At 41.0% G+C, this 60948-nt stretch overlaps 1 protein-coding gene and 1 long non-coding RNA gene across 3 annotated transcripts; one reads left to right on the plus strand and one right to left on the minus strand.

The window, feature by feature from the left end:
• Positions 1-10761: 10761 nt before the first annotated feature.
• GLIPR2 (GLI pathogenesis related 2) lies at positions 10762-56835 on the minus strand. Of its 2 annotated transcripts, none has more exons than XM_020806771.3 (6): positions 56638-56835; positions 36920-37033; positions 26937-27045; positions 23309-23412; positions 17121-17198; positions 10762-13938 (listed from the first exon to the last, which is right to left on the minus strand). In XM_020806771.3, the coding sequence occupies exons 2-6, from the start codon at positions 36930-36932 to the stop codon at positions 13778-13780; spliced, it is 465 nt and encodes a 154-aa protein (XP_020662430.2). In that variant the 5' UTR covers positions 36933-37033; positions 56638-56835; the 3' UTR covers positions 10762-13777. The 2 variants fall into 2 exon arrangements, with proteins under 2 accessions (XP_020662430.2, XP_020662427.3); XM_020806768.3 differs by lacking the exon at positions 56638-56835 and adding an exon at positions 45050-45396.
• Positions 24232-26116, plus strand: LOC144583573 (uncharacterized). Its single transcript, XR_013537435.1, has 2 exons — positions 24232-25567; positions 25917-26116. It is a non-coding gene; the product is annotated as an uncharacterized LOC144583573 (long non-coding RNA).
• Positions 56836-60948: the final 4113 nt, after the last annotated feature.

Here is a 60948-nt window from a genome sequence, read left to right on the forward strand (position 1 = left end):
TATCTTTTTGCTACCACAGAAGCTCTAGAATATTCCAACAAGGCTCCGCACATGCGCGGATTACCCATAGTGTAATTCACAGAGGCCACGAAGAAGAACAGATGTTGCAAACTGTGATTAGAAAGAGAAAATTCTTAACTAATGTATCTCTTTATGGGGAAAAAAATCACAAATATAAAAAAAGTGAAACACTTCCATAATGTTTCACAAAAACAGAAGGGAGAAAAGTTCTGTAACAGATTTTTTAAAAATGCCTTTTAAAGGCAAGAAGAAAAGGGAAGATACATGACATAAGGAATTTTCTGAAGAAGTGGATGTTTTATCTTATGCATCATAACCATTTTTCAACATAGCTTTCTAACTTTTGGCAAACTTACTCCAGTCAGTCAACACACAACACACAAATGTCAATGCCTGGAATGTTGTGAAAGAGAAGGAGAAAGAGAAGGAGATTTTAACTTACAATAACTCTCTCAGGATTTTCTTCATACAAAGTTCTCTGAAGTGGTTTACCAGTCCCTTCCTCTTTTGGCATTCTTGAGCCATGCAACTTGCCCAAGGCCACACGGGTGGCAGGGCACACAATCCCATCAGTCACATACAGTCTTGGTGATCACAGGTTTCCCCTCTCCTGGAAGTGTGGTTTCAAACATTAAGCCTCTGGCTCTGCAGCCAGGTGCTCCAACTCACTAAGCTATAATTCTATCTTTGTTAAAATTCCAAAAGCTCAGGTTTTATAATGGTGCAAGAGAGTCTGACCTTTCAGGACTACTTATACATTCACTCCCTTACCTGTGTAATATGTAGTAACAGTAGTATGCCTCTACATCCAAAGGATGAAACCAAGGCACTAAAATCGCATAATACAACTTGCCGATATGTTAGCCTTGATCTTCTTAACAAGCCCCTGATTCAAAATACTAATGCTGGTTTGAGAATTAGTCAGTGGTCCGCTGTGAAAATTTTGCTTCATTATTTATAGGTAAAGTCACTTGCATCTGTCTGGATTTAGATTCAAATATTCAAGCATATCAGGTGGATGTCATACCTTGGATGTCAATCTGGTTTCTGTTCAGTTTGTAGTTCTCAAGGAAGTAGATAAAAAGTTGGCACATACCTTCCCAGTTACTTACCCTTAGTTAAAGCTGCCACAGTAAGGTTGGCCATATTACTAAAGAAAGTAATTTGTGCCTCTTGGGGATGGTACATTTTCTCCCTTGCCTAAAGGAGATAGTAATAAGATATTTAATAAAGATACCCCTCTTTAATCTAGCAGATTTGAAAAACTGTAGACTGATATCATAATGCCCCTTTTGCCCATGGTAACCATGAGGGTGATGACCTCACAATTCCAGACACAGCTGGGTGCTATGGAGTACAGTACTGAGATGCATTTCAGTCAGGCCTCCAGCTAGGATGAGGGAAAGACCGCCTTGGTTGGCCTACAGAAGGCCTGTGGGAGGAACATGAGGCCCTTTTACATCTCTTGGTCTGCTCAGCAGCTTTCAGTCATGTAATTATTCTGAACTATTGCCATACAGTAAACCTGAGGTTACCCTTCAAGAGCATAGAGATTACTGGAGAAAATTGATGAATTTGAAAAAGTAGCGGGATTGAAGATAAATAAAGAAAAAACTAAAGTTATAGTGAAAAACTTAACAGCCAAGCCAAAAAAAAAATCAATTCTCAGAGATGTCAGACCTACAAATATTTTAAAAAGTCAAGTACCTTGGAATATATTTAACTGCCAGATGTGTAACTATAAAAGAAGATAATTGTATAAAACTACTTAACCAAATAAAAATAGACCTAGATAAATGGAAAAACCTACAACTATCACTATTAGGAAGAATTGCAACAATCAAAATGAACATTTTGCCAAAGCTACTCTTTTTGTTTCAAACAGTGCCAGTGAAAATAGAGAAGAAATAATTTGATGATTTAAACAAGGTGATATTAAAATATATTTGGAAAGGGAAGAAAGCCAGAATCAAATTAAAAATGCTCCAAGAATCCAAGAAAAATGGATGATTTGGTTTAGCAGACTGGACCTTATATTACCAGTCATCTGTTCTGGCTGAAAGAATGGATTAGCCTGAAAAACAAGAGACTTTTGTATTTAGAAGGACACAATCTACAGTTGGGTTAGCATGCCTTTTTATGGTATCAGAAAGCTAAAACTCATAGGTATTTCCAAAACCACTATACAATCAACCCTTGATTTACGAACTTAATCCATTCCGGAAGTCAGTTTGTAAATCGGAAAGTTCGTAAATCGAGCCAGCATTTCCCATAGGAATGCATTGGAAACCAATTAATCTGTTCCGACCGAAGTCCTCCCATGGAAAAGCAAGCCGGGCAGCTGGGGAGAAATCGGCTCCCTCCTTTCACCCGATGCTGAGTCCCCTTTGCTGTGGCTGAGCTCAGCCCGGTGTGAAGGGGACTCAGCATCAGGTGAAAGGAGGGAGCCGATTTCTCCCTGGCCGCCCTGCTTGCTTCCAAAGCCAAAAAGGCAGGGAGAAAGGGCGGGAAGTTCGAACTTCCCACCCTTTCTCCCTGCCTTTTTGGCTTCAGAGGTTTCAAAAGGCTTCCTCCGACGTCGAAGGAAGCCTTTTGAAATCTCCAAAAGCAGGGAGGAAGAGCAGGAAATTTGAATTTCCTGCCCTTTCTCCTTGCCTTTTGGGTTCGTAACTCGATCTGTGTTTGCAAGTAGGGTCTGCTACTTGCAATGAGATTGGGTTCGTAACCCGAAACGTTTGCAGCTAGGGCCATTCGTAAGTCAAGGGCCCACTGTATTAGAAACTCCCTGTATATAATATGGGAAAAAATAAAAATGAAAATGTACACAAAACTACCAGGATGGATTTCACCCATAGAAGCATTTGTTCATCCTAATCTTCTGAATTTTGAAATTTTTTTGACCTATACAGATATCTTAGATATAGATAAGAGATTAAAGCCAAAACAAGATCTTATAGACCAGGCATTAAATGCATCGTGGTGGTCCATAATGCAAATACAATCAAGATTTATTTATTTATTTATTGTCATTGTAAGTATATACACAGTATACCCATACAATGAAATTCACAGACACCCAGAGACCAGACACATGCACACACATAAAATTCCCCAAACACTCCCCACCCACTAAAAAATCCCCCAACACTCCCCACCCACTAAAAGTCCCCACTAAAAATACAAACATCTACACTGCAGGCCAAGTAACACAGTCCAACTAACTATTCACTACTGGTGGTCTTTAAGCTCATTATTAAGTGCAATTATAGCTCTGGGATAAAAACTATTTAGAAAACATGTGGTCCGAGTTTTAATTGTTCTATATCTTCTGCCAGACGGCAACAGTTCAAAAAAGTTATAAGCAGGATGGGAAGAGTCTCTCAGGATGCTGTGTGATTTCCTCAGACAGCGGGATGTGAAGATGTCATCCAGGGTTGGTAGCTGGAGCCCGATGATATTCTGGGCAATTTTAATGGTTCTCTGTAGAGCTTTTTTGTCCGCTACAGAGCTACTCCCAAACCATGGCAGAATGCCACAGGTTAGGACACTCTCAATGGTGCTACGATAGTATGACAGAAGTAAATGCTGAGATAAATTTAACTTGCCAAGCATTCTCAGGAAATACAGCCTCTTCTGTGCCTTCTTCACTAGCATGTTGGCATTTACAATCCATGAGAGGTCCTCTGAGATGTAAGTGCCCAGAAATTTAAAACTACCAACTCTCTCCACTTCCTCACCATTTATGTACAGTGGTAAATGTACATTTCTCTTCCTCCTAAAATCAATTATGAGTTCTTTAGGTTTTTTGATGTTAAGTGTGAGATGATTTTCTTTACACCAAAGTATCAACCCTTGTATTTCCTTTCTATAAGCAGGCTCATTGTTCTTATTTATGAGCCCCACCACTGTCGTATCATTCGCAAATTTAAGAATTGTGTTGGTGTTATACAGTGGGGTGCAATCATGTGTGTACAGGGAATAGAGAAAGGGACTTAACATACAGTCCTGGGGAGCTCCTGTACTTTGTACCAGGGTAGAAGAATGGTGAGATCCCATCCTTACAGACTGTGGCCTATCTGTCAGAGGGTCCAGATATGAAACGGACTTAAAATTGTATGATTTTTATAAATAACAGACAACATTTGACCAAGTAATGTTATCATATGATAAATTAATTAGGAAAATTATTTTTTTTAAAACTGGAAAATGGAAGACGAACAGGTCAAAGAAACAATGGTTCAATGGGCAAAAAATTTTGGATAAAATATTGACTTTGAAAATGGCAAGAACTGTGGTCTAGAAACTATAAGATGACAATGGCAACATCTCATAAAGAGAATTTATATAAAATGTTTTATAGATGGCATTTACCTTCCGACAGATTGGCTAAGATGTATTCCAATAGGTCAAGTAAATGCTGGAAATATCTCAAAAAAAAAAAAAAAAAACTGGAACTTATTATCACCTTTGGTGGACTTGTGATAAAGCAAAAAAATAAAAATAAAAATTGGAACAAATACATATATGGCTTGTTAAAATAATAAAAAAGCATGTAGATTTTAGGCCAGAGCTCTTTCTAAAGGTAAAGGTAAAGATTCCCCTTGACATTTTTAGTCCAGTCGTGTCCGACTCTAGGGGGCGGTGCTCATCCCGTTTTGCAAGCCATAGAGCCAGCGCTTGTCCGAAGACAGTTTCCATTGTCACGTGGCCAGCGTGACTAGGGAGCGCCGTTTTACCTTCCCACCGAAGTGGTACCTATTTATCTACATGGGGGGGGGGGAATTGTATTGTGTGCTGCTCTCAAACTGGAATACATTATTTCTGGAGTTGCTATTGATCCCCTCTCCGCATTCAGAGAGTAGCTCAAAACATATTGGCTGAAATCCTGAAGTAAGTCATAGCTACAGTAAGCCCATTAAATGAGTGAGGATTTGGTGAATTAACTCCTTTGTAAGTTCCATTGATTCTATGTGCTCTCTCTCAAGTTGCAGCTGAGTCCTGGATTTCAGCCACTGCTTGTTATACCACTTACTTTTTGTCCTTAACAGAGACTGTACAGAAACAGGTACAGAATATTGTCAGAAGTGCTTCTGAAACTTGCAACCACTTTTTTTCTGAAACTACAATAGAATGGAAAGAGATCGGTTGCCTCTTATGCAGACTAGATCTCTAGAGTATTACCCACACATCTCTGAAAAACACTTAGCTAAAAGCTTAGTGGTTAAGCTATTTGGCTGCAGAGTCAGATGTTGGGAGTTCAATTCCCCGCTACGCCTCCTATGAGTAGAACCAACATGTGTGGCCTTGGGCAAGCTGCAAATCCCAGAGCTGCCTACAGAAGAAGGGAATGGCAAATCAGTTTTTCTGAGTATTTAATGCCTGGAACACCCTGGAAAGAGTTGTCACAAGTCAGAATTGACATGACAGATGCCACTATTATTATCAAAACTAAATACAGTGGTGCCTCGCATAGCGAGGTTAATCCGTTCCGGATTAACCCTCGCTATGTGAAAACATCGCTGTATGGAACGGGGAAAGCCACTGGAACGCATTAAACTTAGTTTAATGCGTTCCAATAGGCTCCAAAACTCACAGTTCAGCAAAGTTTGTCCATAGCCGGCAGCCATTTTCGCGCCCTCGGTAAGCGAGCGGAGGGCACAAAAACGCTGCGTGCGGCCATTTCGGGGCTTCCGGCGGCCATTTTGGAGCCGCCGAACAGCTGATCCGCAGCATCGCTTTGCGAAGATCGGTAAGCGAAACGCTTACCGATCATCGCAAAGCGATTTTTGGCCATAGGGGCCATCGGTATGCGATCGTATTTGCGATCACTGAAACCTCCTCGCTATGCGGATTTGTTGTTCTACGGTGCGCTCGTTAAGCAAGGCACCACTGTACTATGATCTTGTCTTTCCTTTTTTCTTTCTGAAATTTGCAGTTATGGAAATATGTCATCTATATATTCATTAGAGATGTTCATGGCATCTACTGGGAACTTTTGGAGTGGCAACTCCTTCCTTTTTTTTTTTTTTTTTTTTTTTTTGCTTTTTGGAGCACTGTTCCTAAAGTTTACCATGGAAAAGAGAACCTCTTTCAGATCATTTTGATCTGTTGTTTTTTTTTTTCAGGTTAGTTTTTCTGCCACTAGCCCCCACCAAACAAAAACAGTAAAGATGGAACACAGAAGCGAGTGTCAAGGCAAGTAGAGAGAGGAGAAAGAGGATGCACAGAGACGGTGACTCAAGCAAGCAGTGGGAGGAGAAGAGTGGGACAGGTGTGCAATGCAGCAGGGGTAGCAACTCAGTGTCCTGTTCGTTTGAATCTCTGTGTGAATCAGATATACAGTGGTGCCTCGCATGACGAGCGCACCGTTTAACGATGAATTCGCATAGCAATTTAATTTTTTAGATCACTAATGAGATCGCATTGCAATGTTCTATATAGGCAAAACATCGCATTGCGATGATCGGTAAGTGTTTCGCTTACCGATCTTCGCATTGCGATGTTTTTTTAAACAGCTGATCAGCGGTTCCAAAATGGCCGCCAGGTGCCCAAAATGACCACTGCAAGTGTTTTCGCGCCCTGCCCTCGCTTACCGAGGGCGCGAAAATGGTGGCGCTATGGAGGAACATCGCTGAACAGTGAGTTTTGGAGCCATAGGAACGCATTAAACAAAGTTTAATGCGTTCCTATGGCTTTTTACATTCCGTTTAGCGATGTTTTTGCATAGCGACAATTAATCCGGAACGGATTAACGTCGCTATGTGGGGCACCACTGTACAGTACATATACAACTCCAACAGGGCAAATGTAGTAGAGGAAATCCGATATTTTCATGATCGTCTCTTTAGTTGCACTAATCAAATTGGATTTCAGAGGCTCTTCATCAAGAATTACTGAACGAATCTGCTAAAAAAGTGAGAGCCTCTTTTGTGTTTTTCCCCATTAGTGTTAACTTGTAAGTCCGACCCCCAGTGTTCATGTCTCTGCTCCACACCATCTATGTCCAATTTAACTGTACTTGGTAATTTGAAATCTTTAATTATTGATACATTGCTGTTTTATGCCTGTTTTTATCTCAATACTTTAAAGTGTATTTTTAATGAAGATGGGAAATGGTTTTCCACCCTTACCAATTCTAGTGATTTCAAAACCCAAAATTCAAACCCACCTAGAACAATTTTTGGTGTTCCATTTACTGAAAGTGTAAAACAGCTATAGATTGCTAATTTGGCAACAAAACTTAACCTGGCAACTGTATAGTTTCCTGAATAACTGGAACTATAGACTGGTTACAACATTTGCCTTGCTGTTTATAGACAAAGAAAAAATGGCAAAGGGGTGAGCAAATAGAGAATGGTGATTCTACTGTAAATGCCCTATTGGGAAATATTCACCGAAAAGGCATGGTAGACAATGATGCCACCCCAGCTGGCCCTTCTCTAAGTGCTTGTACTCTGGACTAGAAATCTGCCAAGTTACATTCATGTCTCTTTTGCTTGACATGACAACATAAGACCATAAGAAGAGCCCAGCTGGATCAGGCCAAGGGCCCATCTAGTATCTCACAGTGGCCCCACCAGATGCCTCTGGAAGCACACAAGACAACTAGATACCTGTCTCTTGATACCCCTCCCCTGCATCTGGCATTTCGAGGTACTTTCCTTTTAAACCTGGAGATTATACATCCCCATCATGGCTTGTAACCTGCAATAGACTTTTCCTCCAGGAATCTGTCCAATCCCCTTTTAAAGTTATCTAGGCCAGATGTCATCACCACATTCTGTGGCAAGGGGTTCTACAGGATCCTTTTGTTTCCTTCTATGTGAAATTTGTTGCAATAACAAATGTTTAGTCACATCTTCAAGACAAACAAGTTTCATTGGGCTCTACATAGGGTACCTCTAGGACTACCCCTCCCATAAAGGTCCCCCAGGAAGCACTGGGGCAATTTCTTTTGTGTAAGGAAAGTAGACTGGAAGATAATGCCTATTCCAGGAAAGTGAAATGTAGGTCCATAGGTGTGGGCCTGCGGGCTGGAACTTCCAGAATTTTTCCTGGAGATTTCTTGGAGCATTTTGGGAGCTGGAGTCCCAAAAACAAAAAACAAAACTACCAAAGAATGGCATACCCCTGCTACTCAGCTTCCAATGAGATACTATGTCATGTGTTGCCCAACAGCATCTTACACAGGACAAATAGATAAGTCTCTGCACAGAAAAATAAATGGACATGAAACTGACATTAGAAACAGGAATATTCAGAAACCACTGGGTGAACATTTCAGTGACTCTGGACACTCTCATTCTGATCTCAAAGCAGCTGTGCTTGGACCAAAGAAATATGTACCTATATTCAAAATCAAATTGCAAAGGGAAACAGCTATCCAAAAATACATCAAGAGGTTCAACTTTACTATTTTTGACCTGAATACAGGTGAGATTCTTATCTCACCACATATACTGTATTTTTCCATGTATAAAATGACATTTTCCCCCTAAAATAAATAGAGGAAAAATTGAGGGTTGTTTTAGACATGGAAGGCAGCAGCAAGAGGCGGAGGCGGAGGAGCAGCTGCGCTCAGCTGCTTCTCATGGCTGCCCATTGACTACTGCCTCCGCTGTCCAATTGCCCCCTCCAGTGCCACTTCCGGGGCTTACCTCCAGCTCACATCGCTACCTTGTCCCCTGCCTGAAGGAGACGATCACTGGAGGAGGCAATCTGGTGGTGGCGGCAGCAATGGGCAGCAGCGAGAGGTGGCCGAGAGCAGCTGTTCCGTTGCCTCTGTCTCTGCCTCCTGCTGCTGCTGCCTCCGCTGCTGGATCGCCTCCTCCAGTGCCACTCGTGAGCTCAGCAGAAGCAGTAGGAGGCGGAGACAGAGGCAAGGGAGCAGCCGCCTCTTGCTGCTGCCCATTGTCTGCTGCCACTGCTGTTGGATCGCCTCCTCCAGCGATCGTCACCTTCGGGCAGGGGACAAGGTAGCGATGTGAGCTGGAGGCAGCAGCAGCAGGAGATGGAGGCTGCCCATTGACTACTCCTCTGCCTCCAGCAGGGGTAAAAATTACAGGGTCATCTTATACATTGGGGGGTTGTATACACAGAAAAATACGGTATATTAATCACTTCATCCATGCAGTTTGTCTGTGTTATTACCCTGCTGGGTTAAATGATTTTCCAAAAGGCCTATGAGACAAAACAGGCCAATTCTTGTCTCAGCTAAAACAAAAAGTCTCTTAAAAGAATTCATTGCTTTCAGTGCCACAGAGTAATTTGTGCGAGGCTGGCTTAATGTTGCCAGAGTTTTCATGCTAATCAGAACTTTGAAAGTTTATGTCTAGTGATAATACAATTATATTTTCTGTATCTGAGTGCTGTGTTCCCAGCAAGTGGGCTACGTTCACAAAAGCCCATGACTAGTAAGACTTGTTGGTCTTAAAGCGTGCTGGCTGCATAGCTCAGTGGTTTAGGTATCTTGCTGTAGAGCCTAAGCTTGAGAGGAAGGAGCCAGAAGGCTTGTGTTTCACGTTTTCAGAGAACATTTCAAACTCTCCACTTTAAATACAAAAATTATAAGGCATGATTGGTCAACTACATCAGTTTCCAAAAGTGTTCCTAATTCCTCTTGAAGTTCCAAACATGTTTTCTTCCATGCCAAATTAAGTGCATTGACAACATTCCTAAATTACCATTATGATTTGTTTTTAAATATTTCTAATGAAAAATATTTTATTTTTCAATATTATGATGTATTGAGTTCCTGGATTCATTTTAATGGGATGAGATATAACAGCACTTCAATCATGTGATTATGCAATTCTAAGCCTATACTGGTTTGGATTCTTTTTAGTGCCATATTCCATTATTTTTTATGCACAAACTTAATATTCATGAATTTGATGCTCCTCAGATTGAATCAGGCCATGAGAAACTTCTGGCACAGTAAGGCCAGTGGAAATTTTCCAGATGAGAATTTTCAAATTTCAAGCAAGATGCTATATCCACTGCTTCCAGTTTTGTTTTGAGGCTGTATTTCAGATGTATGAAAGTACTAAAATCAAGTATATATTGCCAAGTCAGAACCTACTTAAGGTGACCTTAGTAGAGCTTATAAGGTGAGATATATAAGATGTGGTTTTACCAGATCCACATTCTCATGGCTGAGTGGAGATCTGAACCCAAGCTTCCTGAGTCCTAGTCCATTATTCTATCCACTACACCAGTGGTTCCTAACCTTGGGCCTCCAGATGTTCCTGGACTTCAACTCCCAGAAATCTTGACTAGCAGAGGTGGTGGTGAAGGCTTCTGGGAGTTGTAGTCCAAGAACATCTGGAAGCTTTAAGTTGGGGACCGCTGCACTACACCACAATGAGTATTCTATTTACCCTCTATTTGATTATATTAAAACTGCTCTGCAGAGAATCCCAATTTTGTAAGTAAAGCAAAATTCTGCGGTGCATTGATTTTCATATATGAACATATTTTAATAATTCCTCTTATTTTGCACAACATACTCCGTCTTTCATAGTTTTGTTTTTTATCAATTCTGTGAAAAACAAACCCCAGTCCCAATATCAACACTAACAATAAGGACTGAAAATGTTAGAGGCACAGCTGTGTTTTGTGACTTTTATCTTTGCAGCTTTCTTCTTTTTTTATTAATTTCCCAGGAAGCTGTTCCATTTCTAAAACCATATTCTTGGGTTTTCGTCCCATCCCTTGGAGTTGCAGCACATACAAAGCCCCTCCTTTTCAATGACATATTTAATAGTTCAGGTATGGGAATGGTGTTGTAGGTGAGATGATTACATCAAATCGTTTTTCAGGTACGTTTAAGTTGGCAGAGACGTAGGGGAACAATGATTTTAATTTTTAATGATAGAAGAATAATCCCAACATAGACGCTGAGTGGGGAGCCTTCTACCCTCCCAATATTTTGGATTAAAAACTTACATAATATCCCCCTGCCATTGATTCTATTGACTAGGGCTTCTGGGACTCATACACCGTGGTACCATAGGATCCAGAACACTGCAGAGCTAAAGGTTCTCCAGTGCTGCTGCAAGGCTTCTGCTACTGTAATGTGTTTTCAATATAAACCAGCATGAACATTTTTCTTGTGTAAATTGTCAGTTGTACCATATTTATAGTAGAATTGTGCACACCCAGCCCCATTTTTAATGCATACAATGAATCCAAATGCTGTAACACAGATAAATTCTATAAGCAGCACACACTATACACAACTCTATTTGCATGCTTTCCCTTCTTTCCATAGTTTCTTCTGACTGCTAATTATAGAATCAAGAAACTGGGCAAGGCACTGAAGCCAAGACCCCAATCACTAGAAATCTGATTCAAGCATACTTCTGATTTTCATGCTCTCCTAAGCAAGCGCCTACTTGTACAGGGCAAAAAGACAAAAAGACAGGAGGAGCATCTGGGTATAGCCACTTGCGGCTGGTATGCGGCAGTGGGAGTGAGATTCCCACCAAAAGCTATTCAGCATTAGAATGTCTCAGTGCATGTATGTGTTAGAGAAAACAAATAACCCCTCTTTTTGGACTGCTCTTTAGACTTTAATGGAGGCCATTACTGTCAAAATGTCCCTGCCTGTCATCTGTATGTTAATATTGTCGCCTGCTATGGATATTCCTTAGGCACTGATTGGTGGGTCCAGGCAGGAATTCTCTTTGGACCTGTTAGCAGAGTTTTCAGTCTGATGTTTTCAGCTTTGTAGCAACTAATGTGTCTGCAATTGTATAGACTTCTGGGTTGAGTAATACATTTACTGGATCACTAAAAAGTTCTGAACAAGGCAATCTTTTGAGTTCTATAAAACTTTTCCTCAGGCACAGATGGTATTAAATTTGGAGATTAAGATAAAAATTCCAAAACTTCAAGCCAGATGTGAGGACTATTATAAGAGTCCTAACAAGGCAGAATAGAATTTGCAAATTTCAGCATAAAATTTTCTTGCCAAGGTATCAGTTTAGTTTCTTCTGTCTCTGTAGGGAGAAAGACTGGCTGGGCCCACCACAGGTCTACCTTGGGAATAATTGTACACATTGATCTGTTCATTTCACTAACTCAGTCATGTTTTACTGGAGGTGCTGAAGGTATATGGTCTGGTCACTTTCAGAAACAGTGTTGTGACAACCTACTCTCCCGACAGGGTTCCCCATAAGAGAACCTGGGGGTTATTCTCTAGTTTGGAGCCGGTGTGCTTGCTCCACATCCTGGTTCCAGGAGCAGCTGGGGCTTCCTGATATTCCCCAATGTGGTATATCCAGCAGTCAAATGGGGTGAAAAATGAGCTGGCCAGTAGTCAGACTGTTCAATGTTTGGATCCAGGACTGTGGCAGGCCAGCACCACTGCAACTTGTAACTCACATTGTGGTTAAACTTACTCAAAAAGGCTGCCTCTGACTTGCTGCTGCACCCCATTAGGCCCTGTGGACGCAGTCACAGCCATGCTTGTTTTTATTTCATGTGCAGACCATCAGAAAGCTGGATTCTACAAACAGTACTCCATTTTGGATTTTCCCCTCCACTTTGAGAGAATTTTAAAAGTCCTAAGTAGAAGTAGCTACCTGGCATCCAGGAATCTCATGCATGTTCAACTGTATGCAGAGCGACACCTGCTAGCTAGGCATCAATAATAAGTAAATTTATCTTAGGCTTAAATTCAAATTTTAGCTGTGGAGAATATTTTGGGCAAACAGCACACCATGTCAATTATAAATAAGATTACAGGTTTTGTTTAACGCATGCCAATTCCAATCCAAGAAAATGATTTCAACAAGTATGATTTGTCACAGAACATAACTGTAACTTTTAGTGTAGGTCAGGGCTAGAGAGATTGCTCCGTTAAACAATACAATAAAAGGTACACATATTTTAAACGTGCTGCAACAGAGTATTTCCCCCTGGATGGATGGAGTTGTTTACTTAATAAAAAATTGTAGAAACTGTCTAAACCTAGGAAAAGCATCATTTTACACTTATAAATGTCTTTTTAAAAGTGATCCTACTCAAAATACAAAGTTTTACAAACCACAGTGATCTCATAAAAGCTTCATTTTTTTGGCATATTCCACATTTTGGGCAGCTGCAGGTTATCTATAGTTCCACATTGGTTCCACACAAAAGTCCATTTTGGCAGGCAGGATTGCATCTTGGTTATACATAACTGAAGTTGCTGTCTCTTTAGTAAGTTCTAAACCAGGGGTGCACAACCCAGGGCCTTATGGGCTCCATGCATCTTTTCCCAATGCTCTGTGTGACCCCTGAAGCAGGGGGGACTCTTCTGAATTCCTTTGGAAAAGCTGGGCTTCAGGGAGGAAATCCTGTTGCCTGGCTTCAGAGATGATTACTTTCTAGCCATTATTAGCAATGGGGAAACAGCTATCTCAGTGAAGATAATTGGAGAATGGAAGAGATTTTCATTTCCACCAGTCTTCAGTGACCCTTAAATTTCATCAAGCAGCACAAGAATGTGTAAGCCTCCCATTCTTATATTGAGATATGTGGAAACATGCATGTACACACTCTTATCTAATCCTTGGACCCACTACCGACATGAGACCCAGCCTTCAGCCTGAGGGCCAAAAGGGTTGTGCACCCATGTTCTGAACTTTGTTTTCAAGCATGCACAATCATCTGACTCCATTTAAAATTCTGTCCAATCAATTCCAATAGGTCCCCACTTTTGCTTTTCACTGGCTGCTATAAACAGCACTTTCCCCGAATCCGGATGGAGTTATTTCTTTGGAGGAAGAACATTTTGTTCATAGTGACCAGGGTTTACGATATTGCCAGCAGGCTCGTATCTTGCCACCACAAATGTAGAGCCGTCACTTGCTGCTGCTTTTCCAACCCCCATCCTTTTTGTGTTCTTCCAGACCATTGCTGTGAAGTGACCTAAAGGAAACATCCACATAAAAAGCATTAGCTTTGGACAAGGGCTGCAGGGCAGACAGAGCAAGATCCCAGGGATACTGAATGGCTGATTTCAGGCAGACTGCTAAAAGCAGTTAAGGAGTGGTAAATATGGGGTGTTGCTTTTTTGTGCAATTGAGTGATTTCTTGATTGTAACTTTGAAGGAAAGGACAATTGTTCTGTAGATCATTAAAAAATGTAAAGATGTACTCTAGTTAGCTACACATAGGCCATAACAAAATTGATCATACGTATAAACCAATATAATAACAAAACAATGGTACAGTATAACAAAACAGAGATAAATAAGTGATGTTTAAAATAATTCAGCATATACAATCCTCATATAAATTTGATCTTCCTGTTGCAAATGCAACTTTTTCAATAACTCAGGTTTTCCTTATGTTGCTGGGCACCTTAGGTCCGCCTCCCCCTCCCCGAAGCCGGGATAATTAAAGAAAGCCGAAAGGAAGTCTGATGGAAAACTTGCCTTTCCACATATAGAACTCATATATGGAACAAATAATGAGAGACTCCCTTTAGCAATACTGAATTTTCCTAAAATACACATCTACAAACATGAAAAATATTGACTGGAACGTTTACACGAAAGAACTCTTATGTAAGACATGTAACATTCATATTCATGTCCTGTTTTGTCTTGTATTACCAGGATACAATTTTCTTCTTTCACAGATACCTCTCAATCTAATTTTGAGGCTGGTTTTGCAGGATTTGACCTCAGAAAAATAAACGATGAAAGAAACATTACAAATTTAGATGTAAAACTGGCTTTTGTAGCTTAAGAACCTTAAAATTTTTGACTTCCGCTAAGAACTCAAATAGAAATTGCAAATGGGGAAGCTGAAAATGTTATATTTGCTCCTTGGTTGTAGCACCCGCTGGGTTTAATGTTATTTCAGCTCCCAAGCAGACTAGTAGTGGAGTCTCTTTGTTTCGCTGGCTTGGTGTATATGATTGCATGTTTCTCTAGCCATTCAGCAAAGAAACTGTTGTCTTTTTGCCTTCCTTGCATGGGATCTGCCATGGAGGTAGAAGCAGGGAAGGCAGAGTAATGGTTGTTCTGCTGGAAAAACCAGCAGGTCCTCTGGTAACAGGTCATGTGTCAGCAATCAGTTTTACCGCTGTGAGGATGCCTTCTGTGGAACTAGTGCTACTTCTTACCACCCTATGCTCTCTCTAGCCCATCAGAAATAGTAGTGTCCTCTCCTTCTCTATTCCCGTCACCACACCAGCCTCTTCGGGTCCTTTAAATGGTCCACAGCTGATGAGCAGCCATGACATTTTCTTCCTCAACTTGCCATTCCTGCAAATCTTGTCCAAGCTATCAAATAAGCCATTAAGATCTCAGGAATCAAGTCCAATGTTATTAGTGGACTCCACAGCTTGTGCCCCTTCTGGCCCGGTCTGTGCCATAGCCGAGAGGGAGGAGGACAGCTGATACTATGTTTACGTGTTATTGTTCTTGGAAAGTACCCAGCTGCCATGACCCCAAACCAACTGCTAAGCTTCCCTCTCCATGATTTTATAAAGAATTACAAGTGGCATAGGACAATTAAACTTTTCTGAAAGGCTTACAGCATTCCCAGAAGTGCTGATTCCTCTGGGTTGTATCCTGCTTGCCTCTATCTCTCTCCAAGTATTTATCTATCTATCTATCACACTTTTAGATCACATAATAAGTAATGTTCTCTGGGCAGTACAAAAGTACTGTGAATGATGCCTGCTTTCTCAGTCCTTCTTCATTCTTCTTTGTCAGCAAGAAACTTCCACACTCATAGTTCTCTATGTATTTTGCTAGGCTATTTTACCTGATTCAACCTTGTCAACGCCTGTTAACCTAGTACAAACTGAATAAATGTCTCAATTAGGGACAGTTCCAAAGGCAGAAAATGCCCTTTCCTTCAAAAAACAAATAATGCCAGAAGAAATGGTATGTGTTAAAGACATTCAATGGCAGTATTTAATAGTTTAATTCCTTCCAGTAATATATTTCTATTAACCCTTTATACCAAGAACCCACTTGGAGCATCCCAGAATATAAGGAAAATGCAAGTTGCGTTCCACAGTCTTTCAATATATTGCTAGACAAGAAATCAGCTCTGAGCCTTGTAGACAATTTATTATTTCCTTGCAGAAAGGACATAACAGAATTTCTTTCAAGCACACGGCACCATTCTTCAGTTTGGAGCTTGGAGGGAGAATACACAGGGAATGAGGAGAATGACACTAGGGGAAGAAAGTCTTGAATTCCTAACAATCTGTAGCTACCCATCACTGCTCACAATGAGACACATGGTGCTATGTACTTAATTTCAAATAAAGTCTATTATTATTATTGTTATTGTTATTATTATTGTTGTTGTTATCGCTATTGTTATTGTTATTATTAATATTAATATTAATATATTTCAATAATACTTTTCTAACTTTCAATTCATACATTAATTTATCACTAATAGCCATATTCCACATTTCTTTATACCAATCCTCTATATTAAACTGATTATTTTTCCAGTTCTTTGCAAAAATCAACCTCGCAGCTGTTAACATAATAATGATTAGTTCTTCCCCCCCGCCATTCTAATTGAATATTTCCAAACATATTTAATAGAGTTATCATTGGACACCTTTGTATTTCAATACCCATAATTTCCCTTATCTCTTTGAAAATCATTGTCCATTCCTTCTGCCTGTAGACTGTAGTTTCCAAGTATGCTTAGTACAGGCTAAATTACTGAACAGCAAAAACTCTGCTCTTATGCATTTCAGATAACACCCATAATTTCTGGAAAGAAAACCCAGGTTGGTGCACAGGTTAACACAATGTTGTTTTAAGTAGTTTTCCTGCCATTTTCAAATAAATAGTAAACAAACAATCTATGCATGTCTTTGGAATCAAAACCCTTTAAAATTGCAGAAGAATATTTTAAAATGACACATTGTTTCTTTGTGCTTGTGTGAGTCAAAAGTTTGTCCACCCACTATCACTTTCCTGTCAAAGTTCAAAAAGCACACTTTATTCTTCTATTCAGTTATCAAGAACTGTTTATGCAAATACTTGATTCTTTAAAAATATGATGGAAAGCCAGAACGTCCTTTAAAGCTATCTGTAAATATGAAATGTGAAGCCCAGACTTACCTGTCCCAGATGAAAATCCTGGACTCTGAAAATTGTAATTTTTAATTTCACCATACCATCTCTCAGCTACTTCACTTCCTGAAAGATAAATTTATAGATGCCATACAATGAATGGAATGAACTCTGCAAAAACATCTGCAAAAACATCATCAGTCTAATTTTACTTTCTAAGATACGTTAGCTATGGGTTATCAGTATTCATTTAAACTATTTTAGCAATATATATTTATATATTGTTACTCTAAATCAGCCACTTTCAACCAGGGTCATATGGCCCCCCCGGGGCCCCTGACACATTTGAATGGGACCACAGACTGGAAACAATTATTCACGCATACCCTTATAAAGTTTGTTACGCAACTTATACAATCATGATTCAGCCTGTGTTTCTTTCATATTGTGTTTACAGCCATGGTCAAAAATGTGCTCTTATGCACTGCAGATAATGCCTATAATTTCTACTCTAACAGCTGGTCTAAAGGACACAGAGGTGAGCTCCAGTCACTAGCTTTTACTTATGCGTGATAACCTGTAAACATTTTAGGTTTTGTGTGTGTTCTTGGGAAGATGAACAGCAATGACTTTCAGCTGCTCAGTATATTTGAGTGATGGGTGAAGCAGACAAAGCTGCAGGGGAAAATGTTACAGATTGGCCAGGAATCCTACAGTTAGATTTTTGTGTATGTAACTGATGGGCAAATCACCATCTTTCACCTTCAGCAGAGAAACTCACAGTATTGCTGTCAGTTAAAATGGGAGAACCCTTGTGTATGCCACTGTGAATTGCGTAGGAGTGGATGTGATATGTGATAAATAAGATCTATTCAGCAACACATTTCCCACAAAATGTCAGTTTATTTTAGAAAAACACAGTTATCCATCTCTTGATCTACCTAACATTCCTGTTTAGGGCTCAGCTTGCATACTGGATCAACCTCCTTAACAAGCAGGTGTGCCATTTTTCCTGACCATCTCCAAACTTATTAACACCAGAGTATGCAAGGTGATTAAGAAATGTAGGAGACAGTGCATGTAGTTTTCTTTCTATGCAGACCATAGGTGTCATGTGTTCAAGAAGGAAAAAGTCAAAATCATTTTAACTTGAGAGTCACTTTCAAAGGCCTCAGTCATTGTTTTTGGACTAAGAAGGACAGTTTAGGGATGCCATATATTTGTAACTCTCAGTGGTTGTTTATATTCAAGAGCTCTATTCATAGTAAATATACTATTACATGCCTGTTTTCCATTTTTTGCACAGGCAGAACTGTATATCCAAACAAATTTCAGATATAGGTTTGAATGGAAGCGAACTGTTGTTTACTGCTGGAAGCAATAAACCAGCAGTAACTATTAACAAAATGCAACATTCAAAATGGATCAATTAATTATATAAGGCTATATAATTAATACTGAATTGCAACTGCCCTATAGGAAGGACAGACAGAGCAACAAGGGTTAATGCATACAATTAAAATCTGGCAAAACAGATACTCTAGATCGAAGACATGGTATATTTTTCTTCCTGACAAAAAATATATGGGAAAAACAGGAAAAGAATAGGGATACTTGAGGAATCTGATTTTTACAGATCTCAGTATCAAGAGACCTGATCTGCTCCTTCCAGACTAATACAGGATTTGAAACCTTATTATGCACTGACCTTGGCAGAGGAAAATTAAGTGGATTATTAGATCCACAGACGAATGTAGAAATGGGATGTGTATATGAGTGACCATAAGAGAATAAGATTGATTCACTCATCCCTGGGAATGGTATGGGATGAAGTATCAGGATGGGGAAAGGAGGAAGCATCAAATGATACCAGCACCAGCCAGCCAGAAATAATTGGGGACGGGGGCTGGTGGTGTTTCTTCAATGCTTGCTAGCAACTCCAACAGCTGGGTCAAACCACTCCAGGTTTTGTTTGCAGTTCGCAACAGCTATCCAAGGTTCTGAACCTTATCCACAAAATAGGGTCAGTACTAGTCAAGTGCAGATGAAAACCTGGAATGGATTCACGCTCCATTCAAAAGTGGTGTCACCAGCCACCACTGGATTTCTTGTTAGCAAAAGGAGCTTATACATCTCCTTGGACAAGACACAGCTCACTCTAGAAGCAATGTGACCCCTGCACTCTCCACTTCAGCACTTCTTACAGGGCACAGCTTTCATAATCCATCATCTCAAAATTACAAGTGTACTGAGCTACTCGCTGTACAAAATTTTGATTATTCATTTTAGTGAAGATAAGGTATATGTACACCAAGGAAGGCATGCAGAGATACATGCTGCTTTGCTGAAGCAACTAAGAAAGGTCAGGCAGTGGCTTTGTGTGTATATTGGATCACATTTAGAGCTCTGGATGAGCTACTCTGTCTATGAAGGAAGACAAGCCTGTTGAACAGAACCTTCACACACCATCGAATCTAAGTACCCTGTTTGCCACTGTATTCTAAGATTAAACAGAACCACTTAATAAAGCAGAGAAAAGTGGTCCCCCAAGAATTGACCCAGGCTTCTGAAACAGAAAACACTGCATTGCTATCCTTTTTTTTACCTACACATACCAGCAACAAGAGTAATTTCACTTGGAATATCTAAGAAAATATTTATTCTCTATGTATTAGTTTTTGGGAATTGAAGGGATTTAGAGGTATGTTCCCCCTCAATATGACTCTTCTACAGCAGCCGGCTGGTTTGACAAAGACTGTCTAATCCAGAAGCGTGTACTTTTAACAGCCCTCAGAAGACTCCGCAAGTGGGGTTCTACTGCCAACTATTATGCCTTCACTCGATTGAGGAGGGACTACAAAAACCTGCTCAGAAGGAAGAAAGACGAACACACTAAAAAGTCATGGCAGGCCTTATCCTCGGCCGCCTTACACAAGGAACCTGCCAAATTCTGGGCCCTGGTCAACAGAGGTATGAAGTCTTCATTTGAGCCCTTGGACCATCAGATTTCTTCTTCCCAATGGCACCAGCACTTTTCCGCCATCTATCGGGAAAAGGATTATACCAATTCGCTCACTCACTTACTCGAGCTGAATCCTCCCTCACTTCACTTGCTACCTGAATGGGACCCAGTTTCTAAGGAAGAATTAAATGAACTTATTACCGCCATTGCTAACAACAAAGCCCCTGGACCTGACATGCTGCCAGGTGAACTTTTCAAATGTAACCCAGACTGGTGGTCTGATGTTTTATCCAAAGTGTTCTCCTTTATTAACCACTCAGGTGAATTTCCCCCAGTGTGGTTAGACAGTATCGTCTCCCCCATTCACAAAAAAGGATCCAAATTGGACCCAAAAAACTACCGTCCCATAAGTCTTCTTTGTGTGGTCTCCAAACTATACACGAAGTTCCTGCTCCTTAAGCTGGAGAAATGGGCATCAGAGAACTCTATTATCGCTAAAGAACAGGCTGGCTTTCAAAAAGGGAAATCAACGCTGGATCATTCCTTTGTTATCCACCATTTGGTCCGTAAATACACCCAGGTGGGGAGGAAAAAATTGTACGCTGCCTTTGTCGACCTATCCTCGGCCTTTGATACAATAAATACATCCCGTCTATGGCGGAAACTTGCAGAAACCAACATTGACAAAAGACTCCTCCTTCTTCTTATAAAGCTCCACACAAACACCAATCTCAGAGTCAGACTCGGCCCACATGGTATGCTTTCAGAGGAAATTACTACCGAAAAGGGGATCCGCCAAGGTTGCTTGCTGGCTCCGTTTCTTTTCAACTTTTACATAAACAACATTGTATCTGAGCTCCAAGGCCTTGATTTCTTTCCGCCGACAATTGGGGACATAAAACTTCCAATATTATTATATGCCGATGACATTGCCCTTTTTTCACTCACCCCGGTTGGGCTATGTAGACTACTGGCCAAATTAAGTACTTACTGCAGCCATGAAAAACTAACAATAAATCACGCAAAAACCAAAGTGATGACCTTTGGGAACCACCGCAGAAAACATACCTGGAGGCTTGGGGACTTCCCAATCGAGCAAGTGTCAGCCTTTCGTTACTTGGGTATTATTTTTGGCCCTCATCTTTCCTGGTCAAAACACCTGGACTCAGCAAGGCTTAAAGCCGCCCATGCCATCCAAGCCCTCCTACACTTTACAAGGTCTAAAGGAGGCAACTTGGTTCCCCCCGCTACTGAAATTTTTGCCAAGAAACTGATTCCCCAAATGACCTTTGGGGCCGAAATCTGGGGATACACAAACATTTTGACCCTAGACGCCGCACAGAACACCTTCATTCGCTCCGTCTTGTGTGTCCCGCGGAGTACTCCAGCCTCCTTACTTAGGGCAGAAGTAGGCCTTATCTCTGTAGCTGCCACCTGCCATTCAGCACTAGTCCGGTACTGGCATAAACTGTCCCAAATGAATGATACCAGTTTACCTAAGATCTGCCTTAGAGAACAACTGGCCAACCCCTCTCTTAAATCCTGGGTGAGTGCTGTGAAACAAATAACTGACTCCTATGGCATCGACTTAGATTCTTTAACCGCTCTTCCACCCAAATGTGTGAAAGCTAGTCTCAAGGATACAATTCGCCTTTTTCATATCAGAAGTGACCTTTGCATCATCTCTAGCTCGCCCTATTCCTCTTCACTCCCACTCTATAAGTCAACTTTTGTCATGGAAAACTATTTGACCTGGATAACTACATTTGCCCTTCGCAAGGCCTTTACCGCTCTACGTTTTCAATGTATGCCTTCAAGAGTGTTAGAGGGCAGACACGAGAATCTGCCCTATCACCTAAGAATCTGTCCTTGCCACCTTGGAGAAGTCGAAGACATCACTCACTACCTTTTGAGATGTCCATATTACCACTCCCCTAGATCAAGGTTTTTGGCAAGTTCTCTGACTTCCATCCAAGACAGACCTAATCTCGCCCAGGTCTGTTGGCTCCTGGCTGACATTAACGCCAATACCACCTTAAACGTGGCAAACTTTGCCTTGGCTGCAATTAACATTCGAGCTCGCTTGTTCCCTGTACATTTGTCTCTTTGATTCCTGCTTACACCTTATTGTATTTTCTTTTTTAATTAACTATCTCACCTGCTGCTTATTATTTTATTTTAACGTATTTTAATGACTTATAGTTGATAAATAAACACTTCCTATTATGTGTTTATGTGTTTAGAGGTATGTTAATCAAGGACTGATCATTATCAACATGCCTTTACTTCAATGTGCCTAAAATTAATTATAGCAATTTAATTTTTCTGTTGTAACAGAGAACAACAGTTTTTAAAAAGTCTGCCTTATTTTATTTACCACAATTACCTATTTTCCCCTCATTTTAAAAAGTGTGTGTGTGTTCTTCTATAATGACTCGTGTCACACAGGGGACATTGCAGCCTTTTTTACTGCAAGGATATTCTAACCCCTTCTCTGAATATTCAGCTTTCACTTAAACAATGAGAAATCTGAAGACTAATGCAACATTCCACCTAACATTTTCCTTATAAGTAAGCCAGCTCCTATGTTCTGACATCTTGGCCAATGTGAAGAAAGGTACACTTAATTTTTTTTTAATTTTAGTAATATTTAGTACAACTGCACAGTTTGAAACATATAACATTAGGTATATTCAGAATGTCACTAATTTGCTGTATCCTGCCATAGTCTCATGCCATACAATTTTTGAATATAAGTCTCTGCACGTAAGTCTTCTGAATATAAGTCTGCACATAAGTCTTCTGCACATGAAACTAGCAATGATTTCAGGATTGTAAGAATTTGAGCCTGCACTTCTTCCTGCTCTGGGCCAGGTCATTTAGCTTTTATGCCAAATTCTCTGCCACACTGCTACCTCGGTTCACTTGGCTTGAATCAGGAGTTGTAACATTTGTACTTCAGCTTTGGTGAACCAACCAATTCCAACAAATACAGACCAATAAAGGGACTGTTAAGCCCTGTATTGGCAACCCCCTGCACACTGCACTGAAAGGTCAGTCTCACTGAATCAAGAGGGATTTCTTCTTAGAAGCATCAGATGGGGCTGTAGCACTATTCAACTATATACTGTACATGATTGATGAAAAACTTTTAATGGTATTCCATCAGATTTATGAACCTTTCGACTGGAATTCTTGGGAGTTTTTGGAATAAAATGCATGAGCATTACAGCCTTCTCGGCAATTTGTATAGAGGAATAAATATCGGTCTTACCTGACTGATCATATGAAGCCCATGCTAAATTTTCTCCACATTTCCCACTGCTAGATTCAGGACTGTGTTTGAGAATTCTTGTACTAGCAAGTGCCTCTGAATACCTTGATGAACAAAAACAATATGTTCATTCCATAACAGTAAAAAAACCTTTTCTGTTTATGCAAAATATTTTAGAACAGATTGAAGACCATCCATTGCAGAATTTGTGGAAACACAGAAAGAACATCTAAGCATGGGCACTGAAACACAGGAGAAGAGCAGGACAGTGATCTACAGCTACTTCAGCTATAACAAAGAGCATTGAAAGGGCTTCTGTCCTGGTTCCCCCTCAGGCCCTGCTGTCTTTTGGTGTCTTCAGCCTCATTGCTTCACCTTGCTCATTCAATTTTCATAGCAGTGGAGCAAAAGCCTGAGCTGTCTCTTCCCTGAGCTTCCATCTGCATCCAACACGGGAATAGTGGGAGGGTCTAGTGAATGACCTTCTCTGTAAGTTTTTTCATTGATTGAAATGGGCCTACTCTATGTGCAGCTTACTTTAGTATGTCACAATTAAAGTAGGTCCATTCCAATCAATGGACCTTACAGAGATGACTCATCAAATCCCAGCTGGTTCAATGGGTGTGATTTGTTACACTAAGCAACAGGAGGCTGGTCACTGTTTTGCAGCCCACACAATCTTGTGAAAGCTTCCTGAAGTCTTTCATGGGATTTCATAGACTTCAGGAAGGCAGGATTGTATAACCACTCCTCATTTTTATTCCTGGATAGCTCTGAAGGAATAGATGCATCTTTAAAAGAGTTGTGCCTGCACCACTGGCCCCACTGTGTATGTTCTGTCTTACTTTGCTTGCCACCCAAACTGGTGGGGTGGTTAGTACAGTGCAGTAATGTATGGACTGATTCCCTGTGAATGGAAAGGGGACAGAGACAAGCATAGGGTTCATCTACACTATTCCTATTTCTTGAACAAGAACCTGAAGAAGCTCACAAAAGCAACTAAAATTAGTGCCAGCAGTCCATAACTGTGTGTCACCTACAAAGTGACTGATTCCTTCAATATGCCCCAGTTTTATTCCATGGTGCTGTTCTTATGTTAAAGGCACATTTTTTCCAAATGGCAGTGCATCTCTATATACCTTTTGTCTTCCCCAATCAACTTGCATATTTCCTTAACAAGTACTGGTATTAATATCTTAATTTTCAAAAGATGCTTCCAGATAAGACTTCACCCTACCTCACTCATGAAATTTTACAGGAAGTGCAACATACAATACTTTCCCTTTTTAACTCTCCCATTGCTTCTTTTTTTTCCTTTTTCAGAATCAATGTGCTACAGAAGGAAAGGTAGAATAGCTGAATACCTGTTGGCAGCACTAGGAGAAACACATCATACAGTGCCCACAAGATGCTGCCACTTAAAAAAGTAGGTTACAGGTGTTATGTCTGAACATTTGCACAGGCACGGACAAAGATATAATGTATTAATAAAATGTTAAGGGACCTAGAGATCTAGAATATAAAGGGAAAAGCATGGATAAAGCTTATCTGACATGCAAGAAGTTATTGTTTTATTGTTTTATTTATTCTGCACACTGTTTTTATACAGGGTTTTTCAGTTCCCTATGTGCAGTGTGGAAGAGGTAAAACATGTAATTCTCCTGCTAATCAGTACAGCTTGCAAAAATCAGCAAAAATAAGCTTTAGTTAAGGGATGCAAACACTGAACTTACTTTGGAATTAAAATTAGTTGGTAAAATTTTTTTTAAATAAGTAGTAAAAGATAAAATTAAACACTAAGGCACTGGTTTTAAAGGAAATCCTAAAAGACAATAGCATAAATTACTGTACCTGACACAGTTCCGCCAGTAGCATTTTGTTATTTATTCCTTCAAATTGACTTTTTCTAGGTCAAATTGGCTCTTCCATGAAGCTTCAGACTACACATTCCACAATTCAGTTGCTGGCTGGAGATGGGATGATTTCCAGCCCAACATGTCTGGAAAGTACCAGGTTGGAGACTGTTCCCACAAACCTCCAATCTAAGGAGTGTTCAATGAAGCTTTATTGCTGGTGTCATTTCTCTTTCCTTCTTTCCACCCAGCAACACTTAATATGGTATATTCTCTGTTCAAACACTTTGGACTAATTGTTTGAACTGGAAAAGAGTTAGAAGACTCTGAGCTAGTATAATACTGAAGTGTAAAAATGAGCAGCTACAAAGGTCAATTAGTAAATCAAGACTGGAGAATATTTAAGGTTCCCCTTGACAATTTTTGTCCAGTCGTGTTCGACTCTAGGGGGCGGTGCTCATCCCCGTTTCCAAGCCATAGAACCAGCGTTTTGTCCGAAGACAATCTTCCGTGGTCACATGGCCAGGGTGACTTAGACACGGAATGCTGTTACCTTCCCACCGAGGTAGTCCCTATTTATCTACTTGCATTTGCATGCTTTCGAACTGCTAGGTTGGCGGGAGCTGGGACAAGCGACGGGCGCTCACTCCGTTGCGTGGATTCGATCTTACGACTGCTTGGTCTTCTGACCCTGCAGCACAGGCTTCTGCAGTTTAGCCCGCAGCGCCACCACGTCCCCCCGGAGAATATTTAAGACAAAGTATTTTGAGTGCTTCTGAGATTATACATTTTTCTGCAGTATTGAATAACTTGATCCTTTGCCTCTTACGCCTCATAATCATGAAGTGTAGCTTACAAAGATCAGCAACAGGCTGTCCACTGGAGGGGGGATTGGTCTGCACTAGTTGATCCAGCTGATTTGGTTTCTTCTCTTTCCCTCTCATCACTCTGTGTTACACTTCCTGCTCCTATTGATGTCATGATCAGCAAGGCTTTCTTTATCCTGGCTGCTCAGACTCCTTTTATGTCTAATTAATTAAAATACCCTTACATATTTATTGTTACTTTTTCATTTTAAATTTTAGATTTTAGATAGGCATCCTTCAGTATCGAGAGACTGTGGTAACCTGCTCTGTATGGAGGACTTGGAACAGCATCTAGTGTGGCTGAGAAGGCCAATTCGAGAGTGACAATCCCTTCCACACTGAAGACAAATGCAATCTGTCCCCTGTCCAGCTCCCTGATTTTGTTGCTTTCGTGACTTTCTCTTTGCCTCAGCCTGCTGGACAAGGGTCTCTTCAAATTGGGAGAGGCCGTGATGCACTGCCTGCCTCCAGGCTAAATGCTCAGATATCAGGGTTTAAATTATCTAGGACCTAATAAAATTAATTTACCATTCTCACTGCATCTAGCCAAAATGAAGGCAAAAATTAAAAGATAAGCCTAATTAATTAAAAATAACTCATTTGTGTCAAGCACTGGTTGTAACTCCTATTCTAAAAGATTATTAACTCTCTAAAAAGCAGTTGTTTTCTTCTTCCAATCAAATGTAAATTTATAGAAATTCTCATACAGTCACTGCTCGCTACCCTTTCTTTTGCAAAAGATGTTAGTTCTGCTAGGAATCTGTCATGAGGATCCTGACAATAAAACATTGCCTTGGAGGACACTATATTTTCTATTTGAAGGAACAGGTGCTGGACAACCACCATACCCAACCCAAGCACTACAGCATTAGCCCATTTTTAAATTAGCACATAAATAGTTTTACTCACTGCTGTGCTTCCCTATTTAACTTTTTGCAGAGCTTTAGTGGAGGAACACCATGCTTCTTCCTGTAGTCGTTGTGGGCTTTTAAGACCTCTTCTGCAAATTGTTTGGAAGCTGGAAGAGTATAAAACATTTTTTAAAACACTGAAATGTCACTTGCTTCTGCTACAGGTGCAAAGGAGGGCAACAATTCACGCTGCAAAATCCCACAGTGATATTATGATTTCATGTATAAAATAAAATGAAAATGATTTTATCAGCCCTCTTGGGACCATGCTAAATAAACATTGGAAACATTGCAAAGAAGCATGCATGTTGATGCTCTGCACAACAAAGGATGAAAGGCATGAAGAAACCAAGTATATTTGTGGTGTTACAAGTTATTTGGATGCAGGTTGAGAACACATCACACACACACACACTTTTTTCCATTTTCTTCAATGTCATGATGTCAAAAGTATGGTCACACAGGTTATTTGGGACTTTGATCTGAAACTAGTTATAATGGAGATATATTTTAGGATTATAGATTCTGACAACACATTTCAAGATTAACTGCCCTTCATCTCTAAAAGAGTTCTAACAGGAAAACTGATCATCTGTTGGAGACTGGTGTATGGCAAGGAATACAAGCACTAACACGTTAGTGCCAATTTGACACTGCAGTTTACACCATTGCAATTACATTCATGGAAATAAGGGACAAGATTCTGGCCATTTTGTTTAATGATCAATCAACAACCTTCAGCTTCTGAGAAATCAATTGGCAATATTGCGCTGGAGAAAAGCAACACATTAATGGTAATTGGGTAGTATTTTTCACACTCCTGCTGGCTTCCCTTCACATAAAAAAATCACACAATCAGCTGTGCACCCAATTGTGTAGCTAGAGCAAAACTGGGCAAAAGTGAGCCTGTGAGGGAGGTGCTTTTAGATTGTGTAAGCAAATGGGACTCTGGTCAGTCTGTAGGTCTGCTCCCTAATAGTACTGTATCAACATAACCCAGCTGTACACAACTAAAAATTCCAAACTTCAATATTACTGTAAAAATATATCAGGTGAACAACAGTGCTCCTTATGCTGTTTTCACACGGAGATGTAAGGAATGCCTCCTAACATTTGGTAATCATCAACTGCTTAAATCAAGCTTAAATCATGAGGTCAGCAGTCAAGGGATGTTAACATTCCTTAGAGCTGCAACTGCCTTAATACTAAGAAACACAAGTATTCTGTTGCTAACAATAAAAGGCTAATTCACTTCCTGTCTCTCTACACTCTAGAGCTTGAAAGCCATCCAAACAAAGTGTGCTTTGTGAGTTTTGTAGTTGCAGCATGATAGATTTCTCATGCCACAGAGAAAAGAACAGCTGGATTTTCTAACAATCTTGGAAGCAGAAATTGCAAGAGTAGCTTTTTTTAAAAAGCTGTAAAGAAAAGTTTAAGTGATTTCTCCACACAGAGACCTAAAGATTTGATCATACAACACTGAGGCTTTACTCCTAACCTTCAATTACCTATTCTGTTCAGTCGTTTAAAAAAGGTTTGCATTTTAAGTACTTTCATATTCGTTCGTTCGTTCATTCGTTCACACTTTAATCCTGCCTAACTAGTGGCAGAGCCACAATTCTGGGCAGCAAACAACTCATAATAACACAATACAAACAACCCTAAAACACCCACATAATCAGTAAATATGAAACATAATAACAAAAAATAAAATAACTTGTAAAAACAATGACTGTAAAATGTTAACAATGTTAAATACAATAATATTAGGTGGTGAAAACAGGACAGGTACATAAATGGGGGTGGGGTGGGGTGGGGTGGGAAGCCCCACTGATCGCCAAGATTACTCTGGGGTAAGACCATAGAAGGCTTGTGAGAAAAGCCAGGTTTTAACTTATCTACAGAAACCAAGGAGTGATGGAGCTAATCATACCTCAGGTGGTAGTGAGTTCAAAGTGATGGAGCGACCACCGAGAAGGCCCGGTTTTGAGTGGTATATTTTTGGTCCTCCCTTTGTATTGCCACGCAGAACATGCCAGTGTATGAGGTACAGATGGGATAGGTAGACTTTTGAGGGAGAGGCGCTCAGACAGGTAGCAAGGTCCTAAATCATTGTGGGCTTTAAATGCTAGCATAAGCGCTTTGAACTTGCCCCAAAAAACATACTGTCAGCCAGTGCAGATGCATGCGCCAGGACAGTGAAATACGATCAAATTGTGAGAAAACAGCCTGGCTGCTGCATTCTACACTTGCTGCAGTTTCCTAAACCAGCTTCAAAGGAAGCCCAACACAGAGAGTGTTGCAATAGTCTATTTTTGAGATTACAAGTGCATGGACCAGTATTGTTAGGGACCTCCCATCAAGATAGCAGTGATGCTATCTGCCTCAGATGGTAAAAAGCAGACCTGGCCACAGCTGAGATCTGATTTTCCATTGAGAGTCCAGAAGCACACCCAGATTTTGCACCTGATCCTTCAAGGGGAGAGTGACCCCATCAAGACCAGGTAAACAGCAGTTTTCCCAAGAGCAGGGTATCTGTCTTTTCAGGATTCAGTTTCAACCTGTTAGCCCTCATCCAATCCATGACAGTGGCCAGGCAGCACTCCAGGGTCTGCACAGCTTCCACTACTGAGGATGAAAAGGAGGGACAGAGCTGCACGTCATCAGTGTACTGATGGCAGTGAACTCTAAATCTCAGGATGATCTCTCCCTGTAGTCCCATGTAGACGTTGAACAGCAGAGGGAAGATGATTGACCCCTATGTGACACTGCATTGCAGTACCCAGGGGGACAAAACAACTTCACCTAGCTGGACCCTTCGGGACTGACCCTTGTGGAAAGAGCGGAGCCAGTATAAAGCTGAAACTCCAATCCCCAACCCCGACAACCAGCCCTTGATCTATGAAGAATTCTGCTTCTTTTGTTAGCATTCCTGTTCCTCTCAGCAGTGCTTCTGTTCTTCCCATCACTTAACTCTATACTCCACTTCAGGACAAGCTTCACTTCATATGAGTTTCATCAAGTACTTTTAGCTTTTGATATAAGTGCTGGCTGCAGAGCCAGAGGACATGAGTTTGATTCCCCACTGACTCACTGGCAGAGGAGGCAGCTTGCATAGCCTTAGGCAAATTGGACAGTTTCAGAGTGTTCTCAGAAGACAGGCATGGTACTACACATTTCTGAGTACTACATACGTAGAGCACTCAGTGTGTAATTTTTTTATGTAAATGTGTTGTTTGGTTTTAAATATGTTGATTTTTGAAAATGCTATACAGTATTCAGTGGTTCTTAACCTTGGGTTACTCGGGTATTTTTGAACTGAACTCCCAGAAACCCCAGCCAGCACAGCTGGTGGTGAAGGCTTCTGGGAGTTGCAGTCCAAAAACACCTGAGTAACCCAAGGTTAAGAACCACTGCAGTATATGACTGTGATGAGCAGCCCTCACTCAGTGTCAGCAAGGAGAAGGTGATTGGCCAGGGCTGAGCCAATCACGACTCGCCAGGTGGATTCAAGGGAATCAAAAAGGAGTCTGGGAGGGAGAGTTTTCAGTTGAGAGGTAGTTAACAGTCAGACAGGGCTGGAGGGAGGCCGATACATAGTTTACCAGCACAATAGTCTGGGTTTCCAAAAGACAATTGTCTATCATAGTTACATTGTTAAAAAAGAACTTGCTATAATTAGAAAGCTGGTTCTTTAAAACAAAAGAAACTGAATGACTAAGAATTGTGCCACGTAACCTTTACACTTCATAAAATAAAATACATTATTGTTTCTTTTACAAATGATTCAGTTTGGCTCTTGTGTTTTGGGCTTAAGGATAGTCCAGCAAAGGGACTAGAGAATTGGAAAGGTGATTAACCTGGTCGGCTAGGCATAATGACCATCTTTACTAATATTTTAATCTGTCAATTTTATGCCCACTCACCAGATATTAGATTGGAGATCGAGCCACACTTTCTGGTAAATTGTATGGCTTCCCTCCCCTTGAACTCATACACAAGAGAAATGTATTTCATAATATGGAATGAGTCATTAAAACTTTTCTTCCAAAAGCTGATGACTAAGTCCACAGACGTCTCTTGTTTATATTTGTACAAAGTAAATATGTATCAATTGTTCCATTAGTATAGAAAGAAATGGGACATGGAAAATATGTTCAAAATAATTTTTGAAGAGGTAGCTGTGTTCACTTGTAACCATAATGAGTTGCAACTTGCTGACATTATTTCCCCACATAACAATAAAATCCACTATAGCATTCTGGCCAATAAGACTTACTTAGGCACAATAAGTAATAGACTCCATCACTGTATTTTCAGCTAGCAGATTTCTGAAGCAAAGAATTGAAAGGGTTTCTTGAAATAACAATCCACATTTTATAACCTTCAAAGGAAACATTGAGTCTGTTGGGAAAACACCAATGATGTCCAGTTTCCATTTCATTGTACAAGTCAGAGATAGTGGCAGGGGATAAACCCTTTGAAAGGTGAACATTGCTGTCTAACAGCAGGGTCAGGGACGCCAGACATGTGCACATAAAAAATCCCTCACTCAACAGGGGTGGAGGCCATAGATACAGTCTGTCTCCCATTTATCATGCTGCCCTTTCATCCATCCCCAAAAAGATCTGGATGACGCCCACCAGAAACACCACTGTTAACGACTGTTAACAACCCAGGACAATGGGTGAGAAGGACTGCAAAGGTGGACTTTCACTCAACCCCCCCCATCCTTTGTCCATCTAATGAGCCTATTCAGACCAGGGGGGAGTGAAATCAAAGTGGAGGACATACCAGGGGTCTCCTACAAGCTTTCTTCAGACTGAAGAAGCTACTTGGATAAGTAGTGAAACATTTCAGCCTAATAAGAAAGTATACTTGCTATGATTCATCTTCCAGATAACTTCACCAGGATGACTGAGAATTTTTACACATATTGTCTAACACTAAAAAGTCAAATAAGTTTTTCACCAGCTCTTGTGGAGAAATGCAAAGAGTGTGCGGATACCTATTTTTAATAGCGTATTTTATGGAAACCTCAACAGTTCCATAGGATCATTCTGTCAAATAATGTAAGGCTAGCTGAAGATTGCCCAGCACAGCGGTGTTGAAGGAGTTCTTTCTTTTAAAGCAAGTTTTCACTACTGTCCCCTTGAGACAAAACAGAGTCTCGCTTTGTTATAAAGAGGCAGTCATCCTTATTGACTTGATCAGTCCCCCCGCCACTCATGCCACTTTTATGAAATGGAGCAGCAAGTCTAGAACAGATGTAGTAAGTAATCCATGTGGTAGCCATGTTAGTCTGTTGTAGCAAAAGAGAAACCAGATGTCTTGCAGCATTTTTAAGGCCAACTAGTTTTATTTTTCATAAGCTTTCATGTGTCCAAACACACTTCTTTAGGTGTTGAATCCTATCCTGTCTACATCCTTGGGTGGTTTAAACTGAAAAAGTTTCATTTTGAATGGATTATAAAAGTATTCATTATACATGGACAAATGGGGAAAGGATTACATCCACATATCCAACTTCCTTGGCTAAGGGGGGAAAGTAGAGGCTTTGACTGGTAAATATATTTAATTAGACCTCTCATATTTTTAAGTAAAGTGGTTCAGGAGTCATCATTTTTAAAGGAAAGATCTCTCCTCTGCTTAGAATTCAGAAAACCCCTCAACTTTCCATGATTCTGTTATAGGCCCCAATTATTTAAAATATAAATGTAAAAACAAATTGAAATTGTAATATATTTAGACTATTTTTGACCAGAAGCAAGCTACTTCAATAGCATTATCTCAACCATTTACTAGATTTGTACACTGGGGGGGGGGCATAATGTTCATGCATATAAGAGCAACATTGAATGAATTTTTCCACAGTCACAGAAAATTTGTCCTGTATCCAAGTAGGCCCATTTTACTTTATTATTCTTTGATCTTCCTACTTCACTTGAGTCTGTTAAGTGACTTCCTGTTAGTCCAGCTAGAGTCTTATCCTGCTGGCACTTTCCAGCATTCATCCATTTGGCAAGGTGTGCTGTTTTTGTTGTGCATAGGCTTAGTCTAGCCTCTTCTGGTTTAATATTTAGAGCTTGAGATGTGTGCAGATTTTCCTTGATTCTAGCTGTCATCAAGGGGGTTGGTGTCCACTATAATTTAGTTAATAAATAAATTATTAAAAGATTCTCATCTGACTCCAGATAGAAAACAGGCACAATGCCTGGTCAGCCTCCCTAGAAAGAGTATTTCACAGGGGAGGCACAACTAAAGATAAAACAAAACAAAACAACCTCCCCCATAAAGTGTACATAGTGGCTCATTGAAAAAAACTTCCATCGAAATGTGAAATGTTGTGTTTACAGAGAGTTATAATAATAAAGGGGGTATAGGAAAAGTAGCGCTGAAAATGAAACTGCTTTTAAATTTGAGGTTGGAACAGGAGTTTACTGTAATCATTGCAAACCAATTAGCCATCTCTCCAGCTGAGCAATGCTGCGGTACCATAACAATCCTGACAGTTGAATGTATTTATGCTACAATACGTAAATATTGGGGTGGTGTTTAAAGGTCCTATAGTGAGCATTCTCTATCATTACAATAGTCTGGTTTTCAAGTATTCAGATGTTCCAAGGTTTTTGGTGCAACAAATGCTTTCTGCTAAAGAGCCCTAGTCTTCCAAGCTTTGCACAATTTTAGTCAAAACAATGATGTTATCATCAAAGGAGCAGCTTGCCAGGTTCTAAGATACAGACCTTTACAGTTACAAACAGTGCAGGGATAATAGAATTGCCTATTAAACTTTTTTTTTTTTTGGTGGTACTCCAGGCTACTGCATCTTCCCTTGAAGAGTCAGTTGGCGAAATATGAGGTTAGGCTGCTCAGGGGTGCATCGTATCAAAATCTTATGACCTCAATATTGGAAGACATGCACTGGTTGCTCATTGCTGACTAGGCATTATTTTAACCTTCAAAAGCCCCAAACATTTTGTGTCCTGAAAATCTGCCTGTCTAAGCAACCGTCTGTCTCATTCTGTACCTGTATAGAAGTTAAGATCTTTAGAAGAGGCCAGATTGCAAATAACAACAGTTGCAGAGGCCCATTTGACAAGAATGGAGTGTGGGTTAGTCTCCTCTATGGCTTCCAGATGGTGGAATGCACTCCCCTCAGAGTTGCAATTACTTTCCATATTCACTTATTTCAGGGAGGATGTTAAAACACATCTTTTAAACTGGTTTATGATTTTTAAAAATTTCTTGTGATGCTTTTACATGTAGAAATACCTGATTTTAATGTTTTGATGTGTTCATTTTATTTAATTTTAATGATTCAATACCTAAATACATTAGCTTTGGAGAAGGGCTGCAGGGCAAAATAGAGCAAGATCACAGGGATAGTAAATAGCTAATTTCAGGTAGACTGCTAAAAGCAGTTGAAGACTAATTTCTACATAAAACTTTAGATTTATTTGAATACAAGACTCACATTGCATTAAATGTGTTTTATTTTTGTATGGCACCATGTTGTGGTATTCTTTCCCAAAGGAGACTGAATCAGCCACATCTCTGACACCTAGTGTTCTTCCATTAAGTTTTAATTCAAAGGTTTTAATTTTATTCTACTTGGTTTTAAAACCCATTTAAATGTGTTGTTTTACTTTGTACCATTTTCTGAAAGCTTTTTTGTATTAACAAAGGGGCCCCTTGTTAATGCAAAAAGATGGTGCAGAAATGCTTTTACAAACAAATAAATCTACTCTCTTCAATTATTCTTCCTGGAATGGGAGAAAAGAGTATTGTCAGGAGTCAGTAGAGGGAACTGGTAACCTTAAGAATGACATTCAAAAATTCAGCTCAGCTCAACCGAAGAAACCTTCTTACATCAACTGATGCTGGGCTCTTTGATCAATCTTCCTGCAGTACTGAATCACTGTACTGAGCCACAAAGTGCCACTGTACAATTGCTGGACAGATAATATCCTCATTCCCTTCCTATTAGGAATTCTAACACAGAAGACAGAGATAGTTAATTAAGTAAGCAGAATGGGTAGTACAGTATGTGGGAGTGCAACTCCCATCTCTATGCTGAGTTCATAAGAAGTTCACATGAGTCACACTAAAAAAGTTGAATATCTTGCTTTTCCACCAGATACAGGTCTCCATCATAGCTACATCTATTGATACAGCTTCAGATTTTTTTCCTCCAGACTTAGCAGTCCGTAGATCAACTAAACAAACAATATATAAAAGTAGCTAAGATGGACTACCAACCACCAATGACTAACATTTTCAGGTTTTTACATGATAAATCAAGCAACATTAAATAAATAAAACTGGAACTATATTTTCCATCCCTGACACTTTAAGGTTGACATCTTTATTTCTGACAGGGATTTTATGTCTTTAGGAATGATCATAAATACGAACATCCTGACATATGACCATTTCGAGTTATGACCAGCTCTGGCTGCAAAATTTTTCTTCAACTTGCGGCCGGAGCCTCCAGTTATGAACAGAAAAAGGCAGAGGAAAAAGGCGAGGAATTCAAATTGCTAACCATTGGTAGGTGAAGAGGCTGCTTCTTTGTAGCTCTTTCACCCTAGCAGTTAGAGTGAGTGTGATCGGAGGAGGCTTTGGACTTCCTGGTAAGGTAAGGTGCTGCTTTCTGCTTTTTAAAAACGGTTCTGGCTAGGTTTTGCAGTGTGGTTTTGGCTGGATGGTAGGATTATGTTTCTATGCTGTGATGGGTCTTACAGGGGTTGTTTGTTTTTGGAGTTTTTTCCCCGTTTTCGATGGGTCTTGTGGGATTTGTTTGCTTTTTTGAGGGAGTTTCCCCATTTTCGATGGGTCTTGCACAGTTTGTTTGCTTTTTGGTCCCCCCCCATTTCTGATGGGTCTTGCACGGTTTGTTTGCTTTCTGCTTTGCTTTTTTTGCATTTCCGATGGGTTTTGCATGCTCTGCTTGCTTTCTGCTTTGCTTTTTTTTTGTATTTCTGATGGGTCTTGCACACTCTGCTTGCTTTTTGCTTTGCTTTTTTCCCCTTCAGCCAGAACAGATTAATTGCGTTTCTGATGGGTCTTGCAGTATTTTTTTTTCCTTTTTGGTGATTTTTTTCTTTGGCTGGAATGGATTAATTGGATTTCAATGTATTCCTATGGGAAATGGTGCTTCGACTTACAACCATTTCGAGGTACGACCGGAGTTCTGGAATCAATTAAGTTCATAAGTCGAGGCACCACTGCAGAAGAAATGGAATAGATTCTATATTTGCCATTGTTACATTTTTTTATGCTAGAGGAAGCAATAGCTGTTGCATTCTGGCTTTAAAAACTATGGAACCATTGCCTAAAATTCAAGGTAGAACCCAAATAAGGCTGGAGATTGAGGTGAAAAGCTCCGAGTACTGTTTTGAGCATGAGTGTCAAACACTCATGGTTCTGATCCAGAACAACATTGCTCTAGAAAACAAAGGATCTTGTCTCCTTCATGGTGAAAATTTGAGTAGCAATTCCAAACATGAGCCATGAAATACAAAAGAGATGCAGTTTGTTGAATGCCCCAAATCAGGGCTACAACCAATATAAAAGAAGAAAGCATACTCCCTCTCATCCTAGCCTGCACAGCTGTGAGGCCTAGGGTCTAAATACCATAGAAGCTATTTGAATTCTTGCCAAACAGTCTGGTGCTATTCGCTGCTCGTTTCCTGCATACCGTTAATGACATCCTTGTAGGAAACCAGTGTTTAAACATGTTAATACTATTATTATTTATAGCAACAAATAAATAAGCAACATAAGGGGCTGCTCTAAAACCCACAGCCCATTATATACAGCACTCACAGGGTTTCACTGCTACAAAGAAACTCTTCCAAGGCTAGTATCAGAAGAAGCTGAATCAATAACCATTAAGATCCTTGAACAGATTAAGATTTATAGTAAGCATGAAAGAGCGGGTTGCCATTTCAGCGAGAAAAAAAATGTTTCACTAACCTGACTTTCCCATGATCCTGTTTCTGACTGTTGGGAGAAGCTGCTTCTGTAAATGCTGCTTTTGTTTTGTTGCACGCTGTTTGCAATTTCCTGGTAGTACTCCGAGCTCTTTGCCTGCATGAAACACACTGAACAATAAAAGAGCAGCCACCCATTCACAGTGCTCAAGTTGTCTGGTGATGCCTTATAAGGAATAAAGCTACTTTTTTTTTCCTTTCCTTCTTTGTGGTCAGAGATTATTTATCTTCCAAAATAACTCAGCAAACTCAGAGGACACTACATGGTTTCACATACCAAATTAGTTAAGCAATAGAAAATTTTGGTACATTAGACTAGGGGGAAATGATGAAAGTAACAGTATTTGAAATCATGCCAGGCATATTTTTAAAGGAACAGCAGTTGCACATTTTAACAAGAAGGGGTTACAGAATTCCCCAGAAGTGTAGAGTTTCGTCTACGCTGTAAAGCTGAACAACATTTTCTCAAATGTCCCCTACTGATCCAGGCAACTGGGGCCACAAGTTGCAATTCTAATCACTCTGAGATGGTTTAGACACATTATTTAACTTCACTTCTCTTCCCCTTACAGCAGGCAATTGGTTACAGGAAATACAAACACAAGTATTGCCATTTGAAGTAATACGGAAGTGCCATCTATAGTGTTATTTCCATGGCATTGCATTAACACAAGCAAATTCTTACGTGATGTTCCAATCAAAGTATGAACATACATCAGTGAACCAACTTCTAAATAAATCTTCTAAGGATAAAGGTAGAAACTGTAACCCAGAGCAGTTACTGAATTCAACTGAACTTATGCAGGTAAAAATACCAAGAGGGTCTGTATTGGAATAGTATTGGGCTCCAACAGGAAATGAGCCTCTGAGATCTAACTCGTGGCAAAATTGACTAGATACAGTTAATTCAGTTTTCAAAAAAGCCTCCATCTTAAGAACGTGGGATATTGTGCTTCTATACCCACAATCTAAAAAGCCAGGAAAAGCCCCAATATTGCTGCAAAATAAGTGTCTGTGTTGCCAACAGGAGCCAAGCTTTATATAGCAAAGAGCAGCCTGAATGCTCAAACACCAATGGCAACAGTCAAAATGGTATCTTCTGCTCACTACCATTCACACTTGTTAAAAAACAGCTCTAACAATTGCTTTGTGTTTGGGTAAGAAATGGTTAACTGATTAAAAAAGGAGTCAGCTTCTGGGATTTTGGTCATCTGGTACCACCAGTGTGCTGATGACACCCATCTCCATCTACTTTTTAGGATCTTCCAGGAGGTCCTTCTCTCAGTCCCTCAGGCCCCAATGTGTGGTCACCCAGAATCCCCCCCCCCCATTTCACCATAAAATCTACAAGGGGTGAAATACAGTGGTGCCTCGACTTACAAACTTATTTGATTCAGGAACTCCAGTCGTAACTCAAAATGGTCATAAGTCGAAGCACCATTTCCCATAGGAATGCATCAAAATGTTAATTAATCCGTTCCAGGCAAAGGGAAAAAAAATCACCAAAATAACTCACACCTTTGCTTCACCATTTCATTAAGTCCAAAACAGCCCCTTTAACTATTTTGACTCAGAGAAGCTACAGCCACATCCAAGCTGTTCTTGCTTCTGTTTTCTCCCAGTGACCATAGTACATGCTTGTTGTGGGTTTTTCGGGCTCTTTGGCCGTGTTCTGAAGGTTGTTCTTCCTAACGTTTCACCAATCTCTGTGGCCGGCATCTTCAGAGGACAGCACCCTGTGCTCTGGTGTAGGCTTGGGAGTGCAGTATTTATGGTTGTGAGATAGGCTTTTGTCTTTTTCTGTAGATGGGTGATTAGTGTGTCTTGTTGCGGGTGTATTGTTGTGCTAAGGAGAAGAGATTATCTGTCACTGTGGTTGATGGGTGTCATTAACTGGTCTAGCAAAGAGCCCGAAAAACCCACAACAACCATTAGATCCCGGCTGTGAAAGCCTTCGCCAATACTGTACATAGACCATAGTACAGTTCATATGCTCATCTTTTGGAACATACACACCCTTTAACCTCTCCGCTAAACTAATGTTGCCATGCCCACTCTGCTAAATGTAGACTGGAAAGCAGTGTTCCAATTTCATATCCCTTTCTTTGAGTTAGGCAAGGTGAGGAAGAAAAGCTGTATTGGACCAAAACCTCTACGGATATGTTGTGTGCATGTTTTCCAAAATAGGTTCTTTTGCTTTTTGAAAGAATAAAAAAGGAAGAGGTTGAATTTATCAAAGAATGTCACTGGAAAGCAAGGTCAAAATCATGCATACCATGTAAAAAGAATTTAGTGAAAAAAGACAGGGACAAAAATCATGGCATTTGAAATGTGATGTTGGTAGAGATACTAAAGACAGCCAGAAAAGTGGGTGCTCAATCAAGTCAAGCCTAAACCTTCACCTGAACAAAAATGAGTAACCATGCACAATAATGGAAATGCGAACATTCTAAATGATTGAAGTATTTGCATTGCATAGCATTCTGACCAATCTAAATGTGTCTGGATCAGTGCTATAATCTATGAACACAAATGGAGCCTACTACTGGATAGTGGTTTGGGGATTATCCTAGATGAAAATCATGTGGATCCTTGAGGATCCATGCACCAGAACTATGTTTTTGCACCACTGCAAAACTATGCACTTTGAGAACCATGATTTCTGTGATGTAGTCTGTGAACAGATGGGCCTCATGATTGGATAGTAGTTTGAAGATGATCCCATGCAATAATCAGGTATATCCAAGAGCTGCTGGATAGCTCAGTGGTTTAGATCTCTAGCTGTGAAGCCAGAGGTTGGGAATTCAATTCCCCACTGTGCCTCCTTGACAGAGGCTGGACTTAATGTTCCGTAGGGTCCCTTCCAGCTCTACAGTTCTAAGGTTGTTGTTGTTAATGTAAAAGCATTGACTGGTATTACATAACATACAAAAACCTAAGTATCTTTTAAATGTTGGTCCAGTATGTACACTGTTCCTAAAACATCCTGTTGTTGTTGTTCTTGTTGTTGTTATCGTTTCGTCATCTGTGCCTTAGATTGGTGTTTTTTCACCACTGCAAAGCTGTGTGCTCAGGATTTGGTGATGATCCTGCATAAAAATCATGTGGATCCATAAGGATCTGTGCTTAATATCCTGTTTTTACACCATTGCAGAGTCATGCACTGAAGGACCCATGATGTCTGTGGTGTCTGCTGGAAACAGATGGGTCCTATGATTGGAGTGTTGGTGAGGGGATGATCCTACATAAAAATCATGTGGATCCATGAGATAGAGCATCAAATCTAAGTTTTTGCATCACCACACATTCATGCACTGTGGGATCCATGATATCTGTGCTGTAGTCTGTGGGAACAGATGAGGCTGATGATTGTTCAGTGGTTTGCGGATGACCCTGTATAAAAATCATGTGAAACAATGTTTTTGCACCACTGCAAAGTCATGCACTGGGGGACCCATGATTTCTGTATTGTAATCTATGGCAAAAATGGGGCCTATGAATGGACTGTGGTTTGGGTGCCCTCCTACCTAAGTATCAAGTGGATCCATGGGGCTCTGTGCCCACCGAATCATCATTTAGAGGGCAGTGTTTTCTCAAAGCAGCCACCCCGTTCCTGGCAAAGAGCAGCTTTGTTGTGTTGTGCTGGCCACCCTGGGATTGTGCCTGTCCTCACCTACCCAGCAAGAGAAAACTGGCAACACCTTTATTGGAACAAGAGTGCAAGCTTTTGAGTTTTCCAGAATGCTGCATCAGGCAAGATGGCACCAGATGCAGCTGTGAGGCGGCTTCCAGCTGACTTTCTCCCCTGTCCTCAAAATTTGGGTGCTTCCTCTTCTGATGAAGTTTTCTGGAGAACTAGAAAGCTTCCAGGCTTCTATAGCTCTCAGTTGGCCCCAACAGAAGTATTGCCAGCCTGTAGATTTGGGAGCGGGCTCCCTGTTCTCTCAGACTGACACTTTTGCCCTTTTCTTGGCGGTCACCACAGGAACACCACACCCCCGCGCCTCTCGTGAGTCACCCAGCCTTCTTCTAAAGTCCCACTGCTTCTTGCTGACTGTCTGAAATCGCTTAGCGTAGCATTCTTCCCTGCTTGGATGATCTCCAGGAGATGGGAGGGTTCTCCCTGGGAAACCAGGGCTTTCCAGGCTCTTGGTGACCACGTCACGATCACCTCTCCCAAAAGAGATAATGATTTTCTTGGTGAAGGAGTCACTGTGGGTGCAAAACTACCACCATTAGTGCCTGAGGTAGGTTCTTTAGGCCTCAGAAGTGCGTAGTACAAGCCCCATGAACAAACCTGACCTTAAAAGAAACCTTTGCTTACTTTCAAAGCAATAAACCATTGACTGTGTGCTTCCTTAGACAGCACAACAGCCTGACCAGGTAGGACCTCTCAATTTACAGTAGCAACTATTGACCTTCGCAAATCCTCACTGGATTTAGGTATAAGTCCTGCTGTTCAAGAGACCAGTCCTCTGTTGAAGAATTGCATTTGTTTTGATTAAGAAAATAAAGTAGTTTCATTAGAATACAGTTGTTGCATTAAAAGACTTTAAGCATTAGGCATATCCATCTGTTACAACATTTAAAATAAGCTTACTATTTCCAAGTAAAATAATGACTAGAACTAAGCTAAGTAATCATTTTTGTTCTCTCTACATGTTAGCATCTAGAAGGTGGGCTATTTCTCCCCCCCTTTCAAAAAAACAAACTTCTCACATTCCAAAACATCCACCAATGAACAACGAACCTCAATCACATACATGAACAACCATTTTCTACATGCCTTCGTATGTAGAACATGTGATGTATGAGGACATGCAATATGAGAGGGAAATCATGAGAAGGCAAGCTTCTCTAGAAAAGACAATGATGCTGGGAAAAGTGGAAAGCAGCAAGGAAAGAGGAAGACCAAATATAAGATGGACGGACTCCCTGAAGGAAGCCATGGGCTTGAGTTTCCAAGAGATGAGCAGTGCTGTTGAGGACAGGACATTTTGGAGGTGACTCATTCACAGGGTCACTGGAAATTGGAGGCGATTAGAATGAATTATTGGATTAGAATAAATGATTTTTAACTAGAGAAATCTATGAACTTTCAGTTCAACAGAGGCCAAATGGCATTAACATAATAACTTAATTTAATCACACCTTAGGTTGTGACTACAATGGAAAGCCAAATAGTGATTCAGTTTTTCTGTGATTTCATTCACAGCGTGTATTACGGTATGTCTGAAATTGCAGTCAGGGGCCACAGAGTGGTTGGGAGTTCACTGTTCCTATTGGATATGATGTGATTTGCATTTAAGCTGTTTCCTTTTTTCCCTTCCTTTCTCTGGTCCCACCTCTGCTGACCCTTTTATGGGGCACAAATATGGGAAGCAATAATAATGATGACCCAGCAATAAGGTAATAGGGTGATCTAGTACTGTACTAATATCATATATGTAAGAATTTTTTTAAAAAAAAAATTAATGCAGAAGGTGATCAGTAGAGAGGAAATAATTTGAGGGCATGTTCTCTCAGTCATGAACATCATGCCCCAACTGCCCACATCACTGAAACACCACATACAGACACACTCCCTGTCTTTACATGAACATATCACAACTAACCACACAGGGAAAGCTCATAGTTCCAGTTTGAAAAAGTAAAAGCCACCATGGGGCAGGGGGAAAAAGCTGCTTTGAGAACAAAAAGGGTTGGAACGATTCTAATCAGCCTTTGCATGATACAGAAAGTTTTTAAAAAACCACTGCGATTTCACCCATTTTATAAGCAGGGCAAATTCCACAATATTTGACAATTCAGCTGCAAACTAGTCTTTTTACCTACAACTTCTACATGTTTATGAGTACAGTATCAGTGTATCTGTTTTGCTGAGCTATAACCAGCATCAAAGGCATGAAAAGAGTTTCCTTTATTGTCAGCAGAAGGAAAAGTGAAGCTACCATTGCAGGAAGGGCTCTACCCCGTAAATTCCCTGATTGCAGGATGAAACTGCTTAATGGGAGTATCTACGAATTAGCAAACAAGGAAGCCGGTTTAAGGTATGTGTGTACGTAAGTGTAAGATAAGTTGTCCTAACAGAGATAGAGGATGGAAAGAATCAAGAGCTTCTGTTAGAAAAAGCAAAAGTGGGAGAATTTGAAAAAAATTACTACACAGCTTTTATAAGCTCAAACATGTCAATATAAGAAATGTTAAAAATATATTTCTTTCATTCTCAATCACTTTTGGACTACTATTTTTTACATGTTTCTTAATTCTAAGTTGGTGAGGAGATAGGGAGTATTCAGTTGTGCACACACAAAAAATGTCCTCCATAAACTGAGAAACATCCGACATTTTTGTGATAAAGAATTCTCCACTTCTGATTTAACAATCTTTGCAGATTTCAGTTTTGTAATGGGCCATTATGCTCCAGAGGGAACAATAATTCTTTATTAGCCTTTTTTTAAGTCCAGACAATAGTCTCTGGTGTTTGAAACAACACTATACACCATAGGTATTACAGGGGTGGGGAGGAAGGAAGAGAAATCAGGTCAAAGACAAAGTTCACTTGAACAGCTGGCTAGTTAATGTTTTAGGACAGTGTTTCCAAACCTAGGAAACTTCATATATCTTTTGGACTACATATTCTACCATCCCCAGCCATACTTTCTGTGATTTGTCTTCGGAGGCATCTGGAAAGTGACAGAATGAGAAAAGACACCTTTAACCTACAAAAAGAGCCAATCTGAAGGTATAAAGAACAAAATTTGTTCTCCAAATGGTGCAGCATAATGTATGCCAATTTCTCAAAGTATTTACTTTAAAACTAAATAATGCTAAAACTTTACCCACTAATGTCAATCCAAAATCAATTAGACTTTCATGTCATTTAATTAATACCTTAATGACCTCCTGTCATTTTGAGGTCTGTCAAAAAGCAGTCTTTAGGAGGGAACTAGGAATCCAGTTTCTCATCCAGAAGAAGTTTATGCTACCACATTTGAATTTTTATTTTATTTATTTATTGTATTTATACTCCACCATTTCGACCACTCTAGGCAGCTTACAACATAAAGGATAACAAGTTCAAGAAAAATTTATAAAAATTTATAACATCTGGTCATTAGAGATTTTCAGGTACTGTATCAGTTTTCCAAGTTACATCCGAGGTACAGAACAGTGGAGGCGATTCGAAAGGAAACTTGGAGGGGATATTTACTTGCAGAGCTACTAAAAATGCATGGGGAGGGAAGGAGTGTCTGAAAACCAGTGTAAAGAGGAGGGATGCCTCAACCTGCTGCGTTAGTCGGTATCATAGGGAGGCGTACCAGATACGATTGCACTGCTGGTGTGATTCAGTTCAGTTTATTTATCCCCTTTCCTGCTACATTAAAGAGCTGGGGCAAGGCAAAATGTAAGGGTGCCCCAGTTTCTGTTCCCATCAGCGACCTGTTTTACCGGAACGCTTGCATAAACAGGTTGTTCTGACACAGCAGTGTGAATGTGCAAAAACCTTAAGGCATTCTCCTGTCTGGCTGCCCAAGGCTACGAAGAAAGCTTTCCCTCTCGCTTCCCGCGCCACCTTAAGAATGTGCCCTGACTCTCTTCTCAGCTTGGAGGGACGGAGGGAGCGAGGGAGTCTTCCGGAGCAGCCTGAATGAAAGGCAGCCAACCGTTAACCAGGAAAAAAGAGTCCGGCTCCCGTCCTAGGTAGACGTGTTTTCTTGGGAGTAAACCCATAAGAATCACCGGGGCTTACTTCTGAGTAAGGGAGAGAAGGAAATTCTGAGCTCCCTGAGCAAATAGGGTTTGACAGCTGAGGGGGAGAAAAAAACGCTACAGGAACCAGTTGAGTCCTCCGGGGAAAAGTTTCCCTCAGTGGAAAAATGAGAATTCCTCGCTTTCTGCCCTCAGAGACGAAGCCCACCGTGTCGCCGCCGCCCTGCAAAGAGGTCAGGATAGAAATGCCGTTGTCCAGCGCGGGCGGCGGGACGAGCCAGAGCACACGCCGCCTCCCCGGTTTCTTCCCTTGCATACGCGCGATAGACGGTCCCAAATAGGCCTGATATCAAAAGGCGACATCCTATGGTTGCCGAAACAAAGAGGATACGGCGCTTACCGCTCTGCGCAAGCACGGACGCTTTCCCTCCGTTTCCTGCTCGTTCTCTGCTAGAAAGAGCAAGGCTCCCGGCGGCGGCAAGCACAACCCACACCCAGCCGTTATCTCCTCCGAAAAGCAGATGACGCTGCTGCCAATCCGAATCCCCCCCTACATGCCCTGTGCCCGCTTTGTTATTCACACGTTGTACCAATGCCCGCTTCTTGCATACTGATTTATCCACCTTAATGGGTTTGGAGGAAGTGGAGCTGAGGATCATACATGGAGGTCGGACCCTCCTGGTGATCCGATGCCTGCCTCTTTCCCGCTTAGAAGTCAAGCAACATAAGTGACATTACCTGACACCTGAAGGGGTGCTTTGCCCAGCACGTTAGAGATCCTGAACTTTGTTTTGTACCGTAATGATTAGTGTCTATTTTGAGAGAGCGTTTTGAGACGTTTGTCTTCACATTTTAGACATTTTAATTAATTTTTACGTTTTAAATATCTAATAATTATTTAATCATTTTAAAATATTTACTGTAACATTGCTTACAGTGACCCTAATAGGGGCTTCAAGGTATCTGAGATATTTAAGGAGTGGTTTTACCATTGCCAACCCCTCCGTGAGTTCCTATGGCCAAACAAGGATTTGAATTGGATGTTCTAGGACAGTACTCTGTCCACCACCACACCATACTGGCTCACCTGAAGATATTCAACTACTGTAGTACCATATAATTCCTTCTTTTGAGTGCTTGATAGAAATGGTACTTAATGCAATGTTAGAAGCACATAAGCGAAAAGACCCTGGTGAAGGAATACTTGTATAGTTTGTGCAATCATAAGAATCCAAGATGGACATGGTGTTTGTTCAGGCATATACTACTTAGAGGCTGAGATTTTCATGTCCATAGCTCCTTCCAACTCTGGTCCACATACTTCACTTTCCTTTACCCTGCCACACCTGCAGTGTAGTTTGCCCTTGGCCAGAGACGTATATGAGCACCTTTCTCTTTGGGCTGTGCTATTTGTTACTAGTCCTCAAAAACAAGGCTGCTTGTACACACCTCTGATCATCAGTATTAGAAGAAGGTAGATCTCTGCAAGGAAGCCTCCCAATGGAAATGTTAGAACTTGGACATTGCTGTGAGATCCACTGGAAATAAGATCTCTTTTCAGGGTAGGTGATGGGGGCACTTTGAAATAACTTGAGATTTTGCTGGGTAGTAAAACACAACTTGCTGCAATTTTGGAAGAGGATGGGAACAAAATGGTGAAGAGTGAATGTTTAAGGCAACTGTAACACTTCCTCTCAACACTATGTGGTAGTTAGAAGTTGTTTTGGAGGCCACACTTTTTCCCTCACAGAGAATCAAGTGCATAGTGCATACTTAGTCAACATAAGTGATCATTTAGTTTGATTACATATTAACATTTGATGAGTTGCATACTTCAGTGCTATTTGAAGGGAGGAAGATGGGGGAGGGAGAAATTAAAATGTATTTGCCTCATCTACTGTTGTTTTAGCATCTCTTCCATTGTTACCCCACTCTACTGGTCCCCATGGGCACCAGCTGTTACTGGATAAAACCAGAATTATGTGGACCTGACTCCTATCTATTGTTCATTCTGGCTTTGCTTACTGGTTTGTTTGACTGTTGCCAAGATGCAGAGTAACTTACAATGTCTACTATCTCTTTGCTTAGAGCCCACCCTATACAAATGTTTGTAGAGAGGTGTGTTACTGCTAGTGGTTCACTTTAGGTTAGACAACCAATGGGACATAAGATAATTAGGATTAACTTTAGCCTTGTTGATTTCAGTTGAGTTGCTTAATTGGAGCCAGCTGAATGCATATAGCCATGGACTGTGACAATAAATGAAACTGGATGGGCTGCAAAAGGAGGAACACAATGACTTCAGTAATACTGGTTTTTGAACCTTTTTATTTCTTTAAATGGGCCTGAATATGCCATCCAATGCTGTGGCATTCCAAGATGAGAATGTTCAGATGTTGGAGATATTTATTTTCTATGCCCAAATGAAACTTATGAAATACTTCTGATGCCAAATGACATAGAGTGTAGCTGTAATTTAATGCTTTAGCTGTTTGATCAACAAGGCGGAGAAAGATGAGCACACATATATTCAATGAGGAATTTCCATTCTAATGTATTACTGTAGTGGGGAGCAAAATTTATTTATTAAGTATTAAATTGAACTAAGTTTAACAAAATTTACATCCTAGAAAAGATGTTTAGGATTGCAGCTTCAGTACATGTCCAAAATAATGTGGAATATAAACAGCATAGTATAAGTAGAGCTAATGCTGTTAATGAAATAACTAGTTGAGCACTGTAATCCATATGAAAGATACATATATGCTCACAAATTCTTCTTTCAGAATATTTGGCCCAGAGAAGTCTTTCAAACTATTTGGCCCAGAGAAGTCTTATGACTCCTTCAGAAGCATAATTCGTTCTACTTTGTTTCACTTTCTTTTGTCAAAGTGAAATCATTGTATTAAGCAGAATTAGCATTCTAAATGTTAACCTCTGAGTACTACCGTGCTTTGGTGTTTGTAAACACCTCACGGCATCTTCTCTACTGAAGATTACAGTAACTGAGGCAGAAGTGGTGATAGTATCTCTTCATTATAAGAAGAAAAAAGTGCAAGGGGCACCTGGCAAGCAGCACCTGTGAAATAGCAGCTTGGAGGAAGGTTTATGTTTATGTATGCATATGTTTATGTAAGGTTTATATTTATGTATACTCTGTGTCATTTTGAACGTGAAACCCAAAAGATGAAATTGTGGGGAATTTTTGCTAAAAACAAGAAATATTTTCGTTTCCTTTCCAGTAGGAGCAGGTGCTGCAGTGATTCAGTGCTGAACTTGCCAGCTAGAGGTGCCTGGGAAATAAAATAGTGCTTAATTCTATCCCCCCAGTACAAAGTGGCATAAAAGATAAACCAAGGGTTTAAGGAAGAAGAAGATCTGGGAACCTGGAGGAAAATATGGTACAAAGAGAGATAAGAAGAATGCCATATGAATTTATTCAAAGTTTCCAATGAAATAAATCAGTGGAAAACCTGGCAGAAAGGGTGGTACAAATGCTGTTTCTGGAAGAACCATTAATGAGTGATTAGCAAAATCATTCAGGAATACAAGATTACTTGCAGTGGCTTTAAAGGATGAAGAGAACAGCATATTTTATTTTATTTTATTTTATTTTATTGGCTGTAGGCTATGCTGTTTATACTGAAAAACTGGAGGTGGGAGAATGTAGTTTTTTTAAAAAGGTCATGCAGAAAGAGTTTCCAAGAAAGAGAGGTACTTTCTAAAGAAAGTACTTGAAACACAAAGGGAAACTGTAACAGTTCCCTTGAAGTCAGCTGAACTAGCAGATCAAACTGAGGTAATTTACTATAGCACTTATTAAGGAAGTACTGTAATCTGAATCTCAAAATGAAGGACTCTCTATAATTCTGGTCAAGAGAATAAGAGTCCAATTTTAACTATCCAAAGTGGTTGAGGGCCACTGAGCTGACATTAGACCACACAAAATAATATTGAAACTTAACCTCTTCCAGCCTAGGAATGTAAGAAATTAATTAGGACTACCCTCACTGTGGCCTAAATTTGTGGTGGCATAGTGGTTGTGTCTCTGGACTATAGGAGGTCTGGATCTGACATAAATTAGCTGTTCCATTACCCCACCCCTTCACTGCCCCCTTCTGCCCCTTTGCCTGGCTGATCTTAAAGAGCACAGCAGTTGCACTGACAGATCTCTGAAATCAGTCAGCACAAGAGTAGTTGTGCCAGGTCTGAAGGCCCATTACAAACCATTAATTCACTAAGATAGGATTACGCTGAAAGACATGAAAGATTTTTGAACCTACGAAATATGTAAGGCTTGCTTTGGACTGCTGATTACCCCTCCTTTGCTAATTTGTGGATATTCTTTTTATTCTTGCCTACATAAATGCCAAGTGCTTTTGATACACATCTAGAAAGAAAATTAAGCCATTTCTATGGAAATTAATCTTCAAGCAGGCCTCACATCAAAACATATTATAAGTGAAGCTCATAAAATCACAAATTATATGAAGAGACAGAGGACAAAAAATTACAACCTGAGATCAGTCAAGTGGAGTGGAGTGATACTAGGTTCAAAAAAGGCAATAGGAAATACTTCTTCACCACAGAACATAGTTTACTCCCCAGTGGGGGAGCAGAAAATGTTGGGGGCAAGTCTATATGTGTCTGGACACACTGATGCCTGAAGCGCAGTGCTGAAGACCACTGGTATACTTCAGACTAAATTTTGTGGTCTGACTTGCCTTTTTGCTTCTTAAACTTTGGCTGAAATCCACTAGTAAGTTGCAACTAGAATAGGCCCACTGAATCATTGGGGATTTGGTGATTCAAAATTGATTGATTGATTGATTGTATTTGTATGCCATCTATTACTTCTCAACACTTCTGAGTGGTATACATATAAAACGACAGAAGAGCATAATCAAACAAAGTATAAAGTTAGACAAGAGCAAACTGAATAAACCGGTGTTGAGCCCTGATGGCACAGCATTTCAGAGCAGCAGTACAGGGGTGAGAAATTCAAGAGAGGCTGCCATCCAAGGCCTCTCAAAAACACGAGTGTCTTCAGCAGCCTCATGAAATTATGGAGAAAGGTTAGCAGGGAATAGCTTCTTCAGGAGGTGATTCCAGAGAGTTGGTGCCACCACCAAGAAGACCTGACTTCTTATAAAAGTTTTTCTAACTTCCTTCAGCATAGCCACCTGGAGAAGCATAGCCTGAGAGGATCCAATTGCATTGGAGGGTGACTTGGGGAGAGGCGCTTCAACAACTATACTGTATACGGTTTCATTGATTCAATGAGCCTACTCTAGTTGGAACTTACTACTATATTTCAGCCTTAAAGTGATTCCGAAAATCATTTTAAGAAAAGTTATCCAGTGCTAGGGCTGTAAATCTAGATGCTTCTCAGTCCCATTGTTCTTTCTACGATTTTTTTGTCTTTTTTCCTTGCCTCCTGGGATTTTCTCCACCAGCAAATTGTCTTTGTTTACTTTCCGTAAAATTCTGTGCATGGTTCCTTAAATTCTGTGCAGGAATCAGTGTCATCCTCTGCAGATTCAGTGCCCTCCTAATATCGTGGGGAAATCAGTTGCTTTTGCCACCTACTTCCCTGGATTTTGTGTTGTTTTGCTTTTTGGAGGGCAGGCACATTGGTACTACAAGGGATAGCTTCTAGGATCATTCTTTCACAGTAGAGACTCACTGCCCTCCTAAAATCATTGGCAAATGAGGAAATATGGAGGATACATCCTGCCCAAACATTCTGTTCCATGGATTTTGGTCTCCCCATGAATGCCTCAGATCACAGTTTAGTTAAAAAAAATAAATAAAATTCTGTTTTCTTATTCAAGTATAAGTACAAATATGCAGTTACACATATTTTTCTATGCTTCCTCCTGTGACAAACCGAGACCTACTGGAGTATGCCACAGTTTAACTAAGCTGCCACCAACCATTCCCTATAAGAAGTCACACAGACCAGGGATGGATTTTTAACAAATAAAAGAACAAGGTTTATTTACATAACACACAGGGAAAATAAAATGATCAAATGAATAAGATACAGTAACGTGGCTTAGTCTCAATCATACATACACCAGTTTGGTTCACTCAGAACACTTTTAAATAAAGCACAGACCCTGAACCTATCAGTTCTGGCTAACCATACAGACACCTGAACCTATCAGGTTGGTACTGACTGACACACAGTAGTACCCTGTCTGACACACAGACTCCCACTCAAGCTTCTTCTCTCAGCTCTCCTCCAGCTTCTCCTAACTTCTCCACACAAACTCCACATATATATACAGTACAGCCCCTCCTCCTGATGTCCCGCCTTCCACTCCCCATAGGATGGAACTTTCCCTCCAAACCCATGACAGACAGGTAACATCAGTGCTGTATGTAACACCTCCCCTCTTTATAAGTTGTTTTGTAGGGGGAAAGCTAAGGTGCTTTTCACCAAAAAACAACCTGGACCCAAAACAAACAAAAACAGTCATATAATAACATACAATACCATACTTACTTATACTTACACTCTAAGTTAAACATTTACCATTTTCAATACATCAAGTTACCTTTATTCATACAAACCAACATGTTTAATAAACAAGTACATTTAACCTTTGGTCACCAAAATATATACATAGTCCATGTTTCTTTCGCCGTCTTCATTCTTCAGGTCTTCTTGACAAGGCGTCAGCAACACAGTTCACTGACCCTCTGACCACCTTCACTTCAAAGTCATAGTCTTGCAGGTTTAAAGCCCACCTCATAAGTTTACTATTGTGGGTTTTCATTGTCTTTAACCATTGCAGTGGTGAATGGTCAGTGCACAGAATAAAATGTCTTCCCCAGATGTAAGGCTTGGCCTTCTGGATCGCGTAGACTATGGCCAGGCACTCCTTCTCCACGGTTGCCAGATGTCTCTCACCTTTCTGGAGTTTCCTACTCAGGTAGGACACTGGATGCTGGTCACCATTTTCATCCTCCTGGCAAAGAACTGCTCCTACCCCGCTGTTAGACGCATCGGTGTAGATGATGAACTCCCGGTCGAAGTCTGGAGCACGCAGCACTGGATAGTTGATGAGGGCCTCCTTCAACCTCTGGAACGCCTCCTCACAGTCGCTGGTCCACGGGATGCGGTCATCAGTCTTCTTCCGCGTCAGATCGGTCAGCGGAGTCGCCATCTCGCTAAACCTCGGGATGAACTTTCGGTAGTAACCCACCAACCCAAGAAATGATTTGACTTTTTTCTTGGTGTTGGGTCTAGGCCAATCACGAACTGCTTCTATTTTGGCCTCTAGGGGTTTGATCACTCCTCCCCCTACTATGTGACCCAAGTATTTTATTTCTGGGCTACCCAGCTGACACTTGCTCTCTTTGCAGGGCCTAGGCCACAGCACTTCCTCCCCTGGGTTAAAGCGCCTCTCCCTGCCTTCCTGGTCATCCCAAGCTTTCTTTCTGACCTTTTGAGCTTGCAGGGTCTCTGCTGCTAGCTCTAGGTTTCTCTTTAGGTCATTCATCAAGGTGTCTATGTATGTCACAACGTCTTGTGGGTCATCCTGGGTGATCTGCTCCCAATTTTGTTTGATCAAATCAAGGGGCCCTTTCACCCTTCTCCCAAATAAAAGTTCAAACGGACTGAACCTGGTACTGGCTTGTGGCACTGATCGATAAGCAAACAAAAGGGATTGCAGCTTCTGGTCCCAATTGTTTGGATTCTCTGCCAAGTAAGCCCTAATCATGCGCATTAGAGTCCCATTGAACTTCTCAGTTAACCCATTACTTTCAGGGTGATAGGCAGTGGTTTTCTTGTGTTTAATTCCACAGATTTGCCATAACCGTTTCATGAGCTTCGATGTAAATGATGCTCCCAAATCTGTGATTATTTCTGAGGCAAATCCCATCCTGGACATATACCCCACCAAGGCATCTGCCACTGTGTTAGTTTCGATATTAGTCAAGGGTATGGCTTCAGGGTACCTCGTGGCATGGTCCACAATGGTGAGAATGAACCTCTTTGTGGCCTTGGGCAAAGGTCCCACAATATCCACCCCTATGCATTTGAACGGAGTGTCAATCACAGGCAAAGGGCACACCTTTGCTTTGGTCCTGTCACGATTATTCCCCTGCCGCTGACACACATCACATTTTTTACAGAACTCCCTGATCTGCGTCCCTATGTCAGGCCAGTAAAAATTCTGTGTGATTCTCTGCTGTGTCTTGTTCACCCCTAAGTGCGCAGCAAACATGTCAGAGTGCCCCCTTTGTAAGATCATGGGGCGATACTTTTCAGGTACCACTAGCTGACTTCTGATCCCATCTCCCCCTTTTGAGATATTCCTCAGGGTCTCTCTATATAAAATTCCCATTTTCTCTCGAAAGCTCACTGGGGTTTCAGGTGTTAGCTGGGCGTCTGTCACCTGTTCAAAACACTTTTGGAGAGTGGCGTCTGCCTTTTGCTCCTGGCCAAATCTGCTGTCTGTGGTTAAGGTTTCCACCACAGCCTCGGAACTCCCTTCCCCTGCTTCCGTCTCGGGCTCATCAGTACCCCCCTGAACTGTCCCCGTGGTAGCTTGTGAGCGTGTAATCACTAGCACCCGTTTCACATGTTCAGCCAGGTCATTTCCCACGAGCACGGCTGCTGGCAGAGTCGCTGAAATCGCTAGCCGCCAAACTCCCCCCCAGCCTTGAAAGTTCACCGGTACCTCAGCTACTGGCAGTGAGATCACCTGTCCCTCAATCCCTGCCACCTTCATGCTCTCATTTGGGATTATATATTCTCTAGGAATAATATCTGGATGGCACAGGGTCACCTGGGAACAAGTATCCCTTAGCCCCCGATACTGATGGTCAAGTATTCCTACGTCCTCCCCTGCTGTTACAAACAACTGTGAATCTGTTCTCACAAGTAAGCAGCGCCTGACCTCCACAAGAGGACCATTTTCCTCAGCCTGATCAGCAGATGTCACTGTTCCAGATTGAGTAGCCATGGCAACAGGCTCCCTCAGTGACAAGGAGCTTTGCTCTTTCTGGACACAGAACACAGCTTTTGGCTTGGTTCCACTCGAATCATGAGGCACAATTCCTTTTAGCTGCTTTAATTTCTCACACTCTGAGATTAGATGGCCCTTTCCCTGACAGAAATAACATTTTCTGCTATATTTTGAGTCTTTCTCATCTTGTTTTGGTTTTCCCTCCAAAATCTGAGGTCTTGGTTTCATGTCTGAGGGCTTCCCTTCACCATGGGTCCCTCCCCCTTGCTGGCTTTTCCCTGGTCCCTGAGAGTACTTGCTGTAGGTTTCTTTAGGTTTCCCCATCGATTTCCCCTCACCCAAGGGCTTTCTTATTTGGGAAATAAAATCTGCGATCTCGGCTGCTTCTGCCACAGATTTCGGTTTCCTTTCCCTCACCTGGAATTTCAGTTCCCCATGCAGGACTGAATAGAACTGTTCCAGCGCTATCAAGTCTTTGAGCTGCTGAAAGGTCTCTGTCCCCTCCTGAGATAGCCATTTCTCTAGCAGCCTCACCAGTTGGGCCCCCACTTGGGTAAAAGTCTGCTCTGGTTTCTTGGTGATTGACCTGAATCTTTGCCTCAGCTGTTCCGCATTTATCCCATGTCTGGCAAACACCAGTTTTTTAAACTCTGCAAAATCTTTCATCAGTTCCTCTGGCATCTCTGCATAGACTTCTGCAAGGCTGCCACTGATTAAAGATCGCATGATGGTCATCTTCTCAGTTTCCCTTACTGAGAAGTCCACAAACGCTCTTTCCACTAGGGAAAAGAACACTTCAGGACAATCTCCCTTGTGGTACACAGGGAATTTCTTCAGGTCAGTTTTAGACAATTGGCCTCCCTCAGAATCCCTATTGTTATTATTGTTCTGATTCATCAGTTCCAATTTTCTTAACTCAAACGCCATTTTCTCTCTCTCCAATCTTTCTGCTCTTTCCATTCTCTCTCTTTCTAACTCAAATTGCCTTTGTTTTTCTCTTTCCCTTTCCTCCATTTTTTCTCTCTCTAATCTTTCCTCTCTTTCCATTCTCTCTATTTCAAATTGCCTCAAATTGCCTCAGTTCATGCTGTTGGACTATGTTGGACTATGAGCATTTTCCTGAGTTCTGGGTTCTGTTCTCCCGTGCTCTCATCCTGCACTGAGCCAAATTCATCCTCAGAACCTTGGTCTACCTGGGGGTCTTTCACTTCACCCATTTCTGCCATTTGGCTTCGAGTCAAGGGCATAATCCCCCCCCCCCAGAACAGGCTGCTTTCAAAAGTCAAGCCTCAAAATAAAGCGACCACTTTTTTTTTCTTTTGCCTCAGAACCAGCTTTCTATAGATTGCTGCTGTTCTTCAGCACTAACTTGCAAAAGTTGCAAGCCAGAGTCTACCCCCCTCTGCTAGGCCTCGCAGCAGGCAGGCTAGATCACTGCTACTTTACACACAGTTTTGCCTCAGCTTTTTTCCCGCCAAAACAGGCCGCCTCAGAGCTCCCTAATCTAGTCCCCAATTGGCACGTTCTTCCACTAGCGCACCTCCCCGTGAGGTACACCTAGAAGATTACCTACGCGCCTCAGATTGTCCCTGACTAGACCCCCCTTGCTCTGGGCACACTTGCCAAGGCTTTGCTGTACCACTGGACAACTGGACCAGTCGTATCCCACACGCTGGACACCAATCAATGTGACAAACCGAGACCTACTGGAGTATGCCACAGTTTAACTAAGCTGCCACCAACCATTCCCTATAAGAAGTCACACAGACCAGGGATGGATTTTTAACAAATAAAAGAACAAGGTTTATTTACATAACACACAGGGAAAATAAAATGATCAAATGAATAAGATACAGTAACGTGGCTTAGTCTCAATCATACATACACCAGTTTGGTTCACTCAGAACACTTTTAAATAAAGCACAGACCCTGAACCTATCAGTTCTGGCTAACCATACAGACACCTGAACCTATCAGGTTGGTACTGACTGACACACAGTAGTACCCTGTCTGACACACAGACTCCCACTCAAGCTTCTTCTCTCAGCTCTCCTCCAGCTTCTCCTAACTTCTCCACACAAACTCCACATATATATACAGTACAGCCCCTCCTCCTGATGTCCCGCCTTCCACTCCCCATAGGATGGAACTTTCCCTCCAAACCCATGACAGACAGGTAACATCAGTGCTGTATGTAACACCTCCCCCCCCCCATGGTTCCTTTTAATGTACCTTTACAAAAACATTTGTATACTCAATCTTTAACAGGAGAGACGTACTGTCCACTAAGATCAGGAGCAATTCTGCTGATTTTCACACCAACTCTTTGATCAACATAAGGGCTGCTAGTGACAGCTTCCCATCTTGTTCTTTTGCAACAAAGCCTGACTGCTCTCTAGATGATTTGCAAATTAGCTGGCTTTCACACCAACTCTTTGAGAGAAAACATCCTTGGCTGCATTTTGTTTTTGAGAGGACAGATTAGCCCTGTTTTTGAGAAAGGATGTAACATTGAAATTGAATATACAAGTAATTACCCTATTTTCAGTTACTTGTCTCTCAAAAAATTACTTGTATTAATTTCTGACCTTTGGAAATGCCCTTTACATTTTAAGTTGTCAATTTTCAGGTTTAGCTCCCAGACAAAGATTTTTTTGAAAGTTACATCAGTTGACTATTTACTCTGCAGAATGAATAAATATTTTCTCTAGTGTACATCCTTCTAAATACATTTTTGCTAACTTCCAGGTACAGATCTTTCCTATTGGAACTAGAGTTGAGGTGGCTAACAATAACATCAAGTAAAACATATCCATACAACAGATTAAATCTTTTTTAAAAAACTCTGAAAAGGAAGACAGATAATTAAAGCACATCAGTAAACATCCAGCCATTGGGACTGAGTCGTTGCTTACAATTCCTTCAAATGCCATGGACCTGAATAGGCAGCATATGCTACATATGGCAGTCAGAACTGAAAATGCTGATAGTGCTTTCCACTCACCATTCTGCAGTGAAACTAGCTTCTTGGTAGCATACCTCTGTTCAGCAAAAATCACCCGGGTCTCCTCCCCTTCAGTAATTAAACATGAATGAGCAGGGGCTTACTGTGTAACACTTATTCAGTGTTAAACAATGACACTGCAAGGCACAGCAGATATTTTATCATGTTCTTGTCAGTTCAGGGTGGTTGCTAAAGCCTTTTGTACATGGTGCTGTGAACCTCTTTTGGCCAACTCTTTAATTTTTTTAAATTTCTTGACACGGTTTCTCAATCTCTGCTTGCATTCTTTGCCATTCAGTCTCTTGCAAAACAAAATTTGAGTGGTGACCTGTCCCTTCACTAATCTGAACTAATCCTCCCAATGTTTATTTCTTGTTTTCTAGTGCTTACTTCCTTGCTTCTGCAGAAAATGCTGATGCATAGTGCCAGTGTAAGCAGCCAAAGTTTCTCTAGCTTGCAGGTTAAAACCTCAGTCAGGTTAGATTTCTTGCCAGCTTTCAGCAACCAACTGGTCTTTCTTTCTGGTTTCTATTTCTTTTACAATTTCTGTTTGCTTTTTATTCAGTAAGACGGGGGGTGAGGGAACACTCTCAAAGTTTTTACGGTAAGGGCCACACTGGATATTTTCAATGCTTTTGAGGGCTGAAGGAACAGGAATGTGTGTGTATGTGTATGCCCCCCACATGCACGCTCACACATGCCCATACCACGCATTGACACCTACATGTGCACAGACACATGCATGCACCACCCTGCCCACCATGCACACACACACACATGCACTGCCCGCCCACCCGCAGGGACAGATCCCCCCCACGCACGCGCACAGCCTGAAGGAAATGGGCTCGAGACCCCTGCTCTAATTTCTCATCCTTTCAGTGTTATTTTCCTTGGTTTTCAATCTGGGCATTAACTCTTAAGGGAAGTGCTGAGTCTTTTAATGAGTTACCTTCCATGTGCTTCTCAGTTACTTTAAACTTTATCCTTCAATAGTTTTAACTATGAAAGTTCCAAAAATATCCTCTTCTTTTCCCTCACTACCTTCCTGGAACTGCATAGGAATTTTTTCTTATGTAGTATTTATATGTGAGGAGTTACTTGGGGCTTCCTGTGAAGAAACTCTTAGATGTTCAGTTTAGTCAGCCATGTTGCTGTCTATTTATTTTCTATAAGTGCGCAATACTAAATTCTTACTTAGTGGGTTCAGATGGAGGGGATATACTTCAAACTGAGATCATTTAGTGCATCTTCCACCATTTCCAATAACAGGATTTGGGGTTCCCTCAGAAGTTGTGCTCATTTGGCTCATTCTTTTAACCTTCTCATCAGGAGCTCACAGTCTTGAGGGGGCAGTTAGAACAGTTAGAACAGTTAGAAAAGGGGGGGGAGAGAAGCAGAGGCTATGGCACCAGTATTCTCCCCTGCACAGCATCAACTCTGTCAGATACAGCTGCCTTTCACACTTTCCTTATTATTGTTGGTGCTCCTCCTGGTTTCCTCAGGGGTCTCCCGTAAGTAACAGCACTCAGGCAAGAGAAAGATAATCCTTTCCTTTCTTACCAAAAAGGAACATCATTTCATTTCTTCTCAGTCACAAATTTCATGTCATATATAACAACAGGGCTTATCCAATGGGGACAAGGGAGAGCAACAATAACAAGCCTGTATGAGATTTATTTTTTATTTATTTATTTTATTAGATTTAGGCTGTGGTCACACCAACAAAATATTTTTGAGTTGCTCCTCATGCATTTCGACCCTTTGTGTGTTGGGGGGAGGGGTTCAGACAACACAAGGCCGTTAGCGATTCTTTTCTCCTTCCCTGCTATCAGATCCAGCCTGCTGGGAGGCTACTACTATTTATTCCACATTTCATCATGCAGGACAACCAACATCCCATTTGGAGTGTGTACTCCAAAACCGATTCATTTCCTACGCACCTGGCATGTGATCCCAACTCCCTCACCCACTGTTGTTTGACTCCCTTAAGGTTTTAAAATTAATTTTCAAATGGGAATGTTGGTGTGTTGGCATACCTCTGTCAAATAGGGAGCATCAGTCCCCCTACTGTCTTTTGACCACCACTGCATAGAGGGTAACGACGCACAGAAATAGGAAGAAATGGCCCAGATTAGTACGTGACCAGCAAGGGCATTTTGCTGACACAGTGATGTATTCCCAATTTTTTTAAAGGGAAGGGGAGCAAAGAAAGGCAGAGGAAAAGGAAAAGGATATGCCCCGCGTGAGGGATGTAGACAAACGTACCGCATCTAATTCACCTCCAAAAAGCGGAACAGTTTTAAAAAGTGTGAACCACTGTCACAGGATATATGCCACATGACCACACAGGAAGCAGAATATGAGAGAAAGAAGGGGGTGTTTCTCTAGTGTGACCACCGCAGCCTGTACAATTACATCTCAGTATGCTCTGTTTTCTCAGGGAGTCCCTTTGAAGGAGTTACGCCTTGTTTCTCTAGTACTTGCAAAAACTTCCTGGAGGTGAGCCAAGCAGAGACTCCCATAACAAGGGTGACTGATAACAAAGGTCTTACATCCTTTAACAGTGCTCTCTCTGTCATCCCCTTTCTTCTCTCTCCAGTGGCTGGAGTAAGGCGCTTGCTCTTGGATCCTGTCTCCACGTAGTTGAGGAAGGGTCAGCTTTTCTCCCTCCTCTCTCTAGAGCCCTCTTTCTCCCTTTTCTCCACTCCCTGTCTCCCCAACAAGAGAGATTTAAGGAGGCTTGGCCCAGTGTATTCTATCCTCCTTTGCTCTCGGCACCCTTTATTGTACAAGTTCCCCTGTCGGATCCTCTCTCTGAACCACTTCCCCCTCCTCGGGTCCCTGGCTACGGTTCCCCCTTCTCATATATCTCCCTGACACATTTCCCATTCAGGATCTTCCCTAGAAACCTTTAAACTCTTCCCTAACCACCTCCATTTCTCTCTCCTTTTCCCTTTTATCCTCCCCCCTTCCTCTCTCCTCAGGGTCTGTCATCTCCATCTTTCCCTGCCTGTCTTTCCTCCATCTTCTGGCTCTAACATTGTAAAATGTTATCTCAGTGCGTTGGGTACCTGGCTGCAGATCCAGAGATCAAAAATTGAATTCCTTATTCCGACACCCAGGAAAAGAGCCAGCCTGTGTAGCCTTGGGCAAGTCACACAGTCTTAGAGCATACCTACAAAATGGGAATGGTGAACCACTTTTCATTACTCTATACCTAGAAAACCCTCCAATCAACTTGACTGCTTAATTATAATTACACAACTTTATGTCTCATAGTCATCCTTGAATTAACAGCACCCAGAAAATACATTTGGCAGTCTTTGTTTGCACTCTGCATAGCTCCTTGTTTCCCTCAAGACTGTAGTGATTTTGACCAATGATGGCTTGAGTGGCCTTGCGCATATTACCTAGGCAGAGGTTTGTATGTTAATGTGTCCTATATAAGACCTTAGCCTCTAAATTTTAAAATGTTCTTTCATTGTCATAGTGATCAATTAACACAGAAACAATCCTTAACTTGCTAATACAGTGGACCCTCGACTTACAGACGGCTCGACTTACAGACTTTTCGAGTTACAGACTTCTCTGGCTGCAAAATTTAGATTCGACTTGCAGCCAGAGAATCGACTTACAGACCAGAAAAAAACCAAAATGGAATAAAAATAGAATGAAAACCACTGGTTATGGGACTAATCGGTTTTCAGTGCATTGTAGGTCAATGGAGATTCGACTTACAGACTTTTTGACTTGCAGCCACCATTCCAATACGGATTAATTCCTTAAGTAGAGGGTCCACTGTAGCTCCAGTAAGAGCAATTCTAAAGGGCAATATGGGAAAAGAGAACATTACAGGGCTTTATATTGAAAAGGAACTCAAATATAGGGTGCATTTCTTCTTCCTTCTCTTCCTATTCTTCCTAAAGGATGTGCTGTAAACAGGTTCTAATATATTTTGAGATAGCTTTTTGAAGTTCACTGAAATTGCCTTGAATTGTAAACTTTTTGAGCTGATTTACATCAGGACTCATTCTCTGCTCCTGAACTGTGGTAGATTTAAATTATATGCATGGTTCACATTTGCTTTCGAGAATATTTGCTCTACAATCATCTACATGCTTTCTTTGGGTTCATGTAGGATTCATCTGAAAGTAACAGAATAAATTTTAAATTAAAGTCTTTTAAAAACTAGGGGAGGATAGGCTAGTTCTTTCTCTGAACTTGTGATTTCCGGTTTGTAAACAGAATTAATAATATTAGATATTTCAGTTTATATTTTGTATGTTGTCTAAGCATTGTGTTAATATATTC

Source organism: Pogona vitticeps, chromosome 6, assembly GCF_051106095.1.
Source record: "Pogona vitticeps strain Pit_001003342236 chromosome 6, PviZW2.1, whole genome shotgun sequence".
Taxonomy (NCBI): domain Eukaryota; kingdom Metazoa; phylum Chordata; class Lepidosauria; order Squamata; family Agamidae; genus Pogona; species Pogona vitticeps.

Coding starts and splice junctions, on each gene's coding strand:
- GLIPR2 (XM_020806768.3), bottom strand. CDS start 45,308: ATGATCCTCAGCTCCACTTCCTCCAAACCCATTAAGGTGGATAAATCA. Junction 37,034..45,049: donor GTCCGTGCTTGCGCAGAGCG/GTAAGCGCCGTA, acceptor TGTTTCATGCAG/GCAAAGAGCTCGGAGTACTA. Junction 13,939..17,120: donor AGGATTTTCATCTGGGACAG/GTAAGTCTGGGC, acceptor TGTTTCCTTTAG/GTCACTTCACAGCAATGGTC.